Source organism: Molothrus aeneus, chromosome 17 (assembly GCF_037042795.1).
Source record: "Molothrus aeneus isolate 106 chromosome 17, BPBGC_Maene_1.0, whole genome shotgun sequence".
In the NCBI taxonomy this organism is placed as follows: Eukaryota; Metazoa; Chordata; class Aves; order Passeriformes; family Icteridae; genus Molothrus; species Molothrus aeneus.
Window position 1 is genome coordinate 12102130 of NC_089662.1, and position 62447 is coordinate 12164576.

At 44.4% G+C, this 62447-nt stretch overlaps 2 protein-coding genes across 2 annotated transcripts; one reads left to right on the forward strand and one right to left on the reverse strand.

The window, feature by feature from the left end:
- Positions 1-4365: 4365 nt before the first annotated feature.
- APCDD1L (APC down-regulated 1 like) lies at positions 4366-21032 on the forward strand. Its single transcript, XM_066561357.1, has 4 exons — positions 4366-4585; positions 15201-15312; positions 16040-16598; positions 18921-21032. The coding sequence occupies exons 1-4, from the start codon at positions 4549-4551 to the stop codon at positions 19683-19685; spliced, it is 1473 nt and encodes a 490-aa protein (XP_066417454.1). The 5' UTR covers positions 4366-4548; the 3' UTR covers positions 19686-21032.
- An 858-nt stretch (positions 21033-21890) lies between these two features.
- VAPB (VAMP associated protein B and C) lies at positions 21891-59359 on the reverse strand. The gene is made up of 6 exons (XM_066561358.1): positions 59026-59359; positions 43340-43492; positions 35944-36047; positions 33652-33732; positions 32286-32462; positions 21891-30182 (listed from the first exon to the last, which is right to left on the reverse strand). The coding sequence occupies exons 1-6, from the start codon at positions 59081-59083 to the stop codon at positions 30024-30026; spliced, it is 732 nt and encodes a 243-aa protein (XP_066417455.1). The 5' UTR covers positions 59084-59359; the 3' UTR covers positions 21891-30023.
- Positions 59360-62447: the final 3088 nt, after the last annotated feature.

Sequence of the window (62447 nt, forward strand, 5' to 3'; positions counted from 1 at the left end):
GTAGTGCAGTGACACCAAACAGAGCTGCTGCTGCTGCTTCACGTGCTACACAAACTGTTGCAATTATCTCCAAGGATGTGGGAACTTTATCTGTTTCAACCTTTTGCTCTCAGACATTATAAAGTTAATTATAAAATGTGCCAAGGGGGAGGCAAGGAGAAACCTTGTTAACCTTTTCTTTCTGCGGTTTTCCCCCCTCATTGCATTTACATTGGCCTTGAAGAGCTGGGACATTTTGCAGATGGTTTAGGGTCTATAAATTCTTATTTAAATCATCGTGAGCCAAGTATAACAGGTAGCAGCCCAGACTTCTCTAGAAAGGACAAACTCCAGCTAAGCATGTAAATAATACTCCAGTGCTTTTTCATATATAAATACATACACTGAGCCAGGTGCTCTGCAAGGTTTATTCACATTTTCCTATTGTTGCTCTGTAAAATGCACTGGGTATGCATTGCATGACTCTGCAATATTTTTTTAAAATACTATTTCTTAGTGAATAGTGCAAAGTAACAGGCTAAAGGAAGGTGCTACTTCCTTCACTGCTCATCTCAGGTGGCTGGTAAAGACAACCAAAACTCTGTCTTTATCCACCAAACCTCAAATGGCCAAGTCCAAACAGGCTGCTGCCAATCATGCAGAAGTGAGAGGGAATTACCTGCTCAAGATCAGGCAGGTGTAAGAAATGATGGGTGATCAAGGAGGACAGTGCTATGATTTTTTAACTAATGGTGAGGAGTGTGGCAGTAATACAGCATGGAAGGATTGCTCTGTGCTGAGCTGAGAGAAGCAGGGTACTCATTTCTACTCATTATTGCCCATTCCAGCTGGAAACCGCCCTGAGACAGGTCCTGATGGCACCTTTCACATGTCTGAGCAGGACACATCCTCCACGGCTCCAGTGTCCCTTGGGAAGATGCTGCTGTCTTCCTCTAAATGTTTTGAGTTAATTAATAAAGGCTCTGCACATTGTATTTCTCCTGAAGAATCCTCTGCACATATTAACTGTTTTTACTTAGAAGTGAAATGAATAGCATTCCCACCTTATTTTTTTCCCCTGTGAAATTCAAGAATTTTTTCCAGGTTTGTTTATTTTTATACCTTTTCTTATAACTTTTTGTTTCAGTCCCCATCTTCCAACTATGCATCATGGTCCATCTGTTGGTGAGCCCAAGAGTGTTAAATGTATATAGCTCCCTCCAGAGTTTCCCAATGAGATTCAATGAAGTTCCATGAGGGACACGTAGCTCTTCTCCACAAGTGCCCCAAAAGAGGGATATATTATTCAATTTCCACTCCCCAAAATATACACCCCTGAAAGTGAAATAGAACACAAGTGGTTCTAGAGGTATATATTAGTTGTAAATGCACATACTCAGCGCTTCCAGGTGGCCCAGTGCATCCCTTGGCATCCCCTCTTAGAGACAGGACTCCAGAAGCAGCACTGCTATGATTTATGGACAGGGCTTTTTGGGGACCCAAGTCCCTACTCAGAGGATCCCTCTTTTCAGCCAACAGTATTTTCAGAGCAGTTGGCTGATCAGTCTTTGGTTTCCTGGCCTGCTGCCTTCACGTGTGGTTGCCTATCCTTGCTGTTTTGGCAAGGGGAAGAGAAAATATTTGGCCTTTGGGAACAGGACAACTCAATGCCCTGTGTAGCTAACAAGAGTGCATGATCCTGAGTTCAAATATTCTGTACCTGTTTTGCACAGGAATGAATATTACACAAGGTGCCAGGCAAGTGAAGCATAGCTAATGTAAAAACACCTTGGGCTGGTTCCCAGTTACCCTGCAGCTGTGTTAGTATTTACAGCACTGCGAGTAAAGTGCCCCTGAATCAGAATAGGAACAGCTTTTATTCTCTTCGAATGCATAAATCAGGCCACATAGTTCTGCTGGAATTACAGGCTATTTGTACTCATTTGTCTCCCTCCACGTGCTTTGCCCAGCAGGTAGCCTGTAATTATTTGATAATAAAAATTATAGGCATTTTTACATTGCTGGTCCTCTGCAGGAGCTGAAGATTACCCAGCCATTTTTACACGAGCTGAGAATGCAAGCCTGATGTCCTGGCAGACTTCCAGGTTGGAAGACTCCATCGCCTGTCTTAATCCTCCTGGTATTTCTAACAGGCTGTGGCACTCTTCTCACCCTCCCGGGGCAGTGCACGGCCCAGCAGCTGCATCGCCGTGCTCGGGCAGCTCCGCAGCACCAGGGTGGCGGGAGGAATTCTTCCCAAAAAGAAGAGAGAGAAAGGCTCATGGCTCGGTTACTTTGATAAGGTCCCTTGGGAGCCACAGGGATGAAAGAGGCCAGATGAATGAAATCTATCACTGTGCCCCGTGGGGCTGATATGTGATAAAAGCTCGCCATGGTTTACGTATGATTATTAAAATTTTCAGACACCTGTGTGAAAATTACTCTGCTTTGGTTTTATTCCTTCTCCCCAAAAAATGCTTTTAGAATACTCCAAAAGAAATTAAGGAGATTAGTGTTAGAGGCTGGAAGAGTCATATGAGAGGTGTGTAGCCAAAACAAAAGTTTGTTAGTGGTAAAAGACTACCTGTTCCATTATTTTTCTCATTTAAGTTGGGTATGCCTGAAAAGAGTAAGTGCTGGTTTATAAAGAAAACTTCTTGCAGAACTATTTCTTTCTCTCTATTATCATTACAAAGGACAACTTTTTTTGCCTATGCATTTGAGAATTTATATATTTGTAAATATAATAAAACCGCAGTGGTTTGGACATTTACCGAGAATGACTGGTTTGGGGAATTTGAGAAACAAAAAGAGATAAAAACATCAGCTAGAAAAAGGAGTGCCTGCATTAAAAATGGACTTTGTTATTTTTTATCTTGGCAAGTATCATTAAACTTTAATTCTTTATGCACTCAGGACAGATAAGTTTGTCCCACTTCACATTAAAGATGTTATGCATTATTTTTGACAAAGTCATTAAACCCATTGCAGTGAGACCTCACCCCAGCATGCTGAAGGTCCTGCTTAGCAAATATGGGACTGTGGAATCAGGCCTCAACTTCTCCCCACTGCAATCAGCAGGAATACTGCTGTGAACTTGGAGACAAGCTTCCTTATTTCCCCCTAAAGTTTCCTTTTATTTGGTGAAACAGCCAGTTTCACCAGGAAAAGTGAGTGTGCAGGGTCCTGGGGTTCTGCCGGGGGCATATATGTGTTTTGATTTCTTTGCCTCATTTACAAATACTGAAACTAGTTTTTCAGTCTGGAAAAATGCATTAAACTTCAGCCTTTAGTACCAGCACCATAAGTGTTGACCTGGCAGAGCCATGGCAGCTCAGCCTCTTCCCTCACTGCTTCCAAAGGCAGCCGGGCTCTCACACTATGGGACACATGCGTTGTTTTATGTGCTTAAATGGAGAGAACAAGAGGGTTCATCGATACTCACCGAAACAAAGGAAAGTGTTGTTCTGTCCCAGACACATCTAAGTTCAGATCTGTGCTTTGCTTCGTGCCAAGAGCTGATTCTGAGTCCTTTGTCAGTTGCAGCTCTGTCCCACAGGCCTGGTTTGAGGAACGGAGAGGGAATGGACGGCATGAGCAAGCACCGCCTGAGATGGGCATTCTGACTTGCCCTCAAAGGGTCCCACATTTTTTCTGTGTAGAGTGTTGAGAGGATTTTTAAGGGATTTACCCCATTCTTTTGATGGCCCTGGTCATAATGAAGGGTCTGAGGGTGCCAGGGACACAGAGGGCAGGAGGACCAGGCTGTGGGTATGTGGGGACAATTCCCTCATGGTCTGGGCATAAAGGGATGATCCCCTCATGGAATGGGGACGATCCCCTCATGGCACGGGGCTGACGAGATGATCCTCTCATGGCTTGGGGATGGAGGAATGATCCCCTCATGGCGTGGGGCTGACGAGACGATCCCCTCATGTCATGGGAATAGAGGGACGATCCCCTCATGGCGTGGGGATAGAGGGACGATCCCCTCATGGCGTCCCACAGCGCAGACCTACCCCCCAACGGCCTCCAAGACCTCGGGGGCCCGGGCAGCCCCCCGGCCGCAGGTCGATTGAGGTGGGGCCGGTCCGTGAGGGAGAAGCGCCAGTCCCGAGGCGGGCGTCCATCTCGATCTGTGGTGCCGGGCCGGGACTGCCCTTCTCCTTCTCCTCCTCCTTCTCCTCCTCCTCCTCCCCCGCGTGTGCGGTGCGCGGCCGCATGTGGGGCGCAGGCGGCGGAGTCTCCACCTCTTCTGGCAGCGGGAACCTGTGGCTGCCAAGCTCCATTAAAGCCATCAGCAGCCGGGGGGACGCGCTCCTCGGCGAAGGCGGGGTGGGCTGCGGTGCTTTATTTTAAAATATATACTTTTCTTTTTTCGCCCCCCCTTTATCCCTTCGCAAGGCTCGGGCTGAGCAGGACGCCTGCGGACTGAAGCCGGGGTGCCTCCGCCGCGGGCACCGGAGCGCCGGAGGCGGCCCATGGCTGCACCGCCGGGCGCCGCGCCCCGCTGAGCTCCGCGGGCACCGGCGGCGATCGCGCCTCTGGCCGGGACACACAGCGGGCACCATGGTCCGGTGCTGGTGGCTCGCAGGGCTGCTCGTAGGTAGGTGCCACCGGCGGCCGGTGCCGTCCCGCGGCGAGAGGACGGGAGGGCGAGCGGGTGGCGGAGTCGGGTTCGTACCCTCATGAGGTTCCCCGTCGCCTCCCTCACCCATCCGGGCACAGTGAAGGGGCAGGAGCGGGCAGGAGGGTGCAAGGGGTTGGAATGCAACGGGACCGACTTTATGGGGAGTGCAGAGGGACAGCGAGGAGTGTGCAAGAAGTGTGCGAGGAGAGCGCAGCGGACTGGGGAGGAGGATGCAGGAAAATGCAAGGGCAGTGCGAAGAGGGTGCAAAGAAGCGGCGAGGAGGGGGCGAGGGGACCAGGAGGAAGTCGCACGGCGGGTCTCGGTGGGGCCGGCGCCGGGACAGGGATCCCGGGGTGCCCCCGCCCGAGCAGAGGCACCTGGCGCCCGGAGCTCCTCGCTCGCCGCTCCCTGCCCGGGTCACCCTCGGTGCCCGCCCGGCCCGGGCAGGGTTTCCCTCAGCCTCGGTGCACGGGCGGGGGCACTTCCCTCAGTTCGGCCCGGGCAGGTTTCCCGCACCCTCGGTGCCCGCCGGCCCGGGCAGGGCAGGGTTTCCCTCAGCCTCGGTTCCCGCCGGCCCGGGCAGGGTTTCCCTCAGCCTCGGTGCCCACCGGCCCGGGCAGGGTTTCCCTCACCCTCGGTTCCCGCCGGCCCGGGCAGGGCAGGTTTCCCTCACCCCCGGTGCCCACCGGCCCGGGCAGGGTTTCCCTCACCCTCGGTTCCCGCCGGCCCGGGCAGGGCAGGTTTCCCTCACCCCCGGTGCCCACCGGCCCGGGCAGGTTTCCCCGCCGTGCACCCGCGGAGTGCCGGGAGCTCCGCAGCCCCAGCGCCGCTCGCCGGGGTAGGGACGGGCTGGGAGCGCCCCGGAGCCCCGGGTTGCTGCCCCCGAACTGTGCGATTGGGAGCGGGGACAGAACCCCTGAAGCCTTTTCCGAAGGAGTGAGCGCCGTGCAGGGATGCCAGAAGGGCTGGCGGTCCGGTGCTGAGCCGCCCAGCGAGGTGCTGGCAGAGGCAGTCGGGCATCCCCTTTGTCACCGCAACTCGTTCCTGTCCCGCGTGTGGTGCACGGAGAGCATCGAGCAGAGTTTCGCCGCAGGAAGGGCTTAGAAGTGATTTTCACTGGAGCTGGGAATTCTCCTTGGGAGGCTCCAGCACCTGCTCTGGCAAGGGACAACCTCACAAGTAGCCTCCTGCTCCAGAGACCTGATTCTGAGCCCCAGCTGTGCAGACAGACTCGCGGGGCAGCACAAGCTGCATCTTTGCAGCTCTCTCTCAGAAAGGTATCTTTCAACCCCACGGTTCTTGGAGCAGTTTCAGAAGAAAAGGTTCTGGCTTAAGAGACCAAATGGGAAAACAAAGGCAACTGTGCTATGAAAAAATACACAAAATTATTTCTTTGTTTATTTTTCTTTCTTTATTTATTTGTTTACTACAAAGAGCAGAGTCAGAGGGAGACTCCTCTATCCTCAGACAGTATTTTCCTAGGAAATGCAGAGAAGACCCTTGGTTGAGACTCGTGAACAGAAGGGACAGGTGAAAGGAAGGGTGGGAGGACGTCCCTGAGGGCCTTGTGCAGTCTGGACACTGAAAATCCAGGCACCTGGTTTCTACTGCTCTTTCTACCACTTATTTCACTCATCTGAGGTTTTGGGCAGCAAAACCACACTGGCTCGCCTCTCCAGCTCAGGGCTTAGTGATCAAGGCAAAAGAACGGTGTAGTGAGAGCTATTGGACATTACTTGCATTAAGTGTAAAGGACCAGACTATGGAAAGAAATCTCTGAGCAGGGCACTTCTGTAGAGTTACTTTCCTGTTCTTACGTGGGATCTTTGTCATGTGTTTTTGTCAAATAAAGCTGAGAAATATGAATCCTCTAAGTATCTTACTAGCTCAAGTTGCTCTGCTCAGAAATCTGTTATACTGCATTATGTAAGTTTACTCACTGAAGTCTAATTAGAATAATTCTTTCTTAAATCCTTATGCAGTTTCTCTTAGTTCAGTCTAAACTCTCTGCTTCTTGCATCCGATGTCAGTGAGAGAATTTCCATTGATTTCAGTAAGAACAGAAACTGAACCTCAAAGTAACTGTTTAAATACCTAAGGCAGACCCAGAACTCATTAAAATCAAAGCAAGCTTTGCTCACTGTGAGCAAGACTGGCATTCTGCATTTTGCATAAGGCTGAACATTAGCATGAGCATGACACCAGTGCATAATTAGTTGAAAAACCACTTCAGTTAGGTAACTGGATCTGACTTTGGAGTCTCCTCCAGAAAAGAATCACTCATTCCTGGAAATGTCCCCAGAGACCTGCTGAGTTTTACCTAAGCTTTCATGAAAGTCTGTACATTCCAATAACACTGCACTGATATTTTTCATGTGTAGCTTCTCCTACATGGTTTTAACATAAAAGATCTGTTCTTGCTTTCAATGTTTATTTTTAAGTTTGAAAGTGACAATGTTGAGGTAAAATAAGATCAGTTGCATTCAGTTAAGAGATTAGCAAGAGAATCCCATAAGTGATAGAACAACACTCAGCACAGAGATGTGTGTCTATTTACACAATAATATATCTGTTCTTACTGCTAAACCAACATCATTGTCTTTGGTTCAAATATTTATTTGGTTAATGTTTACTTAGCTAATTATTTTTATCAAGTTGGTGGTTTTTATTCTTCATTTCTCAGGCCAAAAAAAATCAACAACTAATGTGCTATGCTGGATTGTGTGATATGATTCAATTTGTTCTTTCAATAATTATAGGGTTAGCCACGTTTCAGAGTATATGGATATAGATAAAAACAGGGCTGAGAGGTAAAAAAAGCACAAGGGAAAAAAATATTGTGTGGTTTCTATATTTTCCCCACAAGCACAAATTGTTGAGTAAGGAGATTTTCAAAAGCCAGAAATTGCTGTGAAGAAAACCAAAGCTGGAATCCAATGCTAGGGGAGGCTGCATCTGGCAGAACAAAGTTTGGAAAGAGGTTTTGCTTTCAGTGGGATCCTGTGTTTCCCCACAACAAAGCATATGTCATCTATAAAGACAGAGCTTTCATGGGTGAGATACAATCACTGCTAAAATCAACCTCAAAATTAGGAAGCACCTATACAATGCTTTTACACAAGTGCTTTGGTTTTCTTACTCATTTGCTGAGGAAGATAAAGGTATGAAAGAAGAGAAACTTCCTGATTTTAAGATGGTGTATCTCAGATATAATAATCCCAAGAAACTGACAGTGAGAACGTGAGAATTTCAATGTGTAACCCTTCTTCTGTAGGCTAAGAGTGCTGCCAGAAACTGAAAATATGATTCATAGAACAGCTCCTTCTCTTCCCATTTTAATTTGTGTAAGATCTGAGGGGTTAGTAAGCTGCAATCTGTGGGTTTTATTTTCTGTAAGGAGTTAAAAAGTCTCATGGTTTAAAATGCAAAATTAGAGAAGTTCTGTTTCTGTGTCTTAGAAAAGAAGCTCTGATATCTATTTGAAATGCCAGAGCTTCAGGGTGTTAAGTGATAAGAGGGTTGAAATCCATCATTATTTTTGAGTTTTAGCAGGGTGATGGTGTGATAATTGTGGCTTTCATAGTGGTGTTTTCTCATTTTCAGTGAATAGCTCATTGAATCATCACGGTTTGAATTCAGCTGAAACTGAATGCTGTAAAGAAGCTCAGCTCCTGTGACACTGTTAGACAGATATCTGGATTGGTGCAGCCTCTACTTACAGCTGGTGTGAGGGGACATAAATCAACAGGAGAAGTCTCACCACAGAGTGCTTGAAGAGATTTGCTTGAGTTTAGATTTTAAAATAATGCTTTAAACTTGAGTGTATGTCAAGCACTGAAAAAGTCCCCCATGATTTCTCCTGGGTTAATAAGAAACATTGACAAATGTGTGACATTTTGGCCTTGTCTAACTCCAAGACTGTGGTCTTTGGAAGCAGCTTTCTCCTGGCAGTCTGGGATCAATGTATACACCAAGCTCCCCACTGAGACAATTGGATTCACCTTGTTCACACTCTCACTAAATCCACAAGTGCTGGACAAGCAAATTACGGCTTGGCTCTCCCCTGTTGGTACAAAAACACAATGACATGTTGTTTTTAAAGCTTTTCAGAGAAAAAAAAAAACAACGTGTTTCCCAGTTAGGCTGCCTGGAAAAGACAGATGAGAATATAAATGACAGCAAGGTTTTGCTGCAGAAAAGCTCCCAGAATTTGTTAGTTTTGAGTAGCACAAGTCCTGTTATTAGATTATGCAGCACGTAGGTTGAATGTCAGCTCTGATTTTAGCATCTGTCGGCAGAGTTTAGGAGAACTGGAACACATCAAAACTTGGCTGATGTGGACAGGCAAAACAGTAGACTGAAATTTCAGGCTATCTAGAAACCACACCCAGACCCCAAAACACATGTTAGAAGTAACTTTAATTCTGTGCTCCAGCTGAACAAGTAACCTTTTTCTGTGGTCACTTGTGGCTCTAAGTTAAACGTGTGTGTATTGCTGCTGTGGGCCCTGGATCAGTTTCCCTCCTTTCTGCAGAGCTTTTTTCCTGAGGATGCCTTCTGCTATGACTGCTTTTGAATGCCCTTCTCATCCTTGGCTTTGCAGGAGCCAAGTAGCCTCAGAATATTAGATCCTATTAGATCCTATTTTTATTACTATAAACAGTATCCTTGCAGCAGCGCCAAGAGTCCTGTTGTGTTAGGTGCTAAATAAAGAGAGAACAAAAGGATTGTTCTTGCTTTAGTGGGTTTATAACCTAATTTCCTGGACTTAGATTTTCAGCAGTGAGTACTTGACATGGCAGGGACCTGCTGGGATTCCCAGCTGTGTCCAGCAGTTTAGTACCTATTGCAGTCCCTTAGGTCTGTACATCCCTAAATGCCTTTGTGCATCCAGCCCTCACTTCTAGTCCCATGGAGGCCAGGCAGGGATTCTGAAGAGGAGGACAGTGAACAATGTGCTTACCCAGGAGAGCAGCTGTCCCCCGTGGGAGCAGGGAATTGGGACAGCTCCATAGCAGTGGGAGACTGAAAGGCCACTCAGATTATCCCGCCAACTCCCTGCCAAGAGCGGGTTGTTCCCTGCTGAACTAATGCTCTGCTCAATCCCTCAAATCCTGCCAAGCAAGTGGACTTAGGCTGCCTACTACATTATTGTGCCTCGAGAAGTTCACTCTGCCATACAAGCCACATATTTTTCCTCTCTTCATTCACTCCCAACAGAATCCTTTTATTCACTGCAAGGAATTCCTTCCTTTCCTTGGTGTTTGTGCTTTGTGAATATTTATAGGCTGTTATCATATCCATCTTGCTCAGCCAGGCTATATGTACTCTGCTCTTTTAATCTTCTTTTGTAACTCAATCCCTCCCACCCCCTCATCATTTTTTGTTGTTCTACTCTCAACTCCCGCCAGTTCCAGTTGCTCATTTTGCTTTGGGTAAATGCTCTGTTTATGTTAATATTATGTGGTGGGTGGTCCTCTCTGCACTCTTGGTCCATGTGAGTGATTTAGACGTTTGAAATGAGGTTGACATTTTATAGCCAAGCCATGGCTGATTACTGGTTCTGCTCTTCAAAGCACTCCAGGAAAAAATATGCTTAGCCATCACTATTACAAGTGGCCATGATAGCCACTAATAAAGTGTCTGTGTAGGGGTTCAGGGGTGCTGCCAAAACCTGCATGGGTGCTCTATACATTCATAACAACAGTGTGGCATTAATTTCACATCCATGGGCTGTTTTTTCTGTTGAGTTTCCGACTCATTTGAATTAAAGAATATAGATGAAATATTTGCCATTTACAGACTTCAGTAAAACTGGGATCAAGCCCTTGAATCCCCTTTATAGTGTTAGGCTTGGTTGTCTTTGGGGTAAACAGCCAGAGAGGCAGTTTTAAGAAGCCATTTTATTTAAATGTAGTTTATACTGATGAAGATCTTTGGGGTGCTTCTCCTTCCTTCCCTTCCCTACCACAAATCCCATCTGTCTTGTCATCTGTTGCTGGACCTAGCACTTAACGAGAAAAAGACATGATTCCATTATTCCAAGAGCAAAATATTTACTTCTCTAGTGCCTTTAAAACCCCCAGGCAACTCACCACGAGCCCTTCACTATTTTAATTTTGGATATGAGACAGATCAGGCAGTGCTCACAGCCTTAGAACAAAGCCAGGCTAAAACCATAGAATGGGATGTCTGAACTCATGTGCCATTGTGCTAAGTGTATGTGGGGAAAGTATGTTTTGAAAACTTCTCTAAAATCCCAAACTACTTGGGACTTTTGAGTCGGCTGAGCTTCCTCTTAGGATCTGCAGGATTTCATGTGTGATTATGCTCAGCTGTGCAGAGGAAACTCAGGATGATGCTCTGCAATGATAGTTCATGGGTAATACAGTTACTGTGCCAGCCCTGAGGGCATAACTGAGAAACGTTTCGTGAATTCAAAGCATTTTATGAATATCATGAACTGAGCACCAGAATGGTGAAACAGCTAAGTGTGAAAATACCTGTTTTACAGACAAATAAGAGAATGGATGAATAATAGAAATACTTTTCCAGAAACCAAACAGTGCTCCAGTGAAAGCACTGGCATCCTCCCTCAACCACTTGACCACATTCTGGCTTCAGTTCAGGGAGGCATTACTAATCAGGAAAAATGCTCATGCACTGGCTTAATTTCAAGCACATGCTTAAGTTTCACTGCAACCAATTAGACTTAAGCGTGTGCTTAAGTCCTGTCCTGAACTGTGTTCAGTTTGCATATAGGCAAAATGCAAGGTTCTGCTGTGATACACTTTTCCATCGCCAGTGGGTTATATTTAAATTTTATAACTTTATAATATTATAATATAAAATTTATCTCTTCCCACAGAGCTATTCTCTTGAGAATGCCTTTTTCTGAGTGAATTAAAGGCACTACTAACTTAATCTCCACACAAATGCAAGAAAAATTGATTTGCTAAATACAACCATTTTGTTTGCTTCTAAAAGAATGCTTATTCCTTCAGTGGCTAACCCAAAATCTGTTCTGTGTGCTCAGGAGAGAAAAATGCTAAAGAAACACTGTTTTGCTGTGTTAATGAAATCTGTGTGGAAAAACATAATTCACTTATGCAAAATACATTGATACATTTCTTATCGCCTATTTCTTTCCAGTCTGAACATTCCTCAGAAAATATCAAAGGTTTTGTGTCATCTCTAAATGAAGAAATGGGTAATGCTCCGTGACTTCAGGCCCTGATCTTATCCCTGTGAATGGGTGACTAACTGAAACATTAGAATTATAAATGGGAATGATAAATTCTGGCCATAGGAGGCAATAACATGTAACAGATTAAACAATCTAGCTCTGGAGAAGAGCTGATCCACAGTAACTAATTTGTTGCAAACTGTAATATATGCATTTTCTCCTCCATTTATGAAGAAACAGATGTGTGACTCAACTTCGCTTTTTTCCAGAGTCAATCTGCTTGGGGGAGCACAAACAAGATTTGTTTCCAAGGAGGAATACGACAGCATTTCTCTCTTGGTTGATGGTTTTTTCCTTTAGAAGTGAGAAGTGGCTCTGCATCTGGAGCACACAGCTCTTGTGTAGCACAAGGCTCTCATTTCCAGGCTTGGCTGTTGCCTCGAAATCTTCCACCTTAATTTTACCAACAATTTACTGTGAGGAGAATTTGAGAATTTCCAGTTCTGCCCTTCTTGTCAATTTGATGCCATGGATCTGATTTTCCTGAAAGTGGTTTACACAAGTGAGGGTTGGAATGGTTGGTCAGCAGCTGCTGCTGGTGCTGTTTGCTCCAGGCTTGGTTGGGTTTGTGCTGATGGTGGTGATGAGCAGTTCCCAGCTCTGCCACTCCCTGCCTGGGTGCTTGTGCAGCTCCTTGCTCCAAGGCTTTGGGCTGCTCCTTGGGATGCAGCACACACTGGAAAGCTGGGAAAAGCCCCTGTTTTGTCTAAGGGCTGTGCTGGGGAGCTCTCTGGAAACGCTTGTGGTTAATCGATACAGACGGACGGCAGAGCGAGCGAGGGGGAGAGATCACAGTCAGGCATTTTTTTAGATTTTCCTATGAATGAGGATTTTTGTCTTGAAGATGAATTGTGAATAATTCCTTCCTCCTGCCTGAGAACTCTATAGAGCAGTTAATTTGTGTCTCTCTTAAGAAAGAGGAGCTGCTCTGATGCACTTTACCAGGGGCTGGGTAACAGAGTGACATATGAGTGACAGCCACTTTATGCTGCTCTTGGAATAGAGAGGGGCTCTAACTACAGATTTTAGGTCTGGGACTAAACTTTTCTAGCTTGAAAGGATGTTTGGATCTGGTGGGGCTGGAGTATTTGAGAGAGAAAAAAGCAGCCACAAATTTTGGACACAAGCCAATAGCTTTTGGTTTGAGGATGCATCCAGCTTGGAGTCTTGTGCACAATTAAGTAAGACCAAATCCCTAGGAATTCCCATCATGTCAAATATTTACATTCTGGAGGCTTTTTTTTTTTCTTTCCCCATGAAGTTTTATCCCAATTATAAAAATTCCCTTTTGTATTGAATGTGTCAAAATTCATTGCTTGCATTGCCAAAGTGTCTTTGCTCCCAAACAATGTAGACCATTAGTGTTTCTGCCAAGAGTAGCAGGAAGGGTTCAGCGAGATATTGGGGCTTCTGCTGCAATAAACAGACGCAGAGCTCAGTTTGTGACTTGACTGGGTTATATCCTGTATATTTTATAGCTGCATTCTATGTATCTATAGACTGCACTGATACCTCTGGAGTCTTTCTGTGGTTATGGGCAAGAGCAAATTTGACCCTTATGTCCATTATTACCTCTAATACGAATACAGTTACTTTTTAGTTTACTGTATTCTCTAGGATAATAATTTTGTGTTTGTTTGAAGTGTGGTTCAGTTTGGACTGCCCTTGTTCTGATGACTCTCCAGTGTTTAGGCCTCTTAGGGCAGTCAAATGAATCTTGGCATATTCTGAGTGTGAGTTTAAAAAAAAGCTCTGGGAGTAGGGAGCACACAGGACCACAGAGTAAAGTCATGGCAGAGCTGGGATGAGGACACAGATCCCCAGCTCCTAATGGCTCTCCTAAATAGGCACCCATGGGGCAGCCTCACACATGCTGCAGCTGCCAAATTAGAGCTTTAACTAATAGCAGTGGGTTTTGTCATCCCATATTTTTCCATTTTCACATGAAGAATCACAGGAACTGCATTTTAGAAAGCATGAGTGCAAGCAATTGTGAAGGAGTTGGCTGTGCCTGCTCACCTCGTCCAGCCCTTAAGGATGGTGAGAGCCGTGCAGTTGTGAGCCTGCTCCCCAAAGAGCCCTGAACTCTAATAATGTGTCTTTCCAGCTGTTTCATGCACTCCAGTGCAGGGTGAGGGACCAGAAAACGCAAGGCTGCTTTCCCTGGCCTTTGGGTACTGCTCTCCTGCTTCACTGGGGGCTTCCCTCTCCAAGTGTTTATTCCTTTTGTGGTAGTTCAGGCTTTGTGTGTTCAAGTCTACATAAATACATTTCAAGTGATCTCTAAAACCTTCACAAATGGCAGCACCATAGTGAAGCGGCTGAATTTGTCCATCAGATAAAAGTCTGAAGTTATTGAGTGGGATTCCCTCTCCTCTTAGAGGGGTTTTAGTGGGGCTCCCTCTCCAGGAGCCTTTGACTTGCACAGCAGGTATTTAATTACTGAATTCCTACCTGACTTGGTCCAGAGTTTGTATATTGTGACTCTGTGTGTTCATCTCCTGGACTGAGGCACAGGAAACCTTTCACATCCTCATTCTGTGGGAGGGCGACACAGAGATATTGGATCTTTTGTTCCAGCTGATAAGCAGGCTGGAAAGCAACCTGTGTCCTAACACTGGTATGGAGTGAATAAAAGTTGGCTTCAAAATGTCCAGCACACTCCTGGGTAAAATGCAAAGTACAGCTGGAGCCAATGAACCCCATCTGGGCTCATAAAGCCCTGGCTGGGCTGAGCTCCACTGGAACCAGGGTCACTTGTACCACAGAGAATCAGTGGGGTTTCGGGAGGAGCTTCACCAACAGCTCATTCCATGGTGCCATGAAGAGGGAAATCCCAAGTTTCTTAGAGAAGCAGGCCTGCAATGAGTGTCATGGAGAGCTTAAGCAAAGAGTGAATAATGTATAGGAATAGATGTACATATGTGTGCGTGCATGCAAAGGTCTTCAGGATTTAGCTGAGTGTTCACACATTCCCTAAGCCAATAACATCCGTTGTTATGGGAAATGAGGTAAGTGACAGAATTACTGTCCTTATGGCGGGCGACAGGCAAGGCCAGCGTTCCCATGCTGTAATTCCCCGTTCCAGCCACTGCCTCAACAATAGCATCAGAGGGGAAGAACACGAACAAAGAGCGCTCCGTGTTATTTGAAGATTTCATCTAAAAACCAGCTGGATTCAGACGAAACTCAAGTCGGAAAACTTGAGTGAACTAACACCCCGCGTGTCCTTAGCTAAGGCTTTGGTGCTGAGCGGGCTCCGTTCGCTGGGCTCGGCGGTCGGGGGGCTCCGCTCGGCGCTGCCCCGGCCGCGCTGACCCCGCTCCCTCCCCCGTGTCCCGCAGCCTGCGCGGCCGCGGAGCCGCCCTGCCGCCAGCAGCTGCGCCACCTGCAGGACAGCGCCGGGACCGCCGCGCGGCTGCCGCCCCGCCTGGAGGGGCGCTGGGTCTCCACCGGGTAAGGCACCCCCAGAACCCGGGTAAGGCACCCCCGCACTCCGAAAACGCGCCCCAAACCCCGAGAAGGCACTCCCAGACCCTGGGAGCCCGCCCCTCTCCCCTGACAATGCGCCCCTAAAACCACGGGAAGACACCCCATACCTGGGAAGGAACATTATCTCAAAGGGCCCCAGATACCCGGGAACTCTCCCTTAACACCCCGGGTAAGCCACCTCGTTCTCCTGGGAAGGCATCCCCATCCACTGGGAATGCATCCCCAGACCGCTGAGAACCTCAGAATGGACCCCCAGAGGCCCCAGCCCCTCAGCACAGCTTCTGCCCATCCCCATACAGCAAACTGTTCGGCAACAAGAAGAGAGTTTCCTTTTCCCCTTCCCAAGCCCTCATTCCCATCTGGAGGAGGGCTGGGATTCCCGGGTGTCCCTAGAGCCACCTGCTCTTTCCCCATCGGGGTGCAGCTCAAACGGGCAGAGCAGCCTTAATTCCTGCTGCCCTCCGCACTCCTCCTGTGGACATGCCTGAAGTGTAAGGCCTCTGTCCATCACTTTTAGCTTTTAGTAGCCGATGCCCAGACTGTAAAGCCACCTGCAGGTGGCCACCATGTGTTCCCACATGCTTTTGCCCAGGAAGCTGCTCCCAGCTCTGCTCACCCCGCTCCCGCACCCCAGCTGCCCTGGGAGGGATTTCTCCCCATTCCCCATGGCTCAGCGCTGCCTTCCCCACAGGTGTGAGGTGCGGCCGGGACCCGAGTTCCTGACCCGATCCTACCTCTTCTACACCAACCGGCTCTTCAAGGCCCTGCAGTTCTACTACTGGGACCCATCCTGCCGCGACCCGTCCTACTCGCTGGTCATCAAGGGCAAGCTCCGGCTGCGCCAGGCCTCCTGGATCACCCGCGGCGCCACCGAGGCCGACTACCACCTCCACAAAGTGGGCATCGTGTTCCACAGCCCGAAGGCCATGCGGGAGGTGGCCTCCCGGATCAACCAGACCTCTGGCGAGGGCTGCCGCGGGTTCCTGCCCCCGGGGCGCTCCTGGGCTCCCGGAGCCCTGTACGAGGTGCTGAGCGCCAAGACCGAGCGCGACTGCACCGCGGCCCTGGGCTTCGCCATGCACGAGCTGAGCCTGGTGCGAGTGGAGAGGCACTTCCAGCCGCTGCTGCAGCCGCAGCAGAGCGGGAGCCGGCTGGTGGAGGAGCTCTACCTGGGGGACATCCACACGGACTGGGGGGAGAGGCTGCACTACCGCCCCACCGGCTACCAGCGCCCCTTGCAGAGCGCCCTGGTAAGGATGAGGCCTTTGCACGGTCCCCTCCTCGCTGCGCCAGGGCTTTGTCGGCCATTCCCTGGCTGTTCCAGTCACTCCTTGCAGTGCTTGGTCCCCGCAGTCCTACGGACACGCGGGTGAGGCGGGGTGGGAACCTGGGGCATGCGGGGTTCACCCTCTGCCTTCCTGAGAGGACAGGACCAGGGTGGGTGAAAGCTCAGCAAAGCCAACATGGGAAACAAGGCTGCACTGACGTGGGCCTGGAGCTACCAGCTTTTGTTGGGCTGTGTTTTCCTAGGAAATGCATTTTCCTTGTCTCCAGCACCAAAGTCAGTGAAGGCTTCAGGCTGCACATTGTTAGAGCCCGTCTGCTCTGCCCTTCATCTGCTCTGCCCTCTCCTTGCTCCTTGGGGTGTGCTCCAGGCTGAGGGGAACAAGGGATCTGCCGTTAACTCTTCAGCCCTTGCTGCAATGCCAGTAGCACAGGAACTTGCCCCCAATACATTAATGTTATTACACAGGAAGCAGACTTCCATTTTGATATACATAAAACTGAGCAGCAGACTTTGGTTGCCTTTTATTCTATTCTATTTTGTTTTATAGCACCTTAGTTTATTCCCACAAAAGCAGCTTTCCATCTGAATCGAAGCTGATCAAAACAGAAATATGGTGGAGCAGCGAGATGGGGTGAAAAAACCTCTCTGAACTTTGTCAGATAGAAGGGAAATAAATTTAAAAAAAAATTATTTTGGGGAAGCATTTCCCCACACCTTGAACCACACCAACTGAACTTCAAAAAACACAGAGCAACACTCCTCTCCCTCTCAAAAGTAACATTCTCAAATTGGTTAAACTTGTATTATCTTGGGCCAAAACCATATATATGAGCAAAACCAGATGGTAAACATAAATACTTTTAAAAGTTAATTTAAAACCAAACCTAAAGATACTGAAATTCACTCTCTGAATGCAGCCCTGTAATTAATCAGCCAACAGCTCTCCAATGGACCCGCACATGATGTCACCACTTGGCCATAATTAGAAGCTGCCATACATTAGAAATAACTTCACACGACTGGTTTAAGCAAGTAAGGGTTTTGGCTCCATGTCCATAGTGATAATTTTATTGGGCACAGGATTTTTCTTTCTTTTTTTAAATTTTTTTCTTTTTTTATTAATTTTTTTATTTTCTGTGAACTGACATCCATTTGCCTGTGCTGGTGAGTTACACAGCTATGTCAGGAATTATTTTTTAACTCTCTTTTTGAAAATATCACTCTTTTCCCCTTAAATTTATATCTGTTTTAAAGAAACCCATTCTCCCCAAATTACCTTTCATTATCAAAGAATTTCCTGCCTAAGGAGAGCATATATATTTGCCAACTTCTGGGATTATTTAGCCATAATGTACTGTGTACTGTCAGCACTCATTACTGTGACAGTAGCAGTAAAGCAAGCTGAAAATGACTAAATTACAGTAGACTCCAATCAACTTGCATGTAAATTACCCACCCTAGAGTTAACTACTGAGTTATTTAACCTTCTTGCCTATGACAGTTCAGTAAAGATTAGCTCGTGTTCTAGAAAATTATATAATGTTCCAACCCTGCTTATTTAAAAATAAATCAGTTGTGATATATGAAGTACAAGAAAAATTTCCAAGCTACGCAAAACCCCTGCTGGCAGCGGATCAGGGCAGGGCTGGTTTGACTCAGAGCTCTGCCCCGGCGGGGAAGCGAAGGTCAGGGCCTCCTTCTGCACAGGGTCCCCGAGTTTCCTTCCCCCGTTCCGGCTGCTGGCAAAACCCCGCGTCCCCTCCCGGCTTATCCCGGTCCTCCCCCGCATCCCTGGCTGTGGGAACGGGGGCAGGAATGGGGCGAGGGGAGGCAGAACACCTTGCGCTGTCCCGGAGGTGACAGAGCTCTCCCCGGCCGGTGTCACAGCCTCCTTCACTGCCGAAAGCTGCGGCGTGGTTCTGTTCTGGCACCGCCCAGCGCCCTCATTCTCACCCAGCTCTCCATGGAAACCTGATGGGAGCCCCCTGGATGTCCCCAGGGAGCGCTCCCCGTCCTGGCTGCGGCTCTGCCCTTGCCCCGGGCTCCTCCCCGGGCTGTCCTCGGGCACAGCGCGGTGTCCTTCGGCTACCAGAATAGCAAAGAGCAGGGCAGCGCTTTATCCCCTTAATCTACTCGGCAGCCCTGCCAAGCTCCCCGCAGCTCCGCACCCTGCTGCGGCCGAGGGGAGTCGCAGCTTTTGAAATATTCTGGAAGGGTTTTTTTTTTTTTTATATTAGTTTTTTGCTTCCCAGTTGGCAGAACTGTTGTTTTCTGTCTCCTGCAGCACCACGTGCAGCCTTGCCCGGCGTGCGGGATTATCTCCAGGGCCGATGAGCATCATCCCCCGATCCTGCCCGCCCGAGCCGCGCTGCCCATGCAGCTCAGCGGCAGCTGGGTCAGCATCCACTGCGAGGTGCGCCCGGCCGTGCTCTTCCTCACCAGGTACTTCACATTCCACGGCAACAACCACACCTGGGAAGGGCACTACTATCACTACTCCGACCCGCTCTGCAGGCAGCCCACGTTCACCATCTACGCCTCCGGGCACTACAGCCAGGGCATCCCCTCCTCCAAGGTGCGCGGCGGCACCGAGCTGGCTTTTAAAGTCACCCAGGCTCGGGTGACGCCGATGGACCAGGTGACGGTGCTGATGCTCAACTCCTCGGAACCCGGGAGCTGCGGGCTGGAGGGCTCCTGGAGCGCCGGCGTGGAGCAGGATATAACAGCCACGAACGGGTGCTTGGCTCTGGGCATCAAGCTGCCCCACACCGAGTACGAGCTGTTCAAAACGGAGCAGGACACGCAGGAGCGCAGCCTCCTCTACATCGGGGAGCGGCCCACGGACGGCTCCAGCCCCGACAGCCCCGACAAGCGGCCCACCTCCTACCAGGCCCCTCTGATCCAGTGTGCTGCAGCCTCGGAGGAATTCTCCAACTACATCAGTCTGAAATACGTGGGAAGAAAGGATGCTAATGGGATTGAAGCACTAAAACCTTTGCCTGTGGCCTTTTTATTGTTTATAGCACTTCTGTTTCTAAGATGGGACTAGTTATCTCTTCAGGTACAATGCAGAATTCAGATAAATCTTGGTGCTAGCGTGATTTTTATATCCTTCAAATGAGCACATCTGGAATCAGTTTTACTCAGATTTGGAAACACTTTTTAAAAACACCCAATAGTGAATGAAGCCAAGGAGATATGCCTGACTCCACACTGTTTGTCCTGTGGCTTTATTGCCTAATCTCCCCTCTTTGCGTGCAAATTTAATGTACTGACACGGATGCACTGCACATTGCAACAGATAATTTAGCAACACGAGGGGGGAAAAAGTGACATCAATTAAAATTGCTGCTTTGAGCTTTTGACATTGCTAAGATTTAATCAAGAGCTTGATTCAGATGTAATTCAAACATCCGAAGTGTTGGCTGCTGAGTTTCTTTGAGGTTAAGTTCCCTCCCATCACACTCCTTTTTGCTGTTCATGCAAATTTAATCTGCAGAGTCAGTCAGCAATAAACAGTCAGCAAGTGTTCTTGAGAAGGGCATGGTTCACATGCCTCTTGCAGTTTACAGATATTTTCCGCACTTTGCCTGTGTATGTCACACACAGGGACCCACAAACAGTCTTTGCACTTGGAGATGCCCAGAACAGCTCTCATAGAGGGCTTGACTTTTCCACCTGACCCTGGGCATAGATTACAGTAGATGGAAAACACTTCTATGCACAGGTCCAAGCCTCAGCATTCCCTGGCTGCAGCACTGCATCCCTGCTGTGTTACCCAGCTCTCCAGTGCAGAGCTGGCCTGGCTGTGAGCCCTCAGCAGTGTCCCCGTGTCACTGCTGCCATGCCCAGCACAGGCACTGCCACCATGAGCCCTGGGAAGGGGAAGATCCCTCACAGCCCTCTCAGGCCATGCATTCCCACTGCCTCCTTTGCAGTTACTGGCACAGCAGTTGTTGATCCAGCTCTCCTCTCAAAGTGTCACTTCCAGCCTTATTCCTGTACAGATGTTTTATAAATCTGCCTCTGGTGAACAATGAGCTGAAGAGATGCTCAGATCAGACAGCACAGTCAGGTCAAACTGATTCCTACTGACAAGCAGGACAAACTATGAAATTATATTCCCTGTCTGCTGCAGCTAAGCATCATATTACTTCCTCGAGAAGCTCTTCTCCAGCAGCTAAATCCTCTCCAAATAAGCCTATATATCTTACCCACAAAAGATATTTTGTTAAAGCAGCTATGCAATAGCCACCTTCTTAATGCTGTATGTACGAACTTGCAGCTTGTACTTAGATAAATTATGGGGTTTATAACACAAAAATACTTTGGGGGGATCTGTACATTAATAATTCAAATGAGAAGCTTATTAAATGCATTACAGTTGTGACATAAATGTTGTCAGCATGTTCACATGTTCCAGGCATGACCCAGTATTAGTCATGCACATAAACAGTTCTACTTGAAGGTGATGCACAAAAGGGCCAGGCTTGGCTGCCTTGCCTTGGGTTCCCTCCCTAATCCCTGGAGACTTCAGCAGGCAAATCTGATTTCCAATCTTGTTGGCTGTGCTTTGTTCCCTGCTGCTGCACGGAGATGCACGGGCTACTGAAGTGATCTCAGAGCAGGTGGTGTCTCCTTGGGGATGTTCCCATCAGGATGCTGTGAACTGGGCAAGTCCTGGGCAGCTCAGCTGCACCTCCTGTAAGCCACACTCTGGCAGAACTTTTCCACCAGGAGTTTCCCATCACTGTGCTCACCACGGCCCAGAGAAAGGCTCCTGTGGCTCCCATCAGCACAGGCACCTGTTCTGCAGGACATCTGCCCATGGCAGGAACAGGAAGAGCCTTGTGCTGCCTTTGGTGGCTGGAAGAGGGACAAGGCAATTCTTGCCCTACATTTACCCCCATGAATCACAGTTGTGTGCAGATATTTTTTTCATTTACATGGCACCAAAATGGATTAAACTTAACAAGCGTCCAGGCCCTGCACGGTGTAAAAGCTCTTACAAGGCCACAGATCCTTCCCAGGTGGGGATGGGATTAAGGTGCTGTGAAACACCATCACCCTCTTATGCAATGTCAGCCACAAGCCCTTGGGAAGGCTCTGCCCTGCAGCAGCTCAGGCACCAGCAGCACCAGTGCCCCACGGCTCTGCTGGCTGCACTGCCCTGGGAAACCTCATCAGGAGCCTCCTTGTCCCCTCCCTCCCTCTAAGGACACCTCTGAGAGGAAAAAAACCCACAGAAGAGCTATTTGCATAAATATCATAACTTTTATTGTTCTGTTCACAGTTTTTGAAGACACATTCCTAAATTACACAGTTATTCTCTCTTAAGAATTTGTGCCTTTTTCCAATTTGAATTTGCCTGGCTTCGACTGCCAGTTGGTGATTCTTGTGTTGCTTTTTAAGATCAGAGAGCTGCAGTGTGCAGTATTTTCTGCCTGTGAAGGTACTAGTGCACTGTAATCAAGACAGTCTCAATTCTGGTAGAAAAACTCAGCCAACTGAGTTTTCTCTCACCCTCTCTAAGGCATTTTCACACTCCACCAGTAATTTCTGAATCATATTTTTTGCATCCATTCCAATTACTCAGCTTCTCTTGTAGAATGTAAATATCCAAATTGCATCCAAAATTCCCAACTCTCCCAGCTGAGACATACAGAAGGATAATCACTTACAGCTAACAGTAATTAAAAACAAGAACACATTCATATTCATTAGGCTTTTACCCTGGGACTGCACTGGGAATGTGCATGGAGCTGTTTTCATTCTGGTCCTGGCTATGGATATTTCTGTAACGTTTTATCAGTAGTGACTTTGTGCCTGTGTTCCTCAGTGATCTGGAACCACAGAATCTGCCAGGTCCCTGCAGAACCCTTCTCTGGGCACCCCCATTTCATGGTGGCTGTCTCTGAACTGCAGCAGTGTGTGGCTGCCAGGGAGCACACAGCTCTGCAGGGCCCTGACAAACCCAGCTCACTCTGATCCCAAAGAGAACTGCAACCCAAAGGACAGAATGAGAGGACTTACACCAAGCTCCTTCAGGAACATCCATCTCCTTTTCCATCCCTTTCCAGGCTGTCCCACTGTCCTGAGGCACTGACCACCCCCAGCAGTGGCTCAGACACTGCCCCAGGCTCCTCCCTTGCAAACACTGATCAAGGCTTTTGGGCCTCCTGAATTAAAAACTGTTAATTTTTAATCATGACCATTGCTAAGGAATGACATCACCTTTCCAGTTCTCTTACATCATCCCTAGGTTTTATCTCCTGCATCTATTTCTTAACAGTTCTTACCCTATTGCAGATTTCCTCTGAACTTCAGCTCCTCATCACCCTCTCCAAGCACTCCAACCCACATTTTTCTTTTCCTTTGGGTTGTGCTTTCCTTATTTTCTACGTTTCCTAACTCCCATTTTGAATGGATTGCTGGCTGCTTCCCTTTTTCTTATTTGTTTTATATTACTTTCCATCTAATTTTCCCCCTTATTTCATCACTGAAGTAGGATGGGCAGTTAGCCAAAGTTGTCCCCCTTCTCAATTGCAAAATTATTGTTTTTTTGGCTATTTAATACCTTTCACTTAGAAAACTGTCAGTTCTACTTCAGTTTTTCATCTAATTTCCTCCCCACTCCCAGATCTGATACGAAATTTGCTCAGCTATGCCCTTTTGAAGCACCAATTAAATTTATTAGCAGCTGACATGGCTGTTTGCTGAGCTCCACTGCAATCAGGATCCCAACCTCATTTCTGACATTCATTTATCTTTATCTGGCATAAACAAGACCAAATAATTGCATCCTTCATGTCTAACACTGCTTCAGAAAAACAGGTCTAGGACACAGACCAGGAGCTTTAATCCTGACTACTGGATTCCTTTCCACCACAAAACAAATAAATACATTTTTACTGTCCCTGTGAAGAAAACCCAAGCCAGTGTGTGCTGGAAGTTGATGGTAACAGGCACATGTGTCTTAGTAAACTCTTCTACATTCACTTCTCTTAGAATAATTTTTTAAAAGATTTATTATTATTTTTTAATCACTCCAAAAAGCAAAAATAAAATAATTTCCCAAGTCTCAAACAATTTTCTGGCTTCCTGCACTGAGACTGAGCCTTCAGTACCTTCTTTAATAACACAATCTCCTCAGACAAGCTGCCTTTCTAATTTTCTGCTTCTTTAGCAGGTGCAGAAGTTTAAAGTGTGAGCCAAGTCTGCCAGACAAACAGTCCTGGGTCTGACACACAGCTCAATTAACAGTAACTTATTTCTCCAATTAACCACCTTCATGCCTCCCTGTTTAAAATACCTCAGAATGCATTTTTGCATTCTAGATTTCTCAGATAAAATGAAACAAAAAAAAAATCTGAAGCACTTTTGGATATGTTACCAGCATTGTGCTACTGCTTTGTTTGAGAGACAATCCACATGGAATATTAAAGTCTGTCCCACACTATAAATAAATCCACTGCACTGAACAGCAGGGGAAGCTGGAGACAGAAAGGAGATGGGTGACAAGGCTTGGTGCTCCAAACTCCCCAGAGTGAAGAGAAAACACAGAGGAAGCAGGAGGTGAGTGGCTGTGTGGGGTGGGGAAGGCACCAGGAGCAGCCAGGGCTGTGCCAGGGAGAGCCCAGCCAGGGCTCCCTGGGCCAGGCAGGCAGGGAAGGGCAAGCCTGGAAGGGTGAAGGGAAGAGAGACCCAGATGGAAAACAGGCAGCAGGGAAGAAAAGCCATTAAAGATGCTGGGCTGAACAAGGGTTCTTTGCCAAGGAGCAGGGAGGGAACAAGGATGACTTGGCCTGGAGCAAACGCCGAGGGAGGGGATGGAGTGAGATTTGACAGCTCAGGCAGAACAGAGCAGGAGGCAGATTGGGCAGCAGAGCCTCCAGCCCCACAGAAATGCTCCTCTGGGCTCAGCACTGAGGCACAGACTCCTGGCTCCAAGCACTCTTGTGTGTGGCCTCCCAGTGAAATGTGCAAACAGAAATTGCTGCTTCAGCTCCGAGCTCCTCCCCACCAGGAGCTCAGGTCAAGAATGGGGATCCACACACAGAACACAAAGAACTCCCCCAGCACACACATGGGTTACACCCAACAGCACAGTGCCACAATGGAAGCTCAACTTTTAAAAACCTATTTATACGTAACTTCAGCGAAATTTGGGTTCTCCAAGTCCAGGCACACAAAGCTGGGCAGTTTTGGACAATTTCTGAGCAGTGTCAGCTCAGTTTTTGATCGCTGAAATGATCAGACACTGCAATGTGCTCCCCAAACTCAGAGCACAAACCTGGTTCTGCCATTTCCTACCTCCTGAGTGCTTGACTTTGTACAGCCTTAATAAGGGTCTTTTAAAAGTAGCTCTCTGTGGGTAATTGTGTGTGGGACACTTGCCAAACTAAACATGAGGGAGTTCAAGAGGCTTTTCTAATCTTGTGAGTTTATCCACTAAAGAAAAAGATTTGATTAAAAAAATGAAGTACAGCTAAACTGGGAACAATACTTTACTACAGGCTGTTCTTCATAGGCACTTCAGAATCTTGAAAAAAACTCCCACAAAATTAGGAACTTATTAAATCAGAATGAAATGTACCAATGCAGAAACATAAACAGAAAAGCCAGATGTATAATGTCAACTTGTAATACACAGCTTCAATTATTTCTTCTTAATTCATTTGTTTTCTTAACTTCTTTTGTTTTGCTCTGTGGAAAAGGCCATTTTCTAATGAAAGATCACAGGAGGAAAGATCCAAAGTTCAAGTTTACTCCAAGGAAAAGCAGCCTTGTTTCTGTGTCCCTTTTGTACTTTTCACTCTGTGGAGGCTTCAGGACAAGCTCAGGCCTGGACTGTAGCAAAGAGAGCTACGTGGAAGTTTAGTAAAGGTTTTCAAGTTTTACTCCTCAAGTACAAATGTGAAATTAGCTCTTGCACAGGAACTGAAGCCACAGGAAATGGCAGAGTGAGTGACAGGCACACAGTCACTCAGCAAGTGTGCAGGTGTGTGCTCACTGGAGTACCCTGTGCAAGATTCCTAGCTGGCTCTCACTTGTGTTATTTTAAAAATAATCTTCATTTATCCCATAAAAAAACCCAACCCATTAATCAACCAACTTTTATAGTTAAGCAGATTTGAGCAGTGGAAACACAATTACTTTGTTCTGTGAAGCTGATCTTCTCCAAATCCCAGACACATAAACTGAATTTCACTCACCACCTGTCACTTCTCAATTGCTCACTCCAGGACTTGGGCCAGGGATGCTTCCCCATTCCCAAACCACGGCACAGTGGCTCTCCAGGCTCTGGGCAGCACCAGTGCAGCACCAGTGCAGCTGTGACCCAGCCACAACTAACAGGAGCCTCAGAGTGTTTTTTTAAAGGGGCTTTAATTTCAAACAGAGGGATTTTTGGTGGTGCTTTTTATCTCACTTACTTCATATAGAAAACAGAACTCAGGATGGGGAATTTCAGGATATCACATAGGGCAAGAGAAATGTAGTTTCAAATTAAGAGCACTACAGTGAAGCCACTATTGTGCCTGAAAATTAAGGACATTCCACTGAAGAGACAGAAGTGCCATTTTGTGAAGAAAAGGGATGACAGCTTCTTCCACTGGCAATGCAACATCAAGTAAGCCAAGACATAAATGATCCATTCCTTGTGCACACCACGATGTAAAATTGCTGACAAGAATTGCAAGTTCACATGTGCAGCAGATACAAACCCTTCATAGTTTATTGATGAAAAGAAATTCTAGTGAATTGCAAAGTGAAGTTCCAACTTTATCCCACTAACAGCATTTCAGGAGGAAAAAGTAACACCACCATTGAGCTTTACAATCCTATATTTTTAGAAAATGACATTATGGTACATCAATCCCCCTCAACATAACAACATAACATGATCTTGCTCTTCAGCCCCCAGGCTACTCCCCAGTAACCTGAGCTGCTCCTGGCTTGCAGGTGCAGCTGTTCCAGCTGTGCACTCCCAGCTGACAACTGCCAGTGCACAGCAATAGTTATGATCATCCATGCACGGAGTATTTGCTTTAAGATGTGGAGAACGACATAAAAATAGAAGAAACCATTTTCCACTTGTTTCCCAGCTCTAGGCTTCAAGCTATTTCAGATATCTGTTTATCCCAAATTTGCCCAGAGTGCACCAAGCAGCCTCTACTGGGTGTTACAAAAATCAACAACAAATGTGCAAGTGGTCACCTTAAAGTAACAGCAAGGACATTAGATTAGTAATAACTTGATTTCTACTACCATGAATCAATCACAGGTTTCTAACATCTGATGTTGTGTGAGGAACCCAGACAATTATCTTATTTAGAAACTCTACATTTTGTGCACAACTTCCTAAGATACACAATGTCCTTCAGAATAATTCACTTTCTGTGAATACTTCATGAGAACATTTGCTCTTGTGTTGCCATGAAAGGAACAACTTACAAAAAGAGCCAGATGGCTTAGGAATATCCATCCAATCTATATTTGCACTCTATCTACAAACTGGCCTTTTAGGAACCTTGGAAGAAAAAAAAAAATCCTTAAGATTTCTCTCTACTGCCTATGAAAGAAGGGTTTGGTCAAACAGGGGCTGAGAATTCCCCTGATCAGTGACTTTATATCAAGCTCAGCAAAGCAAAGCATTATCCAGACAATTCAGAGCTACTGTGTTCAGGCTCTTGTGAAAAATGGTGAGGGAGAAACTCGGGATTTTGGTAAACTCCAAAAATACAAGCAGTTAATTTAAGAGTCTTGTTTAGGACTGATGGTGTGGGTCAGCCCAGCTGCAGGTTACAGATGTTACCAACACTGAAATCCTCTCCTGGTCTCCTTGCTCAGTGTTTGAAGGGTCTGGAAAAGCATGAGAAGGTTTTCTGGGACCTCTTTATGATCCTGGAGTGCAAACAGCAGGAGCAGCTTTGCTCATGAACAGTTCCAGGCTGGCACAGATCACCAAGAGCACTGGGGGAGGACAGAGCTGCTCTTGGCTTTGCCCTGGGCCAGCAAAGGCAGCTTACACTGGCTGTAAAACCTGCCTGAACATTACTCCAGATATCCTCACAGGAGACCAGTTTAAACCTAAAATCCTCCCCCTTTATCCTGCAAAGATAGTGATTTTTTTTTAAACCAACCACTTTTAGGCTGTTTTAAAGCAGAACAAAGGACTCTCAAAAAATTATTTTTTTCAAAGTGAATCAGAAATTCTGATAAGAGAACAAGATATTTACAGCCACTTAAAAAAAATCTACTTCATATCTCCGTCTCCCTTCAGCAAAGGTTTTCTCAAATATATTCTTCAAAGCCATGAAAATTAATTTTGCAGTGTCACTCACAACCTTGCCTTTCTGAAAAGAATGCTTCATTAGAAAGTTTTCTTCAGCTTCCACTGCCCAGGCAGTATCTTCTTTATCAATTCTGCCCAATTTGTCCCATAAACTCCCTGGTTTTTCCTTCCCAGCTCCTCTCCCTCCTGCCCTGCCCTTTGCAGCCAGGCTGCAGTGGCTCTGTCCCTTCCCTCTGAGCAGACAAGGCACCAGCACTCTAAAATGCCAAAAATACACCTCTCCTTTCTATTGAATCTCCTAGAAATACTTCCAGACTCATGTTCAGAAGTTGAACACACCAATTACAAGGTTTTTTTCCCCACCTATTTTTCTTATTAAGCTTTACATAAAAATTCACTTATTTGCACTTGCAGAGGAGGAAGCCCTTGAGACACAAGTGGGACAAACATAAAGGTCAAGGAGTGCAGCAGAGAGGCTGCACCCATCCCCACAGCTCTCACAGAATCCCAGGAACAGGGAAGGAATGACAGAAGTCATCTGTAAAAGACTCAGCTTCATCTCGTAATATGCTACAACAAATTTTGCCCCTCAATGTTTTTGGGTCTACCATTTGAGAATAGATGTGAATTTATCTGCTCAAAAACTGTTCAATCTACTGAATCCATCATGTTAAAACACATTGAGCCTGCTTATACATCTTGTGGTAAAAGGAAGCTTAGAAACAAAATCTCCTTGTTCTAAAGGTGCTGTCAAGTGTCTGAACTCCTGAAGCCAACTAACCTGGAAGGTGGGATGTTACCTTGTACCTCAGCATGGTGACTCTGAACAACCTTTGTGTGTCAGGCTCATGATGGGATGGTTTGCTTTGATATTAAAATTAGTCTGGAAAAAAAAGAAATTCACCCTGAAATCAGACTGCAAGTTTCCTTATGCCATGAACAAAACTGACAAGAGAACACTGTTTCCTCCCCACCTCTAAAACTGTGAGAACAGGACAAAAGTAACAAAGGAAACATTAATTTGGGGGCTTTATTTAATTTTTCTTTTCTTTCTTTTTTCTTTTTTTTTTTTTAAGATGCTACATAGTCAAACAAGATTGGTCTTTTTACGGCATAGGACTAATTTACTACTGATATTTTTGTTTCTCCCCTAAATAGACTTATTTACATACAAAAACAGTTTCCTGACCACTGTTTCCCCAATGCTCAGATGATCAAAACTCCCAACAATGGTGTAGTGCCCAAAACACCAGGAGGCAGAAGAATCTTGCACCACTACAGCAGCAAATTTTTAGTTCTCGTCACTGGCTTTGAACAGGTGCCTTTTCATAGCACAGAGAATTAGTCAATTTTGTGATAATAAGGAAACATGAGATGAAATACATTAAATAAGTCAAATATGCATTAAACATCTCTGAATAACATTTTAATTCAACTAAATGAACCAACAGCAATGTAGCTTGGTCCCTTGGAGAGAACAAGGCATTGACCTTTATTCTGAACGAGCCCCTCGGTGCTGCCCAGCTCCCTCGGTGCTGCCACACCCAAGGCTTTGCAGCTTCTCACTACTCATTTAAGTGCCAAGAAATTGGTAACTTGCACAGAGTTGAAGACACTGACAGAAACTGTTAAATTCATGAGCAGAATGGTGGATTAACGTATTTTACAGAAGTTATCAACACCTCCTGCCTAACCCAGCTCCAAACATCCCTAGGGCCAGCTCCAGCAGTGGAGGAAGAGGTTTTTCTAGTTTCCTTTTTTTTTTCTTTTTTTTTTTTAAAAAGAGGTAATCCAGCAACATGTACCAGGGCCTAAGAATGTTTAAAATGACATATACAATATCCCATTGTAGTGTTAATTCAGGATTTTCTCCCCCCTTCATCATTGAAGCATATTCTCTTTCATTCATTCCCTCACCGTACATTTTGAACTTTCTAGATTATGTTACATAGTATTTGTGCAGGGGTAATTTAAAGGCAAGACCTGTGAGATGTCATACATTAATTTTTTTTTAAACATTGTTATGAATAAATTTAATCCAATGATATGGCAGAATCATCAAACCAATTTACAATTTCCAGCATGCTGCCTCTACAAGGCTATTTTTCCTATAATTACACCAAAGACAAAGAACAAAACCACCAAAGCAAGTAGTCTGGAGCTGAGCCCTTCGTCCTTGACAGCAGCTGCAGAAGGAGATATTGGGTTGTTTGTCTGGGGTACCTTCCTCATCCGCAGTCCATCTTCTTCCTAAAAGAAGAGAGATTGATTATCTCTACAAAAAAAAGCCTTAAATATTCACCCTCCTCATACTTATTTGGGTGGGTGTTATAGAATAGGTGAAAGCAATTTTACAGCTAAGTTAGAGCTCTGTGTACTGAATGATCCTGAGAAGGAAGGGTGGTGAGGCAGGAGGGGAAAGCCAAGGGAGTGGGGAAGCACTGAGGAGCCCTGCAGGAACTCCTGCCCAAAGCCTAGAGATGGCTCCAGAACTTCAGCAAAATGATGGAGGAAATGCCATGAAGGTGCTTTGCTTGCTCCATAACAAGAAAGGTGTTGAGGAAAATGTTTCTCAGCATAACTCAGATGAAGTTGCATGTTTTTCACAAGCCAAGGCAATTACACTCCTCATTTTCCATGTCAGATGTCACAAGCAGATCTTCCAGCCCTTGAAGTGAAATCAGCTTCCCCATCATATTAATGCTGACATTTTGACATTAATCTAATGGCAATAATTAGGATATTTTCTTGGTAGGAATTTGGCAGCTCACCTGATTTAAAGATGAGACAACAGATAAAACAAAGCAACACCAGCAGAAATTCTCATTCCAGGTGGGAATGATGCTCCCCTCAGCTCTCCCTGAGCTGCTGTGCAGCACAGCTGTGTGTTAGCACACTCCACTCACACACACACACTCTGAGCACTTCAGGAGAGGGGAAATGAGACTTTTGTGACTTAATTTGTGTCCAGCTGAAGCAACAGTGTTAGACTTTTTAACGTGATACAGTATTATAGTGCAAAAGTAAAAGGTATCAAAGCAAAAGTCTCCAGTCTCTACTTAATTACTCAAGAAACAAAATTGTAATGAAAGTTACTGCAGTCTTCAAAATTGTCAGGTAACTGGAGCTCAAAGGGCTTGGGGTATATCAGTCTTTCTCACTTTTGAATTTAAAGGGGCACCTCTATGATCTGAAGGTGAACTTATTTTTCTAATAATTTATTTATTTATTTACTAATTGAAAGCCACAGGGTATCCAATACCTCACTGCTGCTCTAATTCTGAATGGGGACAACTGAATTTGGTAAACAATAAAATGCTGTTTACATACAACACACTTTATACAGAAACAACAAATGTTCATTTAAAATATTTTAATTTCCTTCTGACAGTGACTCCAGCCTGACATTGACAGCACCTGGTAGCAGGCAATTTAGCATTACTTTCTGATATTTTACAGGTGTTTTAAACACTCCACAAAGGGACAAAGAGCTCCCCTATCTGGGATGTTACTGTAAGAAATCACCTCAATTCCAGATAGCTCTTGTAGAGTGCTTAGTCAAGACCAATTTGCAAAAAAATAAAATAAAATCATATAGAACTTAAGAGTACTGAGTTGCTGGCAAAACAGGAACACAAGGAGAAGTTAGGGCCACGTCTGTTATGTACACATATTATTTCTGTGCAAAACAAAACTGTTTTCAAGAATTCCTTCATGCATCAGGCAGCCAAGCAGCATCAGAGCTGAGAGAACAGAGCTCCTTTCACTGGGCTGCAGGAGTTACAGCATCCACACTTTCCTTGGTGCTGATATCCATGGAAGTACACACTTACAGCAAGTCAAGCTACTGTAAGAAGAATTTTTCAGCAGAGTGATAAAGGCTTCTCAATTACTGGATTTCCCAGCCATGTACTGGATATGACAGGAAGCCCATTTCCCATTCATCTGTCTTAATTTGGCCATTTCAGCAGCACATTACAGGTGCAATTACTGAAACACTCAGTATTTGCACAACACTGCCCTCAAGCTCCCATGGTTTGGGAGAAGGGGCCAAGTCCAACACTGAATGCTTAATTCAGACTGAGAAATTAGGTGGGAAAAGAAAAAAGAGGGGGAATTCACTCCTCTGGGTTGCTACCCAATCTCCTTCTGTGACTGCATGACTTGTGCCTCCTTTCAAAGGAACCATTGATTTCAGCACCTTCTCGGAGTTTACAGAGAAACCTGAATTATCTTTTACTTTATAGACAGTAGTAAAATATTGTGCTAAGGTCAGGTAACCAAACCTTTAAGATGGAAGCTTCTTTTTCAGGAAAGGGGTAAATCTGAAAAGAAAACAACAGCAATCTTTACCTTAAACTGTTTATTCTCCTCCCGTAACCTCTGAACTTCTACTTGAAGCCTCTTATAGTCTTCCATTACTTTCTTAACTTCAGTGTCATCCAAAGAAGAACTTATTGATTTAGACATTACAGAGGAATCTGTCTTTGTTGCAGTTGTGGATACAATTTTATTTATTTCTATGTCATGCTGTTAAAAAAGGATAGAGTGATTTTTGGTTAGTTATTAACACCACACCACACACCTGATACATAGGAGGAGGATCAGGTAAAATTGTCTGTGCACACCTGACACGTGCCTGTATCAAAAGAAACAAACAGCATTTTGCTTTCTGTAACTTTACTGCTATCCCAGAAAACATCAGGTCAGCAGCAGTAAGTGAAGAGAGAATGACCTTGACTTTTCAGACCCTGCACATACAGAAATGTCCCTAAGCCAGGTCCACAACCAAGGGTCTCCTTCCCTTTCCCTCCCCAGGCACAGCACAAGCAGCCACTGCAGGACCAGGACAGTCTGCAGCTCCCTCCCCTTCACTCCCACTCCTGGCTGTCCCCTCTCCCTATTTCTGTGTTTCTGTGGGGATGCAGGAATTTGCAACCCAAGCTGGAAACAAAGCTCAGATCTCCCAACCCTGCTCCCTCTCCTGCCTTTGGATCTCCTCCATGCTCTGCACTTTAGAAAGGGTCTCTCATAAAATCAAACCTCTCCCCAGCCAATTACATAATCCTAATTACAGACTGTTCAGTGCAAGGCAGAACAAGTGTGCCTTTAGTACCTGCACACTAGGAAGAATTTTTCAGTTTATTCAATCCATTACCAGTTTTATACTGGACAATACATATTTGCATTACAAATTATCATGTCTATTACCCTAACAAGAAAGGATCCTACAATATTATAGATGATAATTTCAATATAAATCCTAACTGCATTTGTGTCTTTCTCATCAGGTTTCTATCAATTCACCTGACAAAATCAGAGTTGTACTAAGGAAGTGTTGGACAGGCAGTGAAATTTATATTGCTGATGATTATAACTGCTTCACTATAAACTCTGAGCTTCACAACCAGCAATCAGCACCTTTAATTTTTTTAAAGTATTCTTTATCCTGTGACCTTTCACTAAATGACAACAGATCAACTCAAAAACTGCTTTGTGCTACTGTTGCATTTATGAAGTTTAAACTGCTGTTAGTTACACCAAGGATTCCCAAGATTTTAAATAGTTTACATTGTGCTTTTGAAGGGTGATGCCATCCAGGCAGTGAAACAGAGGGTTCTGTCTTGTGCTTATACAGCTGCCTGCACAAACATGCCATTTTACAGGATTTACTGTGGTATTAAGTCAAATCACTCAATATGCATCTGAAAATACTCACAGGCTTATCATTCTCTGCTGGTAGCTCAAACACACACCTAAGTTTCGAATCCATGAGTTCTTCTGGTTTTGCTTCTTTCCACTGGAATAAGTTAATATTAATTTCATATTAAACATATTAGTACAATCAGGCAGATTGGAAATGCAGTGCATTATGTAAAGAAATCACATCATTTCACTCAGAAAGAACCCACAGGTGTTTATCACACTACCATTAACCACACACAGGATGAAAAATGAGATCAAAACCAAAACTGAGTGGTATCATAAAGACAGACCAGGTACTATGAAGCAAATCATCCTAAATAGTCTGAAACTTCCACAGGTAATTTATGAGAGAACTGGGAGCTGTATCAGAGTAATTAGCAGAGACGGGGGGAGTAATGAACCTGCTTAAAGAAAAAAAAAGAAAAAAAAGTAAAAGGAGGGGTGAATTCAAGGGAAGGAAAAGATAACAAGCCCCCAAATCAATCACAGAGTGAGTTCTCAACTCTCTGGCCAGTGGAGTTCCTATTCAAACTTTTCAAATTTCAAATGAGCTTTTCTTCCTGACTAGAATGAATACAGGACTGTTCTTCCCCCTCCTTGCTTTCCACATCCTTGTTTTTCAGCATCAATGTCTGAACAGCACCAGATGTGCTACATACTGAGGGATAACTTCCCCTCACTCCTTCTCCTCCCTTCAGCTGGGGAGTCTGCCATAAACAAGATTCCTTGCAACCTTTTTAATAGGGATCAGCAGTGATAGACTTTGCTCAGTATCAGCTGTAACCCTGAAGTGATAAGATTTATTCTCAGTGATAATAAACAGCAAGAAGCGTCCACACTTCTATCCTGGAGTTCTCACGTGCTCCTCTTCACTTTGACCATCCTCCTGGTAGCTTGGTATTCCTCAGCATATCTCAAGTAGGTGACAAATTATGGCTAAGCCCATGCAAGCTGGAGTAGTATTTAACTCATCCTAAACAGCTGAATCGAGGTTCAGCTCTTCTGGGGCTGAAGTCAGATCTATTTCGAGCTCCTTGGCTGCCTGTGAAGTGTTGAAAGCTTTATAGCACTCCCATAACGGGTCTCACCTGTTCATCCAGGATAGGAAGAGATCTGGAGAGTGGTAACAAAACTGAGAACTGATCAAAGTGTTACAGGCAAAGGAATCCAATCGGTCTGGAGAGCTTTGGAAAATTGAAAGGCCCATCTAGGTACTAAAAAACATTCTTTGCCAGCAGAGTAACATTTGTCATGGTATAAAGTAACTCATAAAAATTAAAGAGCTCGAAAGAAAGGCAGACTGACTTATCTTTCTAGTGATGCAGACATTTTATTACTATTGCTGTTTCTCCCACTGGATCTTATTTTGAGCCCATTAAACAAATATAGTTCCATAAATCAGTTTCAGAAGGGAAATTATTAACCTGCAGAGTGCCCCAGCTTTAAGAAGCTATTCAGAAGAAGACACATATTGTAAAGACTACTGCAGAGTATTTTTGGGTTGGCTTTTTTGTTTTTAAGTAGCACACACAAGCCACACACTTTTAGAATAATGGTCTTTTTACATTGTGTCCATAATAGCCACTGGATGTTCTCTCAAGCTAACAAAAGCCAGGCTACAGAGAGCTTCCTTCTGCCTTCTTCTGGGGGCAAATCTTGCTGATAAAGGAAAGCCAGCAGTTGACATAGTGGTTTACTCCTCTGCAGGTTGTCTTACTGTAGCCTGACATCTTATTTTTATGTCTTTTGTCCTTCTCGGCTCCAGCTCCTACATATTTCTACTGCTCCCATTTGTAATCCACAGGACAGAATCTATGAGGGCCTTTCATTTACAAAGCCACAGCAGACACAGGTAGGGATAAAGAAAAATACAATACTGGTAAATCATCCTCTTGCATCTTGCAGAAGGAGCTGCTCAAGAGAAGACTCAAGACTGAGAGCAAATGCATAAAAATGATGCCACAGACTTAGAATATATTCTGTATATCCTTAGAATATATGATTCAAGCTGCCCTTTCTAAAGAAGGATATATTGCAAAAAACTACAACTACTTATTTCATGGTGTGGCATCCCATTACTGACAGCAGCTTCCTAAAGAAGCAACCACAGACAACAACTCTCAGTGCAAGATTCCTGGGGCTCAAAATAACAGAAAACTCCTTGCCATGCAGAGATGGAAATCTGGAAAAGCTTTCAAGGACCATTGCAGTGTGGTTTGCCAACACCCCTTAAACAACGCAGTCAAAGGACTTACAACATTCTACAATTAGAAAGAAATCCATTTAAAATCATTTCAATACTTACTACTGCTTCCATATCTGAAGTATCAGCTGGAGCAAACATAGACTGAACCATAAACTTGTGTTTACTTTTCTCATTAGGGTCATAGTCAAAAGGCTGTAGCATCACTGGAAGAAAAAAACCCAGAACACACTGCATTAACATTGCTCTGCTGCAGAGTCATGCACTGATGACACAGTCACCAGATTCCAGAAAAACAAACATTAAAATGGTTTCAAGTTGTCTGTTGTTAAGACCAAAGCAGCAGCTGAGATCAGGAACCTCACTTTAAACCAGAATTTTGAAAGGAGGCAAGAGAAACAGATTTCCTCAGTCTGTATAGACTTTGGTCTGAAAATTCTGGAAATGCTGATCACTCTACATAATTCTGTACACAGCTATAGCAAGATACCAATAGTCATTTATAGGAAATAGGATCATTTACATATCTTCTGGGACAGAGGGAAAAAATTTCCAAGACAGCATCTTTTTGTCTTGCTCCATCCTTGGGGCAGAAGTAAGGAGCATTTTGATGAGCTGTACACACAATATTGCTGATGGTGCCCGAGAAAAGCTACAGAGGCAAAGTCAAACATTGTAAACCTTGAGGTTCAAGTCTCAGGATGGAAATTTCCTCTAAAAAGTTTAAGAGTCTCATGGCATTTGATTTATCAAGTACAAGTATTTTGCTTCCACAAATAAGTTACTGAAAGTTTGTTACCAATTTATAGCCAGAAGTTTATAGTTAAATGTGATGCAAACTTTGCCTATGAAAGGCATGCAAGGAATGTATTTCTCTTCACTCAAAAAATAAAAAACATCCCAAAATTTACTTATGCAGAAAATGACTCTCTTTAGGGGACAGAGAGGTTTAGGGAGTGTGTGTGCTTTAATTAAATTTTTAAGCAATATTGGGAATTTCCATGACTTTGCTTTTGGGTTAAAGCAACCTGAAGAGGGACAGTTGGGTATTCCATTTACACAGAATCATCTTTAATCACAGTGGTCACTTGGAGCTCCCACATTTGCAAATGACACCAGGATATTCAGCTACTGGGGCATTAAAAACCATGAGCTTGGCTTCATCATGAGACAGGACATGTGGAAATAAGCAACACAGTTTACACAAACATGTTATTAGACACTGCAAAAAGCCTCCACCCCCTCAAATTGCAAATGAAGCTTGCAAATACTGCCATTACTGCTAACAAAAAAAATGGTGTAAGGTTTAAAACTTCACATTTTATGACCTCTCTTACTTCAGCCCCTCAATCACTAAGAAGAGAAGCAGGTCAAGAATTAGGAGCATTTTCAAGTACTGGTGCTATCAACATTATGTGCCCAAATTCATATGCCCTAATTGTAGGGGTTTGTTGTATAAAAGCAATATCCAAAGATCCCATTTATTGCAAATGAAGGCAAGTCAAACCAATTTGCCTCCCTTAATGAGCAGGATATGTTATGGCTGTGCCATCTTTACTGTGCACACAGTCTGTGGCCATCAACAACCACATGCCTTTTAAAGCCCAGAGAGAAGGCAGGCAATAAATTCTCTCAGATGAGGTGCTTTAAAAATTATTATACATTTTAAACTCACCTTGCAGTAGTTGGATATTATCTAAAAAAATGTTTGCAAATTAACTGGCTAGCTTTAAAACTATTTTCCAACCAGGAGTGTGAAAGCACAACTATTTCAACACTGCCTGACACATCACTGAAAAGCAGCAGCATTGTTTTTTCTCCTCTGGAGCAGACAAATAATTTCAACTGTAAGATCCAACTGGATACCAGAACTACTCAGCATTTATGGAACTTCTACGATTGTGGCTTTTTCAGCTCGCTTTGCTGAGTGCAGCTATCAGCTCATTTGAAAATCCTCATTTCCCAAGGGACAGTGCTGAATCCATCCTGGAATGCCAAATGATCACTGCTCCCAGCTCCATTCACTGAACCACAAGAGCCAGAGAGGGCTTGACAGCACAGACGTTGTTAGCACTTGTATTTTTAGATCAATACATGAAAGCCACATTGACACAAATTATTCAGCAAATGTCTTGTAAGCCAGATGGAAAGCTCAAAAAGATGTACTTTTTTCAAGAGGAAACCAAACCATTTTAATATTTATCCACATACTATTGGGGTTTCTGTGAAAGATTAGTTCCATAAAATTGCTCTAATTGCTGGAGAAATTGCTAGTGAGAATGTGGCTCCTTTGCTCTGAATGGAAATCACAAACCTTATGCAAAAATTATGTGAGAAGTATGTTCCTACAGAATGCCTTATCACATCAGAGGTCCCATCTGGTCAGAAGTTTCAATTTTCATCAGCAATCAGAGTTTTAAGAAACAAAATTATTAATGTGATCTTCAGGTTTAGAGTCAGCAGCATCCATCAGGCAGAGATGTACCTCAGCCACTTCCCAGGCTGCTCACCCCAGAGCTCCAGCACCAGCACTGCTCTACCACAAGCAAAAACTGCAGAGTCACTGAGAGATCAATGGCCATGGGTTTTCTCACACATTCCTGCAATATCCCCACATTTTATGCTCAGTAGAGACCTAAGGAGAGGCACTGACCACCCAACATGCTCCTTCTTTTCCATAGAACAGTTCACTGGCAAAGTTAGTTACAATTAGTTAGAAGCATTAAACTCCTCTGGTTTTCCTAGAATAAACCAGCTTTTCCAAAGAACAGTGGAAATCTGAAGCAGGGAACACCTTTAACACCTGCTAGGATCTAGCTGTCCTTTCCAAGAGCAGAAGGAACAGAAAAGTCTCCCAGCTCAGATAGTCAGCAACCTTCCTCTAATTTCCATCTAAATTTATTAATGGCCTGTTTACTTGGTCCTGGACCAGCACTGCCCTAATGCTGAAATACCAGAGAAGGGGAAGAGTCATTTACTTCTGGTGCCCTCCAGGCCATCAATCACAGTAACTCCTGGCCTACTGGTAAGCTTGAGCCAGACTTGGTGGGCTCTGTCCAGGCCAGGCTCCCCATTCATCCTCTGCACCTGTTTTGGTTTGAGCTCCTCTAATTACACATGCAGGAAACTTTACTAGAGCCTTGAACCACAGCATTTATGCCCTCTCACCTCTTCCCTTATCCAGATGTATGATGCTACATCTGCCTTCCTCACAGCCACATTGTGTACTACTATTATTATTATTATTTCTATTATCTTGCTCACCCCAATCAGGCCCCTTCATTCAACAAGCCTGCAATTGTAGCCAGAGTATTTTATTCTCCAAATACGTGATTTTGCAGTTTTTCTAATCAAACTCATCCCATTTCTTTTACTGTAGCCTTCAAGGACACCTAATTCTGCTGTATGTCTTCAATCTCTCAACTTTACAACATCATCAGAGTTTTTAGTGTACTCTTTGTTCCAGAATTGCTTGCAAAAGCATTAAACAAGATTGGGACCAAGAATCACTCTCAAGGAACATCACTAGTAGCTCCCTGCTTTCACATTTCCATCCACATCACTGCTCATTCTTAGGCAGCTCATTCAACAGACTGGCAATTTATTTGTTCTTTTCTACCTTTATCAATCATTTTCCCAAATGACACTGAAAGGAATTCTTCATGGTCTGGATGGATCAAATCTACCACACTTATGTCACATAAAATACCCCAACCAGAAACAAGGGCAAGCCTCAAGATCCTTGTGGAATTCCATCAGCTCAGGCAGAGGTGAGCAAAGGACACACATCTACAGAAAGGAGCAGAATCCATTGCACCATCCCACCTTTGTTTCATGTTTACATAAATAAACATAGTATTATTGAAATATTTACAGAAATTTTAAGTGTTGAATTTGTGAAGATCAAGATAGAATTCTAGAGCAGGCAGGCAAGAACAACCCAAAACTTGGTAGTTTCTGCTTGGGAGATCTGTGGGAACAGGGCACGGGAGTGACACTGCCAAGGAAAGTTTGGGAATGCAGCAGTGGATGGGATACAATCAGTGCCTGAGGGAATGGGGCAGACCCACTGTGACTACAGAGCACAGGGCTGCAGCTCCATTCCTGCCTTTTCAAAGCCAGGAAAGCTCAGAAAATACTAAAAATCCTCCCCGGATATTCGACAGCAAGCTCAGCTCCTCCTCCCTGCTAGGAGGCGTGCTCAGACTGCTCTCCTCAGTGGGACACTGTGCACGGACGGTGCCATCTGCAATTCCATCCACTGCAGACTCACCAGCATCGGCTGGCATTCCTTCATTTCTCCTTTGTAATCCATTCACGGCTTTTACTGAGCTTTCAAAGCCACAAAATCAGCTATCTGTGCTGAAATCAGAGGTGCTTAGCAGCAGTGCAGTGTGTGCAAATGGGCCTTTCCCAGCACTGCAGCCCCAGTGCCATGGAATCAGATGACAGCGCTCACACAGCTTCCCGACAGTTACATAAACTCAGCTGTTAAAATTACATGCCATTATATAACAGGTGAAAACACAGGCTCCAAACCTGACATCCCAGCAGGCAGCACATGCTGACAGGGCCTCAAATGCTGGTATTTAGCAGAAGCTGTGATATGGCATAAGAAGGCAGCATTTGAGACTCCACTAGATTAAAGTGAGCTTTATTTTTCTAGTATTTTGTTAAGTCTTTAAATGAGCCATCATATTAATGTGAAATAAAGTGGAACTGCTGCCTCTTAGAGCAAAATATCTTCTCATATACTCACAGCAAAATAGTACAGACACAGTTTCACAGGAGTAAAACAAAGGCATCTGGTTACTACAGAGCAAGAAGGAAGAGGCTGTCCCAAATTCAGCTCCAGGCAATAATATTCTCTGAGACTAACAAATGCTGAGGCACTGATGTTTTTGGAGACAAGGTGCAGCACAATGCAGTGCTATCAGTGCCTGTGGTAAAGCCAGTCAGCAATTGCAAAGGGAACAGATTGCATATAGTAAACACAACCCAATTAGCTTAAGTGTCCAGAAGTTACTGTATTAACTACATTTTAATATTTCTCATCAGTAGTATTTTCACTAGGTTTGAAGGAATTCAAGTCCTATTTTTATGCCCTGTGCAAGACTTGAATTAAATGACTGAAAAGATAACTGATTTAGAGGCAAAGAAACAAATTCTATTTATTTTTCACTTCATTAACTCCAAAATCAGTCTTTTGTTCTCAAAAAGCAATATTACTCCATAGTAAAGGTTAAACACATCTTCCCCCCTTTCTGTGAATCTGAAAACAATTGTATTTTTCAAGTTATAACAGTGCTCTCTTTGATGCCTCCCATCCAAAGGATCCCATCTGCTGATCAAAACCAAAGACACTGCCATCCTCAAGTCCAAAATCAGGTCCCATGCATGGTTTGAATGAGTTATCTAAGGAACAATGAAAGTGTGCTACTTGCATTTTAAAATATAATGTTAATATAAGGACTGGCAATTTAAGATTGTTATTTATTACTACTCTTGATATCAGCATGAAATTATTAGAACACACATGTGAGCTTGTGATTAAATATACCACAGCCATTTTCCACACTAACCAAATCATAAATCACTATAAATAAGGTTATCAGAAATTCTTAAAGCTGTGTAAGCAAGAGCAGAGCACAGCTCAGGGTTAGCACAGCAGTCTCATAACTCAACTTTACTCCTAAGATCCACGCTCTACCTGGTGTGCCACAGGGAAGGCAAAGCAAGCTGCTGGCAGCATAACAAGAGATGCTTCCTACAACACCTGCCTGCACTGTATTTGCTCAAGGTGGAGCTAAGGGGCACTTGTGAGCAAAACTCAACACTGAGATCAAGACAACATTTCAAAAAGCCTGGTAAGAGCCTGCAAAGGAAGGAGGCTTTTAATTTTCAAAGTTCATCTGCAAGATGAAAAGCATCCACATCTTTATAGCACGAAGATAATTTGTAGCTAGAAACCATGCTAATTTTCATTATCATTTCATTGATTTCAGTGCATTTGATATGCTTGCCTGCAGCTAGTATAGATGACAGACAGCTTTACTTGGGGATTGTTCCGACTTTTAAAAATCTCCATTTCTCTCCAGAGAGCTTTTTCATTTACATATTAGTCATTTCAGAGCTCACTGGTACGTGCTGGCCCTCTCCTGAAGCAGAAGTGCTTTGCCTGCCCCACCTGGAGCTCCCACCACTCCCTGGTCACCTCCTCCCTGCCATTCCCCTGGGATTAACTGCAAGGGAGGCACAATCCTGCAGCCCTTTGCACACCCAATTTGACACCACAGAAATCCCAAAGACAACAGATCAATGAGTGTGCAAATATGGGCATGTATAAGAAGACTCATAGGATTAGAGTTGCTTAATTTTACAGTGCAAAGTGGTTTGGGGATCAATTTTTATTTTGTTGAAGCAAGTTCTCTCCAAGGGTGAGGTGTTTAAATATTTTACATTTTATTAAGTAAGAAACTGAACTCAATTTTTACATGTTCATTTTTTCAAGTAAAAAGCAGTAGTTTTAGCTTCCCAAAATGTTATCCCAGGCGAAAAGAGGTTGGTAGGAGCAGACTGTATAACCTATCAATAATATTTCTTATCATGCCAATATTAATTTTTTTAGGAATAGCAGAGCAAATCTGAATCTGCAGGTTTAGAGGAATAATTTTCTTAACTCAAGTCTGACCTCATTCATCCAATATGCCACAACTACATCCTTTGATAGAATTCTTTATTAAGAACATGCATCAGAGAAGTTATTGAGAGAATACATTATCAGCAAGTTAACACACAGATACTGTTTGTAAGAATACTCAGCTCTTTATGCTTTCAGAGTAAGCCACTCCTTTGCTTTTCCATTACCAAACTTAGGCAAGTCAAGAGCTACTGACTCATTAGAGAAAATCATTAACTTTTCCTATGCAACAGCAAAGATTTAGTCATTTGACATTTTTAACACCAAAGGATACCGAATCTTCAAGGCACACAAAACAAGCATGGTTTGAAAGTAAATGTTTTCACTGTTGGTTAAATCAAAGGCAGATTGCCATCTGCCCACACTGGTCTAAACCAGTGGCTACAATCCACCCAGTTTTATTCCTCCCTCAATGTGCTCATCCAAGCACTTGTTTGACCCCGTGGTGAGCTGGTTCAGGAAGTTAAGCTGGCAAAAAACTAACTGTACAAAAATAATCCCAGAGGGAGGGCAGGGCTGCAGCAGAACTGGTTTGGATACGCTGGCTGAGGCTGTTAATGAACCATATCAATCATTTGTGTATTTCTGCCTTTTTCCTCTCCAAAACAAGATGTAAGACCAAACCTGTTACTGCTAGACCAGGAGTAAGGGAAGTAAGGATACATGAAATGGCTGCTTCTCCAGGAAAACACAACCTCTTGGAAAAACCAAAATACTTTCAGGCTGCAAGGCATTCCAAGAAATAACAGATCATAAGAAGCTATTTTCAATCAGCAAAGAACTGCTTCAATGGCTTACCAGAAACATTAATTGATGTTCCTGCATCAATAATTCCACTGTTGGGCCTTACACAGTATCTACGTGGTGCTGTGGTCTTAACTTTGAAGCAGACATTTCTGTCCGTGGGGTTGCCGAGCTTCAGGTTTGTAGTGACCACATCTGTGAAAGGACCTGAGGAGGAGAGCAAAAGCAGACTTGAAATCACACAGAAAGCACTTTTCAAGCAGAGGCTAAGCAGGCTCTAAATCTCTGTTCACAAATCTTATAAAGTAATTAGATGTTCAATTTCCATCTGCAGCACGTACAGATAATCGTGCACGCAAAGCTGAGGCTGCAGGCAGGCCCCAGCCCAAGAGCTCATCATTAACAGCAAAACAAAAGGGGGAAATCATTCATACATTGTGCCAACACCACAACATGGCATTCAAAGGATGCCAAATTCCCTGCTGTGTCACAGTTGCTCCATTCTAGTCACAGAAGCCCAGGCTAGCAGAGATACCACATATCCCCATGCTGTAGGTGTAAGTAGTGAGTACATTAGTTTGTTAACCAAGGAATGGGAACCAAGGACTACCACAGATCCATCTGCACATGAAGCTGGACCTCCACAGAACCAGGATTCCTCCAGGCATTCAGGAATGCCAAATCAAAAACAGCAAGACAAGCATACAGAGTGCATCTCCTTTTGCCTACCAAGTTTTAAAATTTTTTTAATAAACTGTCTTGGCAACTAGAAATTATAAACTAGAAGAAATAAAGTAGCCTACCTCACCCAGGACAGGAAATAACCATGTGGAAATAGGAAAATTTTTAGACACTGAGAGCACTGGTGAAAATTTCCATATTAGCAAATCCAAAATCAAACCATTGTCAAGTGCTGCAAAACCAAGTGCAGGCAAATCCTTTTCTCTCAGGCTCACTACCTAATTGAAACTCCCAAATCCCTCAGGCAGAAGAAAGGCTGGTTTCCTACAAGACACTGATAAATCAGACAGGTAGCACACAACTACAGTGCCTCACAGATGGCAAAGAAGTAAAATTAAAAGAAATATAACCACACTTTGATCAACTGTCTTCTCCATAGAAGTGATTAATTTGAGGCCTGAATAAAATATCTTCATTTGTCCTCAGGAGTAAAAGCAAATTAGTCCAAAAAAAGCATCAAACTTTTCCTTGCAGAAATGGCAACCCTAAAATTGAAAAAGGGTGAATGATGACGATAATAAAAATACTGGCAGGCAGCATTCCACCACCCTGCTCTGCCAGCATGGATGCCTTGATGTAATTTAAGTTTGCTTCTTATTCTACATAAATTTGTCTCCTAAAACAATATTTAATCCAGCTGTAACAGTACTACAGTCCTGCAAACTCTATCCTTGATCCAATTTGTTTAAAGTAATTAGAAGGGGAAAAGCCTCAAAACAATCACACACAGAATAACCCCAACCAGACAACAAGGCAGCACCACTTCTGTCTGCACCCTGAGCAAACCAGCTTGGCAATGTAATGGGAGCTAAAAAAAATTTGAAGGAGTAAAATTTTCAGATCCCATGGCAGTGTTTCACTAGACCTGTGCCTAGTGAAACACTGAGATGTGAAAGAGAATGAAGCACAGCTGTAAAGTTTTCTCTGTGTTCTGCATGCAGAGAGAGACTGTAGGCTAATGGAAAATAACTGGCCAGAAGCAGCCATGAGTTGTTAAAGAAGTTCAAATAAGCCAAATCATCAGAAAAATCCAGCAAATGTTTAGGTGTGTAAGGGCAGAGGGCAGTAGCAGATCTTCAAAAGAGCCCTAACAGGGAGAAATCCAACGTTTCAGAAGAATTACAGGATGCCTATGCAATAAGGATGTGTCTTTACTAAAAAATTACAGCTTGAGCTGTTCCAGCACAGGGGGAGGGTTGGCTGTACAAAGCCCTTCATGTGCAGCTGCATCCTCAGTAGTGCTTTACTGGTCTACATGCTGGGATAGATTTCCTGGGGGAAATACCATATTTTTACTTGGCTGATCCATGAATGTGCACAGGATTTGTGTGCCCCAGCACAGAGCTGCTGTTTGAAATAGTAATACGACAACAATTCTGTGTGGAAAATAATTTCCAAATGGAATTACTTATTGCTAACATAGATCACACCAAAATATTTGGCAGCAAAACCTTTCAGCAGACAGAACGCATTTCTTCTTGTCTGCTTGGTGTTTCCTCTTCTGTTCTGTCCACTAAACCCTAAACAGTTTCTTTAGCTACATTTCCCCCAAATTACAGGTTTTACAGCCACCACAACTGTACTAGAAGGTTGACATCTGCTTCCAGCAAACCTGTGGGCAAGCACACTCATTCTGATGGCCCTGCTGCTCAAAGTCTGCAGCAAAGCAAAACACAGCAGACAAATGCAGGATTAACGTGCCAATTAAGGTCTCCTGAAGTAAAAAAATGAACAGACCACAGGGTATTACTCAGGGGTAACTGGGGCATGGCAGTGAAATATTATCACTTGGCTGGCCTGCCTTTCAAGAGCAAGGCCCATGGACTGCCAGCTCGGGCTGAAATGAAACCTTGGTCGCCTGTTGTTGGATTACTACAGCCGAGGTTACAGGTTTTTGGGGAGGTTGGTGTATGTGGGAGAACTTATCCCAGGAGAGACACAAGGTAATTCTGCACTGGTGATACACCCTTGCTTTCCAGCATCTGGATTGGAGCACTGCAGATAAAGCTGGTGTGGGTATTAACAGTCAAGTGAGATGCACATCAACCCTGCAGCCTCATTCTCCAATGCAAGGCATTGGGACTTTGGGAATCGTACCCAAATACAGTAAGAGAAAACACTCTACAATCTTTCTGGTAACTTTGTCCTTGTCACGAGTGGATGGAATATTTATACAAGTTTATGCAACACCTGGACAATGCTTGTACTCCCAAGGTGGGTTGAAAGAACAGTGGAGCCAGACTGGTGCATCTGGATGGTCCTTGGGTGAAAGCAGCAAGTGAAGACTGACTCTTAAGACCCACAACCCTTACTTAATCACATTATTTTGTTTTGAATGTTTTTTTGATTGCTCATAATAATATTTCTAGATAAGTGGAACTCATACTAAGGCAGGGTGCTTTCCAAATGACAATTTGCTCTTTAAAATCATCCCAACTATTTTTCTCACATGTTTTTTAAAGATCATGAGAAGAATGCCACTGGTGTCATCTCAAGGACAAAGTTATGGGAAACAGGGTCTGTACATGCATCATCTGACATGGGGGTGTCATGGGAGCATGGAAGAATGTAGTAAATTGAATTTAGTGCTGAAAGTCTGCAATACTCACAAGGGCTTGGTGACTTTCTCCTGCCAAAATAAAGTCAGCCCATGTTAATGCAAAGTGGGCATCCAGCGATACACAAGCTAGCAGTATTACTGAAAGGAAAAGAAACATCACCTCCTATACTCATAAAACAACAAATAGTAAGAGGTATCCTGGTTTTTCATAGGACTACTTTTGAGCAGGGTTGTTACTGAACTGTGGCTTTTCACCCACAAATCCACCCCTTCACGTCTGAAGATCACAATGTTACCTCAGAATTTTCCAGTCCATTTCCTATTCAAACACCAGTGCTGTATCAACCTTTCCTTAGAGAGCCATGCTGCAGTGTATGGATGGCATTGTAATATCCCACACCATTTTAGTAATGATAAAAAAGTCTGGGAATTAGGTCAAAAGAACATGATGTCAACTCTATTTAAATTTTAAATAACCCTCACTGCAATTGAAATTGCCCGTAATTGTTTCAGCAAATTCAGGCTGATAACTTTTGGATGAGCACAGTGCTCACTGTGAGTTCCCTGCCACTCGCTCCTCAAAGAAATCACGTTACACAGCCACATCATTTGTACTACACCTCAACACAACCATCCCCCCCTTAACCAAAATTCCATGCTTTGGCATGGCAAATAATCAGTCCTCATGCTGTTTGGCACATGAAGGAATTCAGCATAAGTGCCAGCAGAGGGAAAGCTTTGATGGCACAGGCTTGGGCAGGAACATTCAAGCCCAGCAGGGACAGTCCTCTGCAGATCTGTACCTGCAATTATCACTACATCTTTATCATTAACTACACACATCAGCTGGGCCACAGGGTTGCTTAATTCCTGCATGAGCCCATCTCACTGCTGAGAGGGGAAGTGGTCTGGCCTCTCATTTCCACCAGCTGCCTGTGCAAGCTGCACTGTGTTCCTCTGCATGGGCCAAGAGCAGAGCCAGGGAGCTGCTGGGGCTGGAAATTAATCCACTTACCAGAGAGAGGGAGGGGGCAGTGGGGAAGAGAAAAAGGAGAAGCAGTTTTCAGCCAGAGTGAGCAGCACTCAGAGCTGGCATCAGGGAAACTGCATCTTCCTGCACAGCATTCTGCCAATTTAAGGTCTCACAGTTGCAGGTTAAAGCTTGCAAGCACATCTGGGCATACGTGCTGCAGTCACACTTGTAGTGTTGGCATAGCTGCTGAAAGTAATTAAGGCACATTCATCATTTTGTCTGTACTTAAATTTAATGCAAATTCTCAGCTGCTAAAAGCTAGGCATTCCTAAAACATGCAGTGAACTCTTCAAAGAACAGCACTGCAGGAATACTTGATACAACTGGCAACCACTGATCCACAAGACTAAGAATAAATTCTTATCAAGTTGCCCATGTTATTCCCAGAGTGTTTTAGATGCACTTTCAGCATCTTCCCCTAAACAACTTTTGCAACTCCAGCTCACCACAGACATGTATCCAACAGCAAGGTAATTGGAAACAGCCAGCAATACAGGCAGAGCTCCTCATGAGATAACCTCTCTTGTACTTCCTTTGTGGAAAGCAATAATAGGAGGGGAAGGATGTATTTCACCATGGTTTAATCCCACTGATGTGTCAGATGAAAGTCATTAATCACCTGACATGTTAATCAGCCATAGAAAGGTAACTGAAGAATCTTTAATAAGGGAGATGGTGGAAAGCAATAGAGGGGAAACCTAAATTGTTTTGTGACTATTCTCAAGAGCCCAAATCCTACATGTGACTGGTAAATGTCCACATGGAGCAGTAATTAATCCAGTGAAAGAGTCACACTGGCCCTGTGTGAGGGGAAAGGATGGGGGCTGAACATGATACTCATCCCTTCCCTGTCCCACACCTACACTGGCCTCTCTCCCATAGCATTAAGTGCCTCCCCCAGCTCTGCCAGCCCCTCAAACTGGGATGCCCCTTGCCCTGCTTGAGAAAGAGGTGTTAGCACCATCAAACAGCCACCATACCCCTGTCTCCATCTGATCAGCTCAGTCTTTCTACCTGCACCTTTTCTCATCTTCACATCCAAGTGGTTTCTCAGTTCCTTTACCGCCCCTGACAACACCAAGTGATTTCATTTTATTTCCATGGGCTCTCCCATTTTATTCCTGTGGGTGTCTATCAGAATAAGAGAGCCAGGCAAAATAAAACCAGTAGTGATGTGCAAGAGGGCTCAATAACAGGTGAGGACTCTGACTTACTGCACTCTTCTTTTAAAGTCATATATAAAGCTGATGACCTTTGAAGATAAACACTAAAATGAAAAGAGCTGAAATGTCAAGCAAGACATCTTGAGCTATCAGCCAGGTGCCTGAGAACCAACAACACCCAAGATCCAATCAAACTCTCCACCACCTTCCTTGTCTTTAGACAAATCACTTAAGGGCTTGATCTTCTGCTATTAAGAGCCTTAAGAGTTGACAACAGCTCCAAAACAGAAGCAGGTTTGGACCCTTATAGTTTCCCTCTCAGTCAAGTAAGGAGAATACTTACCTAATTACACAGAATCTTGTGAAGATTAGTGTTTTAAAGAGTACTGTGTGCCAAGGTTTAATCATCATCATCATCTGGCTCTGGAGACTCTCATAATTAAGTGAGCATCCGCAACTTTTGAAATCAAAGAAGCCAAAAAATCAGAAGCAAGAAGATCCTGTGTTGCATAAATATCTGATTTCACAAGTAACTCACTGAGACAACCTAAAGCCCCCAAATTTGGTAATTATTTTCAAAAAATCCTTGTGTAAACCACATGCCAACCTTTTGACCTCAGCTCAGATTTTAAAATGAATTAGCTACAAACCCCCAGTCCTGTGGAATCAATATCTTTACTCCCAGCACCCCCCTCCCCACCCAAAAGAGCCCTTGAAACAAAGTGACAGGAGGGGAGTGGTCCCTTCCACTTCTGCTGTGTCAAACAGTGGATACCTGGATGAAAATATATTACAAAAATAGAAGCAACACCTACATCACTCCCTATGCAATAGCTGATGCAGTGGAGCAATTTTTTTAAGAAGTATGCAATCAATAAATTGACCTAAGAGGAAAAAAAAAAAAGGGTGCAGAAACCCAACAAAATTACATGATTCAGGTGCCAAAGTTGGAGCAAGGTTGGCACTAAGTTACTCCATTTAGATGGATTAATCAGTGTCCTTCCCTGGCCTATTCTAGCATAAACTATTTTTCTCAGAGCATGCCTCATGCTTAATTGGGAAAAAGCCCAAACCCCAAACAAATATGAGACTGAAGGCTATTTTCAGGGTATTTGTTAGTCTGTAATTTTTGTCACCTTTTATCCCTCAGAGGATCATTAACAGTCTGACTTCACAGCTGTAAGAACTGAGAGGCCACACATAAGCTTGCCAAGAGAAACAGAAGAATATGTCCTTCATGTAACTTTGGTCCCACTGTCATTTGTTTTTTCCCAATTGATCTCTTCAGAGTTTTTCTACACCCAAACATTACCTACAGCAAACTTCAGCAACAAAATCACACAGCACAAAATACCTTCTCTGCATCATGAAGTCAAACAGATTTCTGCACACACTGGCATGAACAAGAGACTGAGAGCAGCCCTGGTGAGCTCTCAGAGGTGGTTCTCTGTTTCAGCTGTGCTTTCAGACCCTTTCAGGAGCCAGTGCCAAACAGATTGTATTACCTTGCTCATTCTGCACACAAATATCACAGGAGCCAACTCTGTCCAGGTATGAAAACAGCTCAGGAAACACTGGGACAGCAGCTGCATCTCTTTCAATAACCATGATGTAGCCAGATTCACTTAGGTAACACATCTCCTTTTTGTACATAGCCTGGAGCTCCATCCATGGGCTATGGGAAGGACAGAAACAAAGCCCAGGCTCCCAGGAGAGGTGGGGATGCAGCAACAGAGCAATGAAGCCTTGATGTGCAAACCTCCCCGACAAAAACACTGCTGAAGACTGAAACCAGTGTAAAATGTTTCCCTGGAAGAACCCTCCTGATTTTAACCACCAATCCAAGCTACACTTTTTCTTCTAAAGTGATTTTTTCCTGGTCTAATTTCATCACTAATCTCCATTTCAAATGCACATCAAAATGTTAGGGAAGGAGCAACTTAACTGCTCTAATTTTACGCTCACATATACTCCTCAAATAGAGAAATTTGATGTGCAACTTAAATAGCAAATGAGCAAATATTTTGAAGTGCAGAACTGTGCATAAGTTGAAAATACCAGAAGAAACAAACACAGTTAGATATTCTGGGGATGAACAAAGAATAGCTGCTTTTCTAATAAGTTAAAAAACCCAAGCCACATAAAATAGGCAGTGGGATACTATTTATGGCTACAAAAAAGGAAGGAATCCTGAGCTTAGCAAGATACATTTCAGGGGAGCTACTTGAAAACCAGCCTATTAACTGTACTTTCAGACTAAAGGGGGAAAAAAACCAAAACAAAACAAAACCAGAAATTTAGCTAGCAGCAGACAGAAAACATAATCGAAAAAAAAAAATCTGACAGTTTATATGTGTGGCATAGAACAAGAAACAAATGTCAGCTTGTGTTCTTCAAGCCTAAACTTCTGTCTTTTCCAACCTAAACAATTCCATGATTCTGTGATCATCTGCACCACTGTATGACACCACTAAGCACAGTGTAAAAGCAGCCATACAAAAATTAAGGGGAAAAAAATGTTACTGCCTTTCTATCTCTGCTCCTAGTCTGGTAAAAATATAGAAAGGCCAGAAGACAAGAAATCACAATCCAGAGGAAATGCAAATGTTTTGAGAAAAAACCAAAATATATTGTTAATTCACATATCACAAGAAGCACTAACTGCAAATATCAACAGACAACAAACATGGAACTGCACAAGGGGGAGGGTGAACAGCTGTGAGAAACACCAGAAGCACCAGCAAGGATGAAGCTAACTAGCTGTGATGAAAAAAGTAGCAGTCTTGGGAAAAACAAGAAAGTGCAATTTTTTTTTCTTAAAAGAATTACATAGTCATTTGACATGCCTTCTACAAGCACAACTAATTTGTCTTTTCAATTGCTTGCAAAAACATAAGATTTGGCTCCATAGTGATCCCCACACCTACATGATTTTATAATCTGCATCCTAAATAACTGGATCACCAGGCAAACCTCCTCCTTCTCTATTTTTCCACCCCTCATGGAAACCAACCAAGAAAACAGGATTAAATTTAGAATGATAAAATCTTTAATCCATGCACCATGGTATGAGGGACTTCGTACACAGCTCAGAGAACTAGACACTAAAGTAGTTTAGCAAAGAGATTATTTTCATAAAGTATTTATAAAAACGTGGGGTAAGTACTGCAGGCAGCAGCAGTACCCAATCTGTACAAATGTGTTTGAGGCCAGGAGAATTCCAGCTGAATTGAGCAGTTTTCAGAACAGCTCCAATAGGGAAAGAGCAGAGCATCCTCGGTGTGGTTGGTGCTGCTGGTGTGAACACAGAGCCACCATCAGGGCAGGTGTGCAGCCCTGAACCACACAGGGCAATGGGGATTTGCTCTGCACTCGCTGCCAGTGACAGCAAGGACTGGGACAGCTGCTCCAGACCCGAGGCACAAAGCCCTCCTTACAAAAGGTTGCCTAGCAGGCCAAATTTTCAACTCAACAACATCCCTGGCATCTCAGAAAGCATCTTATATGGCTCTACAGACATCTTGGCCAGCAGAGCACTGAAAGAGTTTATATATTGAAAAAATACTGGGTCAAATGCCGGAGGAAGAGACTTAGCATGAATCTAACCCCTAGCTTGGACAAACTGGTAGTTAAATATTCATATATGTATGCAAAATAAGCTTCCTTTCTGCCTCTGGTCATCACACAGGAAGACAAAGGACCTTCAGTGTTGTGGCAGGAGCTGTCACACCAGTGCCAGTGCCTCATCTAGAGGGGAGAGGGCTCTATCTAACTGGGAAGAGTTCCTGACCTAATCAGTGAGGATTTACTTGCAGAAAAAACCCAACAAAAGAACAATTGCAGCAGCAAGATGATAATGTTAAAGATCACGTTTCTTACAAATACAAAGATGAAATTTAAGTCTGAAACAACATCTGTCACCACAAACAGAACTGTTGCAAACACCATCAATAAGGCTTTCAAAGCCAAGCAGTCACACTGACAGGGAAAGTAAAGAGGCTGTTATTGTACCAACTATGAAATGCATTCAGTAGTTATTAGCTGTACCCAGCAGGCAGCAAACATAAGACCAATATGGTAACAAGATAGTAGAAAATGAGTGTGACTGCAAGATGTGGGCAGAATTAGCAAGGGTCATTTGATTCCTGCACTGCCTCAGCTGGGCAGAAAGCTGTGCTCAGAGGCACTCAGAAACAGGACAAACCCTCCCTCGCCCAGTTTCCTACAAAAATTGCATTAGAACATACGTAGAAGTTGCTCATTTGATCCAAAACTCATTTGATGCAATCAGTACCTTCAGAGCTGGCTGCATAGAACAAATTAAGCTGCTTTTAAAATTGGGTATTTGTTCATAGATGTAAGCTGACCTGAGCTCATGAAGTTGGATCATTTGCTATGGTGATGATGCCTTTTTTCCAGTTGAGTTTCAAAACAGATCTGACAATCTATTTAAAGGTTTGCACTTGAATTTTTACAATCCTAATTCTGAATTAGAGAACACATTAAACAGAATTCACTCTTGTATTTAATGGCAGCTAACCTGTTTTAAAAGAAATAAGGCATTACACGATTACTGGTAAGTTTTTAATTTATGAATCTTGCACTGCGAGGAAAAATAGGTAATAATTTATTTTCCAATGAGGAGGCACTATCAGGAGCTGCTGTATAAATTTCCACTCTATATTCTTTCACGGGTGACAGGACACTGCACATGGCATGCAGGGCAGCAGCTGGTAAATACAATTTACTGCTAAGTACCAGTGTGAACCTGCATCCACTCTGACGCATTAACTGTGCCTTCATTTTGCCATGATAGCCATGCTCCCAGGACTTGAGAGAGCCACCCTTTCCATCTGTATTTTCAATATAATCTCTTATCAGATATATCTTCTGAAGTGATGAATAGAGGTCACATCGCAGCAACTAAATCAGACTGGCAGGCTGCCATCCTGATGAGCTTTAAATAACAAACTTGAAAAACTTTTTCATGTATCATTACAATAGCTCCATAGCTCAAAGTGAGCTGAAAATCCATGGGCAAACACAGGATTCCCAAGGAACGGGAAGTTGTGAATGTATGTGGCCCATTCTGTACAGTAAAGGCAATGAGTTGACCACATTTAAAACACAAAATCCCACGAAACTAAGAGAAGCAATGGCCAAGTAACAAATTTTATTACTGCATTAGGTCTTTCCCTGAAATAGTAATACTTTGATCCTATTAATGCTCATAACTTCAACTGGAATTCTTAAAACCTGTGCAGTACAAAATTATTCAAAAGTCCTTAACCCGTAAATCACATTGACCAAAGCCTTCAAGGAGATTGTGGTATTTTTGGAAATAGTCTTGGGAGACCTAAATACATTAATTAAATTTAACAGAAAATGCACTGCTTCACACATCTCAATTGTTCTTCGGTGCTCCAATCATCCTATTCAAAGTTTCAAATTTCTGTTAGTCCCACACGTACAATTCCTTTCTCCTTTCCCAATGGAGCTGTTGAGTGTTGTGTCTCTAGTGTACAGGACAGCAGCAGGTTAAGAAAGCTCAAGAGAAGCACAATCTTCAACTTATTCCACCTTTCAAAAAAGAGATGTGTTGTAAGAAACGCACAATGCATCACTATCCTCTCTTACCTCCCGTCTTTTCTCTCCTAACACCTCTCTCCTGAAGTGAAGAGACTATGCAAAGTGATGAATTAATTATAAAACCAATGGAGCACGTGAAATCAGAGTAATTCAGTGAGATGCAGCAGGTCTGTGCAACTAAACAAATGTTTAATAGAATAAGTTATTGATTTTAGCTAAGCTGCAAGAAAAGTGAGTGCATCATTAACTGCATCAGAAAAAGACTGATTTCTTTGATAACTGGGATATATTTTAGGATAAATTTGTGTAGATTTAGGAAGCCTGCCCGTTATTTAAATACTATGTCCCCTTTTCAAGACTATGATTTGATAATTAAATTCAAACATGTAGAGAGATGCAAAGGTTTACTCGTATTTAATGCGGTAACAATGACTTGACTTGGAATCAGGCCAGACAAAGGGAAGCAAGGGCTGGTACATTTTTCAGCAGGAAAGCAGACAGCCATTGGCACAGCAGCCTTCAAAGAGTAAAGAAATCCTAGTACTGGCTGCCATTCTGCTGTGAATACCAGGAGGGCTCTAAGAGTTTAAAGAAAACAGCATATAAACATTCAGCTTCAAAGATGCATATTAATTATCCTAAACAGCCAACTACTCACAATAATGTCACTATTTTACATTCTTAAACATGGCCTGTGACTAGAAATTCCTATTTATCCAATACAGGAGACATTGAGCACAAAGTCAAATTCCTCCCAATACCTTCAGTGCAGGAGTGATTCAACCATTCCCAATGGATCAGGACAGGGACAGAGACATAAGTGAATAGTCCACATGCCCTGACCCTCTCTTCTGAGACTTGGCAACAGCAGCTTCAGCAAACACTAATCTCACATCCCAAATGTTACTGGCCTGTTGGACTGAAGAGCCTCAGCCTGGTATCTGGTAGAAGGGGATATTCCTGTCACACACAGGAGGCTTTGCACACCCCCACTACAATGAGCAGATCTGGCTGGAGTTTACTCAGGCTGACCTGGAGGAGCTCAGAGTGTCTCAGTAGGGAGTGGCAGCCACCCCACCACGGAAACACAAACTGCACAGGACTGGGGTAAACACTAAATTCTGAACATTTCAATGCTGCAGATGCACTGCTGGACTGAGTACACCAATACAGGCCGAGGCCACACCTTTGGGCTGCAGCTCTGAGGTAGCCAGGGCTTGTCCCTGAGCCAGTGACAGGTGACAGCCCCAGGTCTGGGGCTCTGTCAGCAGCAGAGAGGATCGGCGGCTCTGGTCCATTGTTGTGCCCTTAGCAGAAAGCAAAGCTACACAGTGACATATTGCATAGGTCCAGGATCACACACTGGGGACAGGAACCTGCATTTCCAACTGGCACGACTGGCAGAGTTTAGCAAGGCACTAATCCCTGCTTGGCAGTACTGCCGGGAGCCACTTGGGGAGCACGGACAGAGTGCTGAGTCATAAGTCCAGCCTAACCTGGAGCAAACCTCCAGAAACGCTACCAAAATGTCCCTCAGCCTCCACCACCGCCCATCTGTGCCACCCCTCCTGAGCAACACTGCCCCAGCAGCATCTCAAACACTACAAACCCAGGGCAGTCCTAAAATATGCTATATTTTAACAAAATGTTACTTCCTGGCATTAAACAGCCGATCTCTAGTCCTGGTGGGCACATATGGTGAAAAGACAGATCAGCCTCGGTGGGCAGCCATCCTGTGAGGTGCAGGAGGCATCCTGCAGCACAATTCCACATCCTTGTTCAGCTTTAAATCTAGCAATTCTTGAAGTCAGACCCCCGAATGTTCTAACAAATTCTTGGCAGATTAATGTCATCTCTTAGATTGAAAAAAAGAAGAAAGGGAAACATAAATGTAAATGTCACGTATACCAACAACGCTCTTTTTCACCATTTGTTACCAGTAAATGCTGAGCTGTAAACCTTTAGCTGGATAATTTTTTTGCAAGTCTACAATGAGCAAGAAGTGAAGGAAGTCACTGGCAAGCCAGTGAAGCTCCTATTTCACATGGCATTAGAGAGCAGGGCAAGAAGTGGGCACCTTCAGCCACCTAATGGTGTTCTGCCTCCCACGACTCACAGCTGCATTTCAGCACAGCACACGCTGATGCTATTTTGGAGCATGTGTGCTCTGCTGTAGGAGATGCGAGGCGGGAGGAAAGACAACCCCTGCTCATGTTCACATGCTGTGAAAAAAAATTCCAGCATGAAAAACTCCTTTGATATTTTTTTTCAAACGAGACACAAGCACAGTATTTTGAAACAGAGCACCAAATGAATTTATGACATTCACTGCAAAACCAAGGGGCTACAAAAGCTTCTATAAAATGGTTTTCAACCCTTTAGAAGTGAAAGTGCAGGCCATGGATGCAACCCCAAAGTGACTAGGACACATTATAGAAGACATCTTCATTCACTATATTATTCCTGACATCCTACCTCCCTCTAAATTTTATACTGAAGAGCTACACAGAGCCTTTCAACAGCATCAGAGCAAACACTTTTCTGCTTTTTCTACCTGTCTGCATTTGGACTCAGCCCTTCACCATTTCCAGTATTAGGTTTACAGCCCAATCTCAGTCTCATACATTGAGTACCATGTCTTTCAGCACACACCATAAGGATGCCTGTACCAGTCAGCAGCTCCACAACCTCTGTCAGCCTGGATCTACTTGTACGGGGCCAAGGAACACTCTGGAAATAAATGCAACTATTTACAAAGGTAACAATATCATTTCAGCCCTATCACCAGGCAGTATGTCATCACAAAATTAGTAGGGCAAGAAATGCTTAGAGCAGAATTTACTTCATGAATACTTCAACCTGGTGTTTCCTGAATGAAGGACAGCGGTCAGCACTGCTTGCTAGAAAGGACTGTAAGGCACAGGTATTGCCAAAGCATATGAATGCTGCCCACAGCATTAAGTCTGTTTGAACATTAATATTTAAGTGTACTTTGAAACTAAGCCATTTAATAGCTGCAGTTAGTCAAGTGGCATTTTATGCCATAAGAAGTACGCGTTGCTGGCTAAAGATCTGGCAACCAAAAGTGCTATGGTTAGTTGATTTAACTTCAATGGCTACTGGTTATTTAGCTCAGAACCTCATCTGAAAGAAAGACACCTTGACAAGTTATCATTACTTCAAGAAAAAACAGAGTCTAGCAAGGTTTATATCTACCTGTGATGAAGAAAGGAATGAAAAACAAACCCTGAACCACAATTGTGTCTCATTAGCAAGTCCACACCAATTAAGGGCCCACTTTTTGCCCACCTGAGCTAAGATTTGCTTGTTTGCTGAAAGTAATTTTATCCAGAACAAGAGGTGATTTTAATCTAATCATACTTAACACAAAGAACGTCAAAACAACAATAGTTTCCTTCTTAAGCATGTTTGATACTGCTGCCATAACAACTTCAGCTTACAACAAAGATAGATTCATTCCCCCCAGTGTTTGTTAACAGGCTGTTTGATAAAACCCACTTCGTATTAATAGTTCAAACATATTAGCTAATAAAAACTGGTAAAGACCTCCTCTATATTTAAAAATGTACATGAAAGCTTTTTTTAAAGGAGTATTATTTTTGCCAGAGGCCAATAAACAGATCCCCATTTTTTAAAAAAGCTTATTTGCCAGATAATCAAGCAAAGCTATAAAACACCTCTGACTCTAGTCGCATAAATAAACTTGCTGATTGCTTATTTGTAATCCCAGAATATTGTATTACAGCTGTGCTGTCAGGCTGCAAGGCAGGAATTTCAGTGCCAGTGGAAGCCCAAACCCATTCAAGACTTTTATTTGAAGGATGGATTTTTGCACAGACCGCCTATTCGTGACTTCTTTAGCCAAACAGCTTGCTAAATTATAAAAATAAGCAGGAAAAGCCAGGAAGTGCTGCCCAGCACCTGGCCAGAGGCCTCGCGTTTTTGGCCAGAGACATGATTGCAACCCCACAGTGCATGGGACACATTACAGAAGAAACCCTTATTCGTTATCTTATTCCCAACATCCTTCCTCCGTCTAGATTTTATACAGAAGACCCACTCAGAACACTTAAACGGCTCCATTGCTAGGAATTTGTCTTTTGATTAAGCCCTTTATCCGTTCCTAGGGTTTGTGGCACCTGGGCTCCCAGTCCTACCTCACGGACATCGCTGTCCTACATTACAGCACCAGATCTTTCGGCCGGGGCCGCGCACACACCCCCGGCGGGGCCTGGGGAACGCAGCCCGGCTCCCGCCGCTGCCCCGCGGGGTCCCCCCCTGTCCGCGGCCGCCGCCCCCGGGAAGGTCAGCCGGGCACAGCCCGGTGTTCCCGCGGCCGCCCGGGGAAGGCGGCGGCCGGGACCCCCCCGCGCCGTCCCCGCGGGCCGCCCCCACCCGCGCCGCGGCTGCGGCAGCGCTGAGGGCGGCGCGGGGCGACCCCCGCGGGCCGGGGGCGGCTCCGCGGCGGGCGGGGGGCCCCGGCGGGGCGGCGGGCGCGGCGCTGAAGGACATTTTAGCTGCCGGCGGTGCCCGGCCCCCGGAAAATGGCTGCCGGGAGCGGGCCCCGAGCGCGGCCGCGCCGCCCGCCCGGCGCGGGGAGCGGCGGCGAGGGATGGCGGCGGCCGCCTCGTACCTTTGAATTTGAGCTCGTGCTGCGGTTCGAGGCTGAGGACCTGCTCCGCTTTCGCCATGTTCCTCCTCCTCCTCCTCCTCCTCGGCGGTGGCGGCACCAGGCGGAGAGAGGAAGGGACGGGGAGGGAGGGGAAGGAAGAGGGGAGGGAGGGAGGAAGGGAGGGAGGAGGGAAGGCGGGCGGGGGGCGCGCCCGGTGCCGGGTTCACTCCTCGCCCGGGTGCCGGTTCACCCTCTCCCGGCTACTCGTTCGCTCGTCGCTCGGGCGCTGTTTCACCCTCCCCTGGGTGGTTGTTCACACTGTCCCGGCGGCCCCGGAGCGGGGACAGGCGCGGCCGGCGGTCGGGCGGCGGCTGGCGGCGCACACGCTGCCGGGCAGGGCGGGCGGGAGGCGGGATGATGCAGCACGGAGGGGCCCGCGGAGAGGCTGCGGCGGCGGCTGACGTGAGCCCGGCCCCGCCGTGAGGGGCCGCGGGGGGAGGCTCCGCGCCGCCGCTCCTCGGGCGCTCCCGTGGCCGGAGGTGCCTCCCCGAACGTTTCAGGAACAAAGAGGGCTAATAAACAACGTTTAATCGTCACTGGAAAGCGTGGTTTGTAATAAAGCGTGGTTTGCCTTTTATCCAGAAGCAGCGTGTTTTTTTAGGCCTCTACTCCGTGTGGCCTCAGGGCTGCAGGGGAAGCCCTCAGGCCCCTCGCCGCCTGCCCGGCTCCCAGCGGAGCTCGGCCGGGCTCGGGGAAGGGCAGGGAAGCGCTCCCGGGAACCCGAGGAGCTCCCGGGGCCGCACAGCGCCAGGGCAGCCCTGGGAACCGGCACCGAGCTGCAGGCAATACTCGGTTTTTAATGAATAAAACCAGAACTTCAGGTCACCTCAGATTTTAAGCCATCCCTCCCCCTTTTTCTTAAAGTTTTGGAGTACTCGTTGGGGTTTTTCTGTTTGTTTTGAGGTGGTTTGTGGTGGTTGTGTTTTGGGAATTTTTGTTTGTGTTTAGCTTTGGTTGGTTAGTTTTTACTCCAGTGTTTAAAAACATTTCTTTGAAATTTACAGCATGGTTTAATATAGAGTGCAGCTTTATTGATAGCCCTAGGCCAGTGTAATTACAGCAACACTGCGATATTCGCTCCCCTCTCTCCTCGGGTTGTTTTAAACATTTAAAAAGTTCCTAAGAATTTATAAAGCATTCCTGTTACCTGTCAGATGCATGAGTTTGGGATGCCCTTCTTAACAGCAGAAATATGCTGGTCTTAAAAACTGGTAATTAATGTACCCTAAAAAGTATTCATTGGACTTCATACATTCTGGACTTTATACATACGTGACTTCAGGAGGAGATGCCATTTGCAGAAATAAAAAGCTTCCAAAAAAATTCATTTCTCATACCAGTATAATCTACATGATGCAGGACACCTTTCCCTCACACAAATTCTTTGCATCATGCTATTTTACTTAATAAATGCCAAAAATGCGTAAGATAGCTAAAAAGATCTAGAATTACAACAAGAGTGTTGTTCTCTTTCTGGCACTAAAAGCAATGCCAAATGAGTGATGTGTATGTTAAAATTAACACCCCTGAGCAGGACAGTGGCATTCACTGCTCTGAGCACATCTGCAGTGTTTATGCCACACCTTCAGCTGCTCCTGTCCACCACAATCCCTGCTCTTCTGCTCATGTGCTTTACCACCTCCCATCCTATTTCATCTTTTTTGTTCTCTGTCATCTTTCATTCCATGCCAAAACAAACCAAACCCATAGCTGTGTTTAGTACAAAACTGTTACTTTTGCTTGATACAAGTGAAACCTGCCAACTCCTTCCAGCCAGGATAATGGGACTGATTTTTTAAAGCTTCAGCACTGCAGGGCAATACCCTCAAATACTGCTCTTGATCCTTAAATTCCTTCTCTTTTGGGGAAAGAATGGTCAAATAACATCATAGAGGTGTTTTATTTTCCAGGAAACTAGATTTGGATGCTCTTATTATTTTTACTCCTTGGTGTGAGGGGGTAATTTTTAGCCTAATCTACAGGCTATGTCACAACATTTTAGATCTCCAGTCAGGAGAGAATTGAGTTCATACTTTGCAGCTTTCTTGGCTGGTACTGTGGGAAGGTTACCTTCTTTTACCTCATCTCTTAAGTTTTATTTTATAAACAGATTCTCTCTGTAAACCAGGCAGGCTTGGAGCAGTAATTAGTAGAAAAGACAAGCTTTATACATATCAGTAAGTTATTTGCAAACTAACGGCGAGGAGTAAGAGAGAAAGCTTTACACAGCATATAGTCATGCATAATAAAAGCCCTAAAGTAAACAACCATTAAGTGTTGCTGCCCAGACCTTTCCGAGTTCCACTTTTCCTCAAAGAAGTACAAAGAAGCCCCTGAAGCGTTATGATCCACCTCTTAAAGGAGTTGCCAAGATGTATCACCTTGCCCTAATTGGCACCTCTGAATGTAACTGTTTGTATTTGAAGGACCCGCCCACGTTTTCATCCAGGCTGAAGGTTTTCTAAAGCACAGCATTGTTTAAATTGAAAATGTACGAAGTCTAATGAATGTAGGTTGTCAGGTTTTTGTTGCATGTAAATAAATGTGTGAACATTTAATGTTGTACTGGGTGTGCATGGAGGGCACCTGCAATACCTCATCCCTGTTCCACAGACAGCTCTCCCTGGGGACAATTCAGCCACAAGACTAAAAGGCAACTTCGTGCCCACAAGGGTTTTTGATTAACAGGAGAAAACTGGGATGAACACTGCAGGGAAATGCTGGACAGCACCTGAAAGCTTTGTACCGAAATAATTTTAAAGAACAAGTTCATTGGTTACAAAACTTCGACCGAGGAAGCTATGAAAATGAAACATTCTCATTGTGTGTGTGCAAACCAGGTGGTTTGCATTTAGTTCTCAGATTCCCTATGCAAACACATGCAAATGTTTTTTTCTCTCTATTCCAGGCATATTCCTGGAATATTCTATCTATTCCAGGCATATTCTACCTTTCCTATGCTCTCCCTGATGCACACTCATGCCATCTTAGACAAACCCATCTGACACTATTCAAAAGCAGTTTGTTCCCATCTAAGAGCATAACTTCAAAATTGCAAGTAACAAGAAATTTAAATTATTCCAGGTCTCTGTTAAACAAAAGATGACATGGTATGTGTTTCCTGCATAGGATCTTCAGCCACTTGCTTAGTAAAAACTTGTACCCAACCTTTTCATGTGAAACAGCAGTTCAGAAACAGGACTTGATGTTTATTTAGCTTTTGAAGGCTGCCATTAACTCAACAGGTTAGATATGCATCCCAGATTAAAGCAACCAAACCACATCTTTTAAGCGTCATGTAAGACAAGTGAGTTAACTGCAGCCAAATCCATATTTTTGAGAACTACATAAGCACCAGAGCAGTGGTTTAACAAAAGCAAGCT

Bases quoted from the DNA above. Each gene is read 5' to 3' on its own strand.
- APCDD1L (XM_066561357.1), top strand. From the start codon at position 4,549: ATGGTCCGGTGCTGGTGGCTCGCAGGGCTGCTCGTAG. The intron at 15,313-16,039 runs GTAAGGCACCCC...CCTTCCCCACAG, and splicing joins GGGCGCTGGGTCTCCACCGG to GTGTGAGGTGCGGCCGGGAC. The intron at 16,599-18,920 runs GTAAGGATGAGG...TGTCTCCTGCAG, and splicing joins GCCCCTTGCAGAGCGCCCTG to CACCACGTGCAGCCTTGCCC.
- VAPB (XM_066561358.1), bottom strand. From the start codon at position 59,083: ATGGCGAAAGCGGAGCAGGTCCTCAGCCTCGAACCGCAGCACGAGCTC. The intron at 36,048-43,339 runs GTAAGCCATTGA...TTTTTCTTCCAG, and splicing joins AACATCAATTAATGTTTCTG to TGATGCTACAGCCTTTTGAC. The intron at 32,463-33,651 runs GTGAGTATTTTC...CTTTTTTAACAG, and splicing joins CAGCAGAGAATGATAAGCCT to CATGACATAGAAATAAATAA.